General features: G+C 36.5%; 2 protein-coding genes across 2 annotated transcripts in view; both read left to right on the forward strand.

The window, feature by feature from the left end:
• Positions 1-14,781: 14,781 nt before the first annotated feature.
• On the forward strand, positions 14,782-31,034 carry LOC101824916 (vomeronasal type-2 receptor 116-like). The gene is made up of 6 exons (XM_040734007.1): positions 14,782-14,981; positions 18,913-19,192; positions 19,572-20,378; positions 21,046-21,273; positions 22,400-22,523; positions 30,115-31,034. Exons 1-6 carry the CDS (start codon positions 14,785-14,787, stop codon positions 31,032-31,034), a joined length of 2,556 nt encoding a protein of 851 aa, XP_040589941.1. The 5' UTR covers positions 14,782-14,784.
• A 21,834-nt stretch (positions 31,035-52,868) lies between these two features.
• The window catches only part of LOC101843266 (vomeronasal type-2 receptor 116-like), a 25,905-nt gene continuing 6,684 nt past the window's right edge, over positions 52,869-72,089 (forward strand). Inside the window, exon 1 of the mRNA XM_013124688.2 lies at positions 52,869-53,065. Within this exon, the coding sequence (XP_012980142.2) occupies positions 52,869-53,065 (197 nt within the window). The remainder of the gene's footprint in view (positions 53,066-72,089) is intronic.

Here is a 72,089-nt window from a genome sequence, read left to right on the forward strand (position 1 = left end):
AATCACACCATGTGAAATATAGCAAGAACACAAAAGAAACAAGCAAGTGACATTTGGGTAACAGTCCTCCTGGGGCTTTCCATATCCAGTATATACTCAAAATTTGCTTATTATCCTCTAGGATGTATTCCATAAACTCCATTGCTGACTGTACCTACTCAGACATAGCCATTGGCACAGGTATATTATTCTTGAGTTATATCCAAAGGTTGTCTTGTTCTACTACAACACTGGCTCAAATATGGCCCTCTAAAGATGTCAATGCTCAATTTCTAGGAATCAGGATATTATCTCATGTGAAACAAAATGTCAGATGGATGGAATGTATTGGACCAGAAGGGCAGAGAGGAAGTTTGAGGCCATATGTCTCAGATATTGCCATGAATCTCTAGGGTCGAGATTTATTACAGCAATGGAATATCCAAATTAACATTCTTCCTGTATCAGATATGAATCATAGACAAGCTCTTGATGGCAGAAAAAATGTTGTAAGTCATTACAGAAAACAGATGCAAACATACAGGCTGTAAAGAAACAGGAAGCTAATGCCAAAAACTACAGAGCAACCAAAGCTCTACCCTTAAAATGGCTAACAAATGAACCTGTCTGGGTAGGTCAATGGCCTATGACCTCTGAGAATTTAGAGGCTTTAGAGAAATTAGATTAGGAACATCTAGATGCTGGACATATTGAAGAATCAACTAGTGCATGTAATTCACTTGTTTTTGTTATCAAGAAGAAGTCTGGTAAGTGGAGAATGGTTACTGATCTCAGAGCCATTATCAAGTTAATTCAGCCTATGGGCTCTCTACAACATGGGATGCCACTACCTTCTCTAATACCTATGGATTGGCCAATTATAGTTACAGATTTAAAGGATTGCTTCTTCACTATACCATTACAAGAAAAAGTCCGAGAAAGATTTGCCTTCACTGTACCTACTTATAACAATTCTCAACCAGTATGGAGATTCCAGTGGAGGGTATTGCCATGAGTTATGCTAAACAGCCAATATTTTGTGCATAAAACTCTAGAAATAATTCATAAACAATTTACACATTCATTAATATATCATTATATGGATGACATTACTGTCTGATTCAAATAAGGATACTTTGGAAAATGTGTTTGAAGCAGTAAAGGAAACTTTACTTCACTGGGGATTACAAATTGCCCCAGAAAAAATACAAAGAGGAGATTCTATGAATTATTTAGGTTGTAAAATAGACTCACAAAAAATTAGACCGCAGAAAATACAGATCAGAAGAGATCGTTACCAGGCTCTTAATGATCTACAAAAACTACTAGGAGAAATGTCACAACTACAGACAATTATTGGAGTAGAAGGGCATGATTTGAAACATCTGAAAATGGCCTTAAAATGAGATAAGGACCTAAATAGTCCATGAGTACTATCAGATGAAGCTGTAAAAGAATTAGAATGGGTAGATAAAAGAGTATTAGAAGCACATGTGTACCATGTAGATCCAAAACTGGACTGTATTCTGGTTATTTTGCCATCTAGAGAATACCCTTCAGGAAGATTAATGCAGAGGGAAGACATCATACTAGATTTGGTATTTCTGCCACATAAACAGAATAAAAAATTGAAAATATATATAGAAAAGACCTCTGATTTGATATTAAAAGGTAAGTTAAGACTTCATCAACTGACAGGAAGAGACCCAGCTGAAATTATTGTACCTTTAACTAATGAGGAAATTTGCTCCTTATGGAAGTATAATGAGTATTGGCAAATGTAGGAGTGAACCCCACAAAGCTATCTGCCCATCACGGCAGGGACGAGGTAGTGATAAAAGGAAGTGAAAGGAAAAGGGGCTTCCCTTTTTTTCTCCTGGAAGCCAGCCACGCTTCTAACTCCTGGTCTGTGCGACTCTCTCTCTCTCTCTCTGGTAAATAAATATATTGTTTTCCCTATATAGCATCAAATATCGTTATATCTGGTGCAGAAGTGGTTTGGAATTACAGCCCATGCCTCAGTGGCGGGTAACTGCTTGAATCAGCATCCCGAGGTGAGTGCTAATCGCCATACCAGCCGCTGGGCTGCAGCTACATTGCACTTGCCTGCCTTGGCCGCTGCTGCTGCTGCCGCCTAACCACTAGAGAGGAGCCGGCAGAGCCTCCACCAAGAAGCTGCCCCTGAGCAGCTGCACACACACCATGACCCCTCTGCCGCCTCGCGTGCTCACCTGCAGCCGCTGCCGCTGCTGCCAAGGCTGCAAAGAGGACCGCATTCCCCGCCTCGGCACCCTGGCCATCTGCTGCTCACCACCCGCCCAATTCCCTTGCCTAGTGTCTTCCACTACCTTAGCAGCTACCAGAGCCACTGCGAGCTCCCCTGCTGTGTGGAGAATCTGGCTTCCCAAATCTGTTCCTTAAGTTTTCACAGGTTCCTTGGGGAGCACCGATTTATCGCGGAAAGGCAGTGTTTGGCAGTCCGCCTCTGCCATCTGCCTGGCAAGCACAGTAACTACAGATATTTTAATTTGAGACAATAAAGGAGGTGATTTTTTTTCAATTTAGGAATTGCCAATTAATGGTAAGAACATCTAATTATAACATGGCAGGTAATTTAACACTGCAGGACTTTAGAGATTTCGTTACCAATGTGATGGATTATGCAGTAAAAGACAATTTTGATATTTTTCATACGTATATGTGTGCCTTGCTTGTGATTAGTGTATTAATACATGTAATCACATGGAAGAAACATGAGCTTATGATTCAGAAATTAGAGTCAAAAGTTCAGGAGAAAGGTGATTTAGTTACCAAACCAGATAATTTGGAATTTGATCAGAACAATCTTAGAGGCATAGTTAATTCAATGTCTACTGCATTTATGGCTAAGAATGAGTCTAACCAGCTGGAACTTTCCAAATTAGCAGAGTCAATTCAAAAATTAGAGTAAAAAATTCAGGAACAAGTGGATTTGGTTACATTTAATTCAATGTCTACTGCATTTATGGTTAAGACTGACTCTAACCAGGTGGAACTTTCCAAATTAGCAGAGTCAATTCAAAAGTTAGAGTCAAAAATCCAGGAACAAGAGGATTTGGTTAAATTTGACCAGGACAACCTTCAAGACACATTCAATTCAAATTCCACTACATTTATGGCTAAGATGGAATCTAGCCAGGAGGAATTTTCAAAATTAGCAGGGTCAATTCAATCTATGTCTGATAATAATGGCAATGTAGCAGACAGAATGTGTTTTCTGGATGGAAAAAAAGATGCCTTTGGAGTTTTGAGGGAGAATGGCATGAGAAGCTTGGAATCACATTTAACTGAACAATCCAAAGATTTAATGCAGAAAATCCAAGAACTTAATGAACATTCCAAGGACTTGGAACAATTTTTAATGCAGGAAATCCAAGACCTAAAGGATGACATGGTTGCAAAATTTCAATCTTTAGAAGATACATCCTCTGAAATGTCAGATGTTGAGTCAACAGATGCTAGGCTACCAGGAAATAAACGAAATATGGCTACTAGACATCCTAAGGTGGCCTTTCCAGTAACTGTGGTAGAAAGGCCGGCATCACAGAGGAACCAATCTGGTTCCACTACACATAAATGGGAACCTATTCCCATGAAAGAAATGAAAGCTATAAAGCAAGTGATAACGACTTTTGGGGTCACAGCCCTTATGTAAAACAGTTACTAAATACATGGGCTACTACCAATAAGATAACTCCCTCAGATTGGAATGCTTTAATATCTGCAGTGCTGGACCAGTCTTCCCAAATACAGTGGAAAGCTTTGTGGAGACAGGAAGCCAAGGCCCTTGAACTTCAATGTTTGAAGGATGGCTTTGAAGCTATGAAAGTAAAGTTATTGGGGAGAAGCAATTTTCTGACCCGCAGGTCCAAGCTGGTTATGATGAGCATACATTTGATTTATGCAAAACAGCAGCACTAAATGCTTTGGATAAGGTTCGTGAACCAGGGGAAAGAGTTGAATCATATTCAAAAGTGATACAGGGTCCAAGAGAAAGATTCTCTGAATTCTTACAAAGATTATCCAGAGCAGTAGATTTACAAATAACTGATCCTAATATTAGGCAACTTCTTACAGAATCTTTGGCTTATGAGAATGCAAACCCACATTACAAACAGATACTGTGGCCATTAAAGGTAATATCAGCACCATTGGAGGAATGGGTCTTATATACAACTAATGTTGAGTATAACAATCCAGAGGCAGGAACCTGGATAGGAGAAGCCATTTCTAAAGGATGTAGGAGGAATCAGGATGAAATATGGCCTACCCAAGAAGACATACCAAATTGGGTTGGGGAAGCAATCTTTAGAAGTTTCAAAAGACATCGAAACTTTAGATGTTTTAATTGTGTTAGAATAGGATATCTTAGTAGGAACTGTAGACAACACATTCCTAGAAATAATCCTTTTACCAGGAATGCATCAAACAGAAGGCCTCAGCCTCCTGGTCTCTGAAGGAGGTGTGGAAAGGGCTAACATTGGACTGACAAATGCTGGTCCACAAGAGATAGACAAGGTAGATCTTTAAAGCCAGGAAACAAGGATCGGGGGCTCAAATGGGCCCCCAGAAAGAAAGATTATCTGGTCATTCCCAGTGACTGTGGAGGACAACCTCTCCCAGGACAATTAGAAGATCCACTGCCCATTGTAAATAATATGGCACTGGATAATACATTAGCTCCAGAGGATGAATCAATTATATCAGGAGGAGATACAAAATATATATTTTGGCAAACTTCTATACAATATCATAAACCCAAGTTACCAGTTAAAGTAAATAATATGGTGAGTACTGGCATTTTAGGCATAGGAAGAGACGTCACCATCAATAATCAGAAGTCCTGGCCCCCAAATTGGGCCTTAAAACAGGTTAATGTTCAATTCTTAGGGAATGGAATACTATCTGAAGTTAAACAGAGTGTTAGATGGATTGACTTTATTGGGCCAGAAGGACAGAGGGGAAGGTTAAAGCCATATGTTGCAGATATTGCTATAAACCTCTGGGGTCGTGATCTATTACTACAATGGAATACACAGATTAACATTCCTCGTGTATCAGCTAGGAATTATAGACAAGCTCTTGATGGTAGAAAGAATATAGTAAGACAGTACAGAAAATGGATGCCAAATGTACAGGCGGTACAGAAGCAGGATGCTAGTGCCAAACCTACAGAGAAACAAAAGCTCTACCCTTAAAATGGCTGACAGATGAACCTGTCTGGGTGGGTCAATGTCCTATGACATCTGAGAAATTAGAGGCTTTGGAGAAGTTAGTTCAGGAACAGCTAGATGCTGGACATATTGAGGAATCAACTAGTGCATGGAATTCACCTGTTTTTGTTGTCAAGATGAAGTCTTGTAAGTGGAGAATGGTTACTGATTTTAGAGCCAGACTACGGGGTCTCTACAACCTGGGATGCTGTTGCCTTCTGTAATTCCTAAGGATTGGCCAATCATAGTTATAGACTTAAAAGATTGCTTCTTCACCATACCGTTACAAGAAAACGACAGAGAAAAGTTCGCCTTCATGGTACCTACCTATAATAATTCCCATTCGGTACAGAGATTCCAGTGGAAGGTACTACCTCAAGGTATGTTAAACAGCCCAACTTTGTGTCAATATTTTGTGAATAAACCACTAGAAATAATTCGTAAAAAGTTTCCACATTCGTTAATATATCATTATATGGATGACATATTATTGTCTGATTCAAATAAGGATACTTTGGAAAAGATGTTTGAAGCAGTAAAGGAAACTTTGCCTTGCTGGGGATTACAAATCGCCCCAGAAAAAAATACAAAGAGGAGATTCTATTAACTATTTAGGTTATAAAATAGATGCTCAGAAAATTAGACCGCAGAAAGTACAGATCAGAAGAGATCGTTACCAGACTCTTAATGATCTTCAAAAACTATTAGGAGAAATCTCTCAATTACAGACAATTATTGGTGTAGAAGGGCATGATTTAAAACACCTAAAAATGGCTTTAAAAGGAGATAAAGACCTAAACAGCCCACGAATAGTATCTGCTGAGGCTGAAAAAGAATTAGAATGGGTAGAAAACAGAATATTAGAAGCACATGTAGACCGTGTGGATCCAAAACTGGACTGTATTCTGGTTATTTTGCCATCTAGAGAATACCCTTCAGGAAGATTAATGCCGAGGGAAGACATCATACTATAATGGGTATTTCTGCCACATAAACAGAATAAAAAATTGAAAACGTATATAGAAAAGATCTCTGATTTGATATTAAAAGGTAAGTTAAGGCTTCGTCAACTGACTGGGAAAGACCCAGCTGAAATTATTGTACCTTTAACAAATGATGAAATTTCCTCCTTATGGAAGGATAATGAGTATTGGCAAATAGCTTTCAGTGACTTTTTGGGAATTATTAGTAATAACTATCCCAAAACAGAGATAATCAAATTCATAAAGAAAACAATTTGCATTCTTCCACGTATCGTGAGACAAACACCTATTTCTGGAGTTCTTACCTTCTACACAGATGCAAACACATCAGGTAAGGCAGGGTATAAACAAGGAAATATAAGTAAAGTAGTTCAAAGCCCTTACAACTCCATACAAAAGGCAGAGTTATATGCCATTCTCATGGTACTTAAAGACTTTACAGAGACTCTCAATATAGTCACGGATTCTCAGTATGCAGAAAGAGTTGTCTTGCACATTGAGACTGCAGAATTTGTTCCTGATAGTACAGAATTAACTTCATTATTTTTTCAATTACAGGAAACCATCAGAAACAGGACTCATCCTATATATATATATATAACACACATCAGATCCCATACAGGTCTACCAGGTCCTCTGGCACAAGGCAATGATGAAATTGATAGTTTATTAGTAGGTAATGTGTTGGAAGCTTCAGAATTTCATAAGAAACACCATGTTAACAGCAAAGGCTTAAAGAAGGATTTTTCTATCACCTGGCAACAAGCCAAAGAAATAGTAAAAATTGCCCCAGTTGCTAATTCTACAATCAAACTCCATTACCAGCAGGTTGTAATCCTAAAGGTATTCACAGAAATGAACTTTTGCAAATGGATGTATTTCACTTCCCAGAATTTGGCAGTTTAAAATATGTATACCATACCATAGACATATTCTCAGGATTCCAATGGGCTATTGCCCTCAGCTCTGAAAAGGCTGAATCTGTTATTACACACCTCTTAGAGGTGATGGCTGTTATGGGTATACCTAAAACGATAAAAACTGACAATGCTCCAGCATATGTCTCCAGTAAATTGGAACAATTTTTCAAATATTATAATATAAAACATGTAACTGGTATACCTTACAATTCCACAGGACAAGCAGTGATTGAAAGATCTAACCGAACCTTAAAAGAGATGCTTCATAAACAGCCAGGGAGAACAAAGACCCCTAAACACAGGTTACATAATGCTTTACTAACATTGAATTTTCTTAATGCTGATGAAAAAGGACAAACTGCAGCAGAAAGACACTGGACTACAGAGAAGACCTCTGAACTGAACCAACCAGTGTATTTTAAGGATGTCATGACCTCAGTCTGGAAACCAGGATATGTGTTACATTTGGGAAGGGGCTATGCTTTTGTTTCCACAGGAGAAGAAAGGCTTTGGGTCCCATCTAAATTAATTAAGATTCGATCAGAACAGAAAACGTCTCAGGAGGAGGAAGGATGACGGCTCATCTACAAGGTCTGCTATGTATAAGGAGACCTCATTAAAGGAAAGGGACGTATTCTGTTTGTGTCTTTACAGGACAATTATTTCTGAACAGTGAAAAAATTCTAGGTATATGGATACCTAAAGAAGAAAGGATAGCTACTCAGAGGACCACCAAACATGCAATAATACGATGTGTTATCAATGTCTAAATCTCTCTATTTTGTTATTGTAATTTCTATTTCTTACACTTCTTAATATGCCTGAGTCCCAATTCATCTAATTAATGCTGGCTTTGGAGTTGGATTGGCTCTCCTGCTTTAAACCCAAGCATATTGTTAATATGCAATGCAGACTTTCTGTATTATATCAAAGAGCCATTGATATAAGACAGAAACAACAACAACAACAAAAGATATATATAGATATAGATATATGGGGACTGTCATCTGTGTATATTTGATTCTTTTCTAAAACTCTAATCTCCTTCATGTGCATTATCTTCCTTAGGGTCGCCTTTCCCAGTATTCATACACATAAAAGTTAAGAATTTCTGTGCTAACATTAATATTTCAGTTTTCCAGAGACAAAGGGATTTCTTGACAGCGATCTTCAACTGCTTCAGAAAGAGAATGTGGATTCACTTCCCTGACTCATCCTGATTCAACTGGATACATCTAAACTGCCCCACATCATCGACCCCACCTGACAGGCACCATCCTGAAACCAGCTTGGAAATACATCACTCGACACATCATCAGGCCAAGGAACTGATACAGTGCATCTTCTACAATCTGAATAGAGCTTCAGACAAGAGCTTCAATCAAAATCAGAAATCTAATCCGGAACTTCAGTCAAGCCTTTCCTGCAAAACAGAGACTAAGTGACCTACTTAAGACTCTTGTTACACTAACAATTTCTTCCTACAGGTCCCCATGATTGTCATTGTCCCACTTCAGCAGGAAGTAAATTTAAGAATTCCATGTCCCAACTCCCTACTATTGACATTAGAGCATAGTTTACACCTGTTAGTGTTAATTTGCAATTATTTTAGGGTTGGGATTGGAAGAAGGTGTTCAGACTTAGGCATCCCTTTCAGATAAGTTTAGACTTTAAGTGGAATGGATATGTTTAGTTTAGGATAAGTAGATTATAATTTAATTATCACCCTCTATGTATATATGTTGTACATGTTTGTATCAAATTTAAATCTTCTATTTAGACTAAAAGGGGAATTGTAGGAGTGAACCCCACAAAGCTATCCGCCCATCAGGGTGGGGACAAGGTAGAGATAAAAGGAAGTGAAAGGAAAAGGGGCTTCCCTTTTTTCTCCTGGGAGCCAGCCACGCTTGTAACTCCTGGTCTGTGCGACTCTCTCTCTCTCTCTCTCTCTGGTAAATAAATATATTGGTTTCCCTATATAGCATCGAATATCGTTATAGGCAAATAGCTTGTAGTGACTTTAGGGGAAGGATCAGTAACAATTATCCCAAAACAGAAAGAATAAAATTCATAAAGAAAACAGTTTGAATTCTCCAGCATATCATGAGACAAACACCTATTTCGGGAGTTCTTACCTTCTACACGGATGCAAACGAATCAGGTAAGGCAGGGTATAAATCAGGAAATATAAGTAAAGTACTTCAAAGCCCTTACAGCTCTGTACAAAAGGCAGAGTTGTATGCCATTCTCATGGTACTTTAAGACTTACAGAGCCTCTATATATAGTCATGGATTCTCAGTATGCAGAGAGAGTTGTCTTGCACATTGAGATAGCAGAATTTGTTCATGATGGCACTGAATTAACCTCATTGTTTTTACAGTTACAGGAAACCATTAGAAACAGAACTAATCTTATGTATATAACACACATCATATCCCATATGGGTCTGACAGGTCATTTAGCACAAGGCAATGATGAAATTGATCGTTTATTAATAGGTAATGTGATGGAAGATCCAGAATTTCATAAGAAACACCATGGTAACAGCAAAGGTTTAAAGAAGAATTTTTCTAATACTTGGCAACAAGCCAAAGAAATAGTAAGAAACTGCCCCACTTGTTCATTCTACAATCAACGTTTGTTACCATTAGGTTGTAATCCCAAAAGTATTCACTGAAGTGAACTTTGGCAAATGGATGTGGGTCACTTCCCATTATTTGGCGGTTTGAAATATGTATTCCATATCATAGACACGTTCTCAGGCTTTTAATGGGCTACTGCCCTCAGCTCTACAAAAGCTGATTCTGTTATTACACAGCTCTTAGAGGTGATGGCTGTTATGGGTATACCTGAAAAAATAAAAACTGACAATGCTCTAGCATATGTCTCCATAAAATTGGAACAGTTTTTCAAATATTATGATATAAAACATGTAACTTGAATACCTTAAAATCCTACAGGACAAGCAGTAGTTGAAAGATAACTGAACCTTGAAAGAAATGCTTCATAAACAGCCAGGGGGAAAAAGACCACCAAACACAGGTTACATAAGCTTTACTAATGATGAATTTTCTTAATGCCAATGAGAAAGAACAAATTTCAGTAGAAAGACGCTGGACTACAGAGAAGACTTCTGAGCTGAAACAACCACTGTAATTTAAAGATGTTATCACGTCAGTCTGGAAGCGAGGATATATGTTACGCTGGGGAAGAGGAGAAGAAAAACTTTGGATTCCATAAAAATTAATCAAGATTTGATCTGAACAAAAGAAACCTCAGGAGGAAGAAAGGTGACAGCTCATCTACAAGGTCATATTCTACTATGTGTAAGGAGACCTCATAAAAGGAAAGAGAAGTGTTCTATTTTTGTCTTTACAGGAAAACTCATCTCTAAACAGTGAAAAAATACTGGATGTATGGAAACCTGAAGAAGAAAGGATAGCTACCCAGAGGACCATCAAACATGCAATAATACAACGCGTGGTATCAATGTCTGAATCTCCCTATTTTGTTATTATAATTTCCATTTCTCTTTGCTTCTTAATATGCCTTAGTCCCAATTCATCTAATTAATGCTGGCTTTAGAGTTGGATTGGCTCTCCTGCTTTAAAGCCAAGCATATTGTTAAAACACAATTCAGAATTTCTGTATTATATCAAAGAGCGATTTATATAAGATAGAAGAAAACAAAATTAGGGACTATCATCTGGTATACTTGGTTCTTTTTCTAAAATTCTAATCTCCTTGATGCTTATTATCTTCCTTAGGGTTGCCTTTCCCGGTATGCATACATATAAAAGTAAAAAAAATTCTGTGCTAACATTAATGTTTGAGTTTTCCAGAGAACAAGGGATTTCCTGACAGCAATCTTCAACTGCTTCATAAAGATAATTGGGATCCACTTCCTCGACTCCACCTGCTTCAACTGGATACATCTGAACTGCCCCACGTCATAGACCCGACCTGACAAGCACCGTCCTGAAACCGGTTTAGGACTACATCACTTGACACAACTCTAGAATAAGGAACTGATACAGTGCATCTTCTACAATCTGACCAGAGCTTCAGATAAGAGATTCAATCAAAATTAAAACTCCAATAAAGAACTTTAATCAAGGATCTCCTGCCAAACAGAGACTAATTAACCTACTTAAGTCTCTTGTTACACTAACAATTTCTTCCCACAGGTACCCATGATTGTCATCGTCCCACTTCAGCAGGAAGTAATTTGAGAATTCCACGTCCCCTCTCCCTACTATTGATATTAGAGGATAGTTTACACCTATTGGTATTATTTTTCAATTATTTTAAGGTTGGGATTGGAAGAAGGTGTTCAGACTTGGGCATCCCTTTCAGATAAGTTTAGAATTTAGGTGGAATGGATATTTTTAGCTTAGGATATAAGTAGATTATAACTTACTTATCACCCTCTATGTATATATGTTGTATATGTTTGAGTTTGTATCAAATTTAAATCTTCTATTTAGACTAAAAGGGGAATTGTAGGAGTGAACCCCACAAAGCTATCAGCCCATGAAGGCAGGGACAAATAAATTAGCACAGGTAGAGATAAATTGAAGCGAAATGAAAAGGGACCTCCTCTTTTGGAAGCCAGCCACGCTTCTGATTCCCTACTTGTGTGATATTCTCTCTCAGGAAAATAAATACATTGTATTCCCTATTGCATTGACTATCATCATTAATTGTCTGACTCAAAAAACTGGCTCAAATTATGCTCTATTCATAATAGGCAAAATTAATCAAGACGTTTTTAAAGAAATCTTTGGAAAATAAAATTTGTACATTTACACAAGATACTACTAATCAGCCATTAAAATATAAACAATAAATGAGGAAATCCACAGGTAAATGGAGTAAACAAAAATATCCTATACATTAGCATACATGTAGTTATTAGTTTTGAGTCAATGATAGGCATGTTACAATCCATAGACTTAGATAGGCTGTGTATGGTATCAATGACTAGGGAGCACAGGTACATTTTCATATCAAAGGTAACTAGAATAGATAGCTAGAGATGAATGTGGATGGGGCTGAAATCTGTAGAGCAAATTGTGAGAGGAAGCGGAGAATGGGATTATATAGAGAGATTACGCTAAACATAGAGACATCTAAACTTGAAGCCATTTGAGAGATGTCAATAAAATCTAATAAAATCAGAGCTCCCTCAATTATATATGCATGAAGGTGATCTAAATGAAATCACCCAATAATGGGGTAGACAGATCCCCAACTGTACATCACTTGTTCACAAATTAAACCTTCCTGTCCCAAGATTAGGTTTCATCAAATTGAAGAGTTGATCAATGATATGCCAAAGCAACCAGGCTGCCATCAGGAGTGTAGGTTGTTTACACAGACTGATAGCAAGGCCCCATTGCTGAAGTCAACAAGTAGGCAACTCAAACCTATATGCTAGAATCTTTAGTACTGTAATGTATTCCACACACCATCAAGGCAGTAATGTAAATACCAACACAGCCCAAAACCCTTAGAGCTACACTGTTATCCTTCCTGTAATATATGATAGTTCAATTGTGTAACAAATCTTGTGAGAAAACTCACAAATGTCCTGACTGAAAGCATGCTTCCCCCATTGGAACCCATGCAAAATACTGCTGGGTGACAAGATAACCTGAGGCTCAATAAACTAGGTACCATGATAAAACCAAATACAACTGTTGAAAAACTATAGAAATAAAATGATTCCAAATGATAATATACTTTGTAAGAAATTGATACTATGATCTGCAATCATCAGCAAAACCTCCTCCTGTAGCAGATTGGAGCACATACAGAGTCTCACAGCAAGACATTATTCAGAAATGAAGAAAGCTTGGAACACGTTGTCATGAATTAGTTTTCTCTGTCAAATTTCTCCCTCCCAAGCTTAGTTAACTCTATACAAGTGGAGAACAAAAAAAGTAAAAAGCTATAGGGGATGGAGGACACTAAGAAAACAAAACCCTCCAATTCAACAGGGTTCATTCACATATGCATGATCTGATACTGAGGAAGTGTGCACTGATTTTTCAAACTGTAACAGATGCAGCTCTAGAGCTGAAAGGACATAGGAAGATGCTCACATCCCTAAGACAGAAGCAAGCTCAAATTGTTAATCAATTTAAAAGTAGTCTCACTGGCAAGGAATGTACTCTTAGCATTGCACTAATTGCTCAGTAGTAGATGGCCAACAGACAATAAACAACAAATCATCCTTGGTAGTTCCTTCTCACAGTGTCCTGTCAGGACTTTATCTTTTTTTGTGAAATTTCAAATTTTTCATTTTTTATGTCTTTTATTTTAATTATGTACTTGTTTTTCTCTGTGTTTGTCTTTTTATAAATGTTATAGATGCAATTTTAGTAGTTTTTGATGAATATGAGTGTTTGAACAAATGGATCTCTAAATCATATGCCTTTCATTGATCTCTTTTCCTTCTGTGTGTACCTTTTATCTAATTCCTATGGTCTAGCTTTATTTTAATCTAATTAATTTATATTTTATTATATTGTCACCATCAAAGCTTATTTGTTTCCTAATGAAAAACATAAACAGAACATATCAGGAGCAAGAGTAGATAGGTAGGAAATTTGAATAGTTTATGGTAGAGAACCATAATCAAGGTACATTTTGTGAGAAAGGAAGTTATATTCAATAAGAAAAAATAAATCCATCCATCAGGAGAAGAAATGAAACACAGGACTACACTATTTTAGTCAGATAGAAATTACTCAAAAATTATGGAGTCAATTATAGCACACTATTAAAACAAATAATAAATAAGATCACAACCAGTTTTGCTGACATAGAAGTGTCCAATCAGTAGTTGTCAATCAATCTGAACTGTTATAAAGATTGTGAATAGAAATTTAAAATATAGCTTAGAATCTGCTCTGCTTTTGATGTATTAATGAACATTTTTATCACAGGATGATGACTGGTTCTCTATTTAAGCAATGCAACAATGGGAGATTTTATGCTGGATGTGGCCACTCAGTGGTGGCAGTTGTCATGGTGGGGCTAGTGGTGTGTGTGTGTGTGTGTGTGTGTGTGTGTATGTATGAAAGTACACGCTGTGTGAATATCTCTAAACCAAATATGTAATGATGCATCCCAAATCATAACCATGTACATGTACAGACACAATATCTGTATGACTGTAATAAGTTCTACCTAGAATGGGTTGTGTCTAATGATTCCATATGAAACTTGGTTTGCATGGGCTGCAAATATTTCACATGTTGATCAGAAAAGCAGTGTTGTGAATTAGGTTTATTACTTAATTTCCTCAGGAATAATTTACCCTGGGGCCTTCATATACACTAGTGTGAATTTGAACCACAGGTATGTGGAAGGGAAGATGATCTTTAATCATAATTACTGTAATTTTCTTGCACCTGGTCATAAAATTCAGATGCAAAACCAAAGGACTGAAAATGCTTAGGATTTCTCCAGAGAGCAAAAAACTAAGAAGAAAAGTACTGGGAAACCTAAGTGTACTCATACATGTCTACAACCATAAAAAGAGACACACATGTATGTACAGACACATTTGAAAAGTGGTTTTGTATTTACCTTTGCTTGATACACCTTTACCAGTGTTCCCCTTTGGGTAAATTACAAAAATGTTAAATTTGACACTTTTCTTCTTGATCCTGGGACTTTCCTTCATCTTCTGCAGTTTGACTGATCCTAGGTGCTTTGTGAGAAAAAAAGACACGGAAACGTGGATTGGAGATAAAGATATTGATTGCTTTTTTTATATTTATGCAAAGCATGGTCACATGAAGAATGAAGATTTCAATAGGAATCTAGATAAGAAGTAAGTGCATTTCATTTATTTGTTTTTGACTCATTATCAATGTAAAAACTATATAGAAGTTCTATATATGTTCATGTTTTCTATCTGTTTTTCCATACTTTAATATCTAGAAAGTAACAATTTTTAGTTTTATGCTGATTATTTCTCTATTATGAGTTATTCCAATCATCATTCTGAATTCATAGTTTTCTACTTTTCTTCTAGAAGAATTTACTTAATAATGGAAATTCCCACTCCATATTGTCAAGTTCCTAAGAAATATAATACAAAAGCACTGCCATGAGTTCATTTCCTTGATGTTGAGTCAAGTTTTCTTTCTATCTGTGGTCTGCCAGTGTTTCTTCTATCATGATAAAATGTGCTAGCCCTATGAAGAGAGGTTTTTGGTATTTCTGCCGAAGTTCATAGGCACATTTCTTAATAGAATAATTAATTTTATTCAAATGTTTTTTGAGACACCATTTCATAACTGTAGTGCTGTATGACTCCTGCAGTTGAAATCAAGTATAGAACATTAAAGGCATTCACTATGGTAACTTTTCCTTTACATTAAATGTTGTTTCACTTGATCAGATGTACAAACACATTCCTTTTTATTAACAATGCAATTAGTTGTTTTATAAGCTATAAATTACTCATGTATATCAGTCATCTATATAATTACAACACACAATTTGTGTACCTGTATAAAGAGGGTATGTTATCTCAAGCAGTAACTTAATGTATTTCCCTTCCAAAGTGCTAGAACTAAAGTTGCTACATGTAGCACCTGCCACCATTTGAAAGAATGTTATTAAACTCACAAATTTGGTCACTTTTTCACCATTTATTTCATATTTTGCTTTCATGGTTCTTCACTCCAGAACTTTATACGCTGGCAATTATTTCACATTTTCTTGTCACTTCCTTTCCCTCTATTATTGAGCATATGTTTATATATTGTGCAAATATGTCCACCCCATACATGTGCTGAAATTGATCATTGGTTTGGGGAATTGTGGCAATGTCTTCTCTTTGATGCTAAGCAAATTGTCATAAATAACACTGTAATATATGGTCATAAATTCTTTGCAAAATGGGCATTTCACTACCTGTAATTAATGTTTTATCATTAGAGACTAGAGTTATATTCATTTATTAATAACATAGATTAATTCAAATCCAAAGCAGAGGATGAAGTCTTGGAACATGGAGTATATGAGAGACTTTTTCAAAAAGTTTAAGTAAATTTTTAAAACTTACAGTGAAACTGGTTTAGGTGTAGATCAGGTATAAATGACAAAGAGGAATGAAACTAGATGTTATCACATATTTGTTACACAGACAAAGCTATTTTCACAGTGAAATGAAACATGAAAGAGAAGATCCAGGGATTCAAATTATCAAAACTTAGTGTAGGTTAAATGAGAAATTTTTATCGAATCAAACAGTGATTTTTTATATACATAATTCAAAGTACTAGTGTTTTGTAAATTGGATAGAAACTTCTTAGGTTTACATGTAAAAGCATTGGCAATTCCATTTTTTGTTGGTACTTAAATATCACCAGGTTATGAGTACAGTCATTGTAGATGTGATCTCACTAAGCAATATTAGTAGAATACTTCTAAAGGTAAGAAACAGATTATGTAGTCATAAAGGCAACACAGGTAAATGGTATCAATCATTTCCTTGAGTTTTTTCCCATATGTCATTGCACATTTATTCAAAAATGGAATTTAGTATCTAATACTCTTCTAAGAATGTTTATTTTATTAAAAAATGTTTTATTCCTCACACACTTTTAATGGGAGACTTCACCAACCCACTCTCACCACTACATAGGACTACAAGACAGAAATTTAACAAAGAAGCAAAGGAACTAATGGAAGTTATGACCCAATTGGGATTAACAGACATCTATATATCATTCCATCCAAATAAAAATATGCTTTATCATAGAAGCATGCTGTAAAGCCTATTTGTTTTCTGTATATATGTTGTGCCATCACAACAAATAGTCTGATTGGAAATTTTCTTACTAACACTGATATGCTTCTGTCATTATTAACAGCATAATAGTTGACAAAAATGAAGTTGTAGAAAGCATTATTGCAAAAATGGCTACAAGAAGTTGTTTGAAGTAGAATTGAAATCTAATTTTATAGTGAATGGGATAAAATGTTCAATCCTAAAACACAGCTATTATGTATATATCTTATGGGAAATACATTGGTATTATGCCTAAATACTTTAATAATATTTAAAATTTTGGCTAGAGAACCCTATATCATACAAACTTTTATTAAAACATTTTCACCCTTCTAACTTCTAGGGCAAATAATTACCTGTTTCATGTTTTGAATGATTATGTTTATCCACAAAAAGTAATTGACTCTTGTTTTCAATAATTTGTTAATGTATAATACTGGAACATTTTAACAATGTTTTCTATGGAGAGGTAGATTTGAGTCTCATTTATATGTTTCATATATAGATAGAGGGTTTACACAGTACAGCAAATGCATGACTTTGAATAAAGTATGAGAAACCTGCAAAAATGCTGATGAGTAGAACCAAATTAAATGAAGATTATAAAATTATTAATGAGGACCAATAGAAATCCTGGAATTAATGCATTTTTCTTTGTTTTAATGAATTGCTAGAAACAAATTTTGGCCTTGAAAAAAACCAGAACCTTGAAATTTGATAATACCACATCTGCTTTGAAGCAGAAGACAATACAGTATGTTGACGAGGAAACAATCTCCAGTAAAGTCCCACTTTTCTGCATATTAAAATGAAAAGCCAGATCTCATGAGTACAGGGCCAGCAATCAGATTAGGAAATGTGAAAATATTAATGATGTTACATGAATACCACTAAATAATCAGAAATATGCTATTGATACCTTTAAATATGAAGTGAGTGAACAATAAGAGTTCAAGGAAATTGAACATTTAATTCATAAGAAGAAATATAAATTTATAAAAATTTATTTGGAAAACTAAAATGTCTGTAATTTAAGACATTAATTTTCTAGCATAGTAATACCAGTGCTTTAACAGGAAAATTAAACTTAACCTGGAGACATCATCATCATATATTAATAAAATCAATTACAGAATGGAGGGCACTCAAAAACAATGCAGGTTTCTTTAATCTGAAATCTAGGGTCAATAATAGGATGTTCAGATGAATGAACAAAAATAAATCAGATCATCAAATGATCAAAGTGACCATGTGACAAGAATAAGGCTCAGTTCTCCTAATAAATCATCACTGCTATAATGAATAGTATATCACCAAAGATTATACCTCATCAGAATGAATGGATGTAGAAAAGGGTGCATAAAGTAGAGATAAAAAGTAAGAAAAATTATGTTATCTGCATTGCTTATGAATTTAAAGGGTTCTCAGAGCTGTGGATACAGACAAATATATTTGGCTCCCCATTTCCTGTATTCATAACTGAGTCATGGAGTTGCCTATTGCTGCTTCTGTGTAAAACTGTATCACTATACAAGTAGCAGATAATATCTTCCTATTTTCAATATGTACTATATATTAGAATTCTAAAATTAAAAATGAGCAGATTCAATATCTTTTAGGACCTACTTCTCACCATTTTCTTAAAGGAATAAACTGTATGAAAAACGGAGGGAGAGGGAGCTGGAATTGACATATGAAGCAGGCTTATTTCTAATTTAAATAAAAAAAACGGTATGAAAATTCAAAATCAAAGTATCCCACATGAGTGAGCTCCACCTCAAAATACTTTAAAATACCATTACTAAATTACATCTATCTCACATTCTCAGACATCACAGTAACAGAACCTGTCTACCTTTAACAATGGGAAAAACGAACATTTCATAAAGGAATACTGTTATGATTTAATGTTATTATATTTTGAGCACCATCTCTAATGGTCTCTTTGCTCTCTTTTCAGATTGACAACCAAGAATATTCATTTGATTTTCTGTCTTTATTTTGCTCTTGAAGATATCAATAAGGATCCATATATTCTGCCCAATATTTCTCTACTAGTTAAAATCGAATGCAACCTAATGGATGATTGGAGGAATTATAGTCTATTCAAAAAAATAGGGGAATTTCTTCCTAACTACTACTGTATTAATCAGAGAAGATATTTAATTGTACTTACAGGACCAATATGGCTAGCATCTGTTATGCTTGGACCACTTCTGTACATGACCAACAGACCGGAGGTAAGATAGGGGAGATTGGTGTTTTTTTATGAAAAATATGGTTCCTTTCATTCTGATTTTTATATCAATGCAGACTTAAACAAAAAGTGGTTTAGGTTTAATGTGATACATATATTTCAAAGCATAGTCAATTTAGAGGAACACACCACGAGTTTACCACAAATAAATTTGAAGAATTGCAGAAATTTGAAGTGTTTTACTTACAGTCTTAGTTCATCTGTACCTTAATACATATTCACAATAAACTACATATGGCTTAATAATGAGATGAAAATCCACATGCCCTGACACACTTAGCTTCCAATGAGCACATTGTTTTAGATTGATCATTATGAAATATACCCTGTTCAATGTATTGATTATATTCTTTGGTATTCAGCTTTACTATGGTCCATTTCATCCTCTTCTGAGCAGTCACGAGCAGTTTCCACATCTATACCAGATGACTTCTAAGGATACATCACTGGCTTTGGCCATGGTATCTTTGGTGATCTATTTCAGCTGGAACTGGGTGGGAGTGATCATTTCAGATGATGATCTAGGACTTGAATTTCTCCTGGAATTGAGAAAAGAGATGCAAAGAATCAGTGCATGCTTAGCTTTTGTGCACATTATTGTGGATGACAAAATATTATTCCAGAAAAGTGCAAACATCTATTATAATGAGATCGCAATGTCATCAGCAAAGGTTGTTATCATTTATGGAGATAAAGATTCTCATCTTCAACTCAACCTTAGGCTTTACAGATTAGTAGGCCTTCGGAGAATCTGGGTTACTACCTCACAGTGGGATATGGTTACACATAATAAGAGATTCCTTCTTGATTCCTTTTATGGGACTTTCACATTTTTAAATCACCATTCTGAATTATCAGGTTTTAAAACATTTATCAGGACAGCAAACCCTTCCAAGTACACAAATTTCATTTCCCTTTCTACATTATCTTGGATACATTTAAATTGCTCATTGTCATCATTGAGTTGTGAGAATATGAAGAATTGTTCAATGGAAACTCGATTTCATTGGTTATTCAAACACCATTATGACTTGTCTGTGGGTGGCACAGGTTATGTCCTTTACAATACTGTGCATGCTGTGGCACATGCACTCCACGAGGTGTTGTTGCAAGAAGTAAATACATGGCCAAAGAATTCTGGGAAAAGCCTGGAATATGACTCTTGGAAGGTAATATATATTCTAGTGAAGGCAATTTATTATCATAGATATAATTTTCTTAATGGATAACATATGTATATTCTAAATAATCCACGATCATTTCTATCAAACACATCAAGTTTTGTACCCTCTTGCTGAATATCATGTGACTCCTTTTATTGATATAGACTATCTTACAGGAAATTTTAGCACATGGACATATTTTCATGATCTAATGCAATAACATTTCTCATAATGTTTCTAAGACATATGTGTCTAACTTTTAAAATATCTGAAACACAAGCTTGTGATTCTCATGAATATTCAAAATCCCTGACAGTATGTTTAAGTGACTGAAACATTGGTGAACAATTAAGTGAATAGGCACTAAGTAAAAGCAAGTAATTCTTCCAATTTTTAACATATAGAGGACCTCAGTTCCTTAGCTGATTGTCTAACAATTCTATTGGAGTACAATTAATGTGGGTTCAAGTGTAACAGAATAAACCTCAGTGAGAAGCTGATATTTCTAAAACATAAAGTTGTTTCACATATGTAGATTTTTCTGTCTAATGTAGAAGTACTTGGCATTATCTCACATTTCATAATGGGTAAATAAAAATAGAGGTAATCTATTTTTCATATAGCTTCTCTAGATGCATAGGAATAATTAAAACTAAAATTATAAATGTTTCAGATACTACATTTCCTGAAGAACTTGCAATTTATAAACCCTGTTGGAGACAAAGTAAACATGAATCAGAAAGAAAGCCAGGATGTGGAATATGACATTCACTACACTATGGAGTTTTTGCAAAATCTTGGACTCAGGGTGAAAATAGGAAAGTTTTCCAAACATTTGCCACATGGCCAACAATTGTATATGTCTGAAGAGATGCTAGAGTTGAACATAAACCTCAGGCAGGTGTGTTGGAATTACTTCTTTTTTAATTATTTATTTTTAAATTAATATTTAAATTAGAAACAAGGTTGCTTCACAAGTCAGTTCCAGGTCCCTCTCCATTTCCATCCCCTCCTCCTGTGTCCCCCTCAACCCCCCCAATATCCCCTCATTTCCCCAAGGAGGGTGAGGCTCTCCATGGGGGTGTCCATAATCTGTCATTTCATCCAGGGCAGGGCCTAGAACCTCCCCCAAAAGTTCAAGGTGAGAATGTGTCTCACATTGTTGGATGGGAGTCCAAAGTCCATTTGCATATCCAGGATAAATACTGATCTACTGCCCAAGGCTCAATAGATTACCTAGGCCTCCTCACTGATACCCACATTCAGGGGGTCTTGATCAGTCCCATACTGGATTCCCAGGCATCAGCCTAGGAGTCAATAGTTAACCCTTGTCAGGTCAGCTGTTTCTGGGGATTAAACCAGCCCAGTATTAATTCCTTTGCTCATCAGTCCTCCCTCTCTGTTACTGGCTTTCTTTAGTTCAGCTCAGTACTTACTTCTAAAACTCTACATGCACCATAAGTGCACTTGAGCATCCTTGTGGGTTAGAGTATTTTCAAATATAGTCACTAACTCACATTCTATAATCATGTGAGAATATATTTTTTCAGTAGTATAAATTTTCACATATCTATATATTTATATCTCTATCTTTAGCTGTATATTATGTGTATATTACACAACAGATGTTCTGGAATATTATTTTATTTATTTATTTATTTATTCATTTATTTTGTTTTTTTGAGACAGGGTTTCTCTGTATTGTTTGGAGGCTGTCCTAGAAGTTGCTCTGTAGACCAGGCTGGTCTCAAACTCACAGAGATCTGCCTGCCTCTGCCGCCTGAGTGCTGGGATTAAAGTCGTGTGCCACAATATAATAAAATATAATCACACATGAATGAATACAATGTTCTAACTATACAAATCAAAATACTTCATCAATATTTAATTAATAAATAAGTGGTACATATTTATTTGGTGTATATATCTATATAATGTTTTTCAGTAATGCAATATTGTAGGTCACAGTAACTATTCCCAAGTATGTAAGCATTTTTCTTTATAGTTCCTTTTATGCTTTTTCTCAGATTCCACCTTCAATATGCAATGTGCCTTGCAGTCCAGGATTCAGAAAATCCCCTCAGCCAGGGAAGGCAGTCTGCTGTTTTGATTGTACTCCTTGCCCAGAGAATGAAATTTCCAATATGACAGGTAAATGTATAGCATACTAAAAGAGTCATCAGATGAACGCATTTCTACAATTTTACATGAATCTCAATGATGTCTTATGCAAATTGATGAGATAAATTTCATCATGTTATTAAAAAATCGGTATTCTTCCCTGTAAATTACACAATAGGTATCCTGAAATATTATTTTATTACATTTAATTTTTGGTTTTTCGAGACAGGGTTTGTCTATATTTTTTGGAGGCTGTCCTGGAACTTGCTCTGTAGACCAGGCTGGACTCAAACTCACAGAGATCTGCCTGCCTCTGCCTCCCAAGTGCTGGGATTAAAGGCATGTGCCACCAACACCCAGCTTCTGAAATATTATTAAATATTTGAGTAGTTTCTTTTGTAAATTACTTTAGAGTGCTAAAATAACTGTAATATTATTTGGTTGGAATTAATTCCTATATAACACAGTTACATTTCATCTTGCCCAAGACTTGGGAAGTTGACATTCACAACTTCATTTACCCGCTGAGATTTTTGTTAAGTTGTAGATGCTCTTAGATGCTGCATCCTGCTTGAGAGGTATGTACTTTGCAGTATGTATTATGGTAGATAATTCTGTCAGTTTTCAGTTGTACTTTCATTTGCAGACTTGCCTACATGTGAGTTTGGAAGTCAGCATATAGAAGATGAAATCAAAATTTTAATATTAATATTGAATGAAAATATTAGTGAGAAATTTTCAGGGTGAATAGGTGGGGAAATCTTGTTAGTGACAAGGTTTCTATAGAACAATTGTTAGTGATGTTATGGGTAACATAATAGGCAACTGAAAGATGGAAGTGTATACTTTGCAAGTGGTGACACATACATAAATTAAAAATTGCTTCTTAATCTGCACAGCAGTTGTAAATTACTCCATAAAATTTTAACATAATAAATTTGGAGATTTATGAAGAGTTCAGAAACAAAAAATTCCTGTCAAATGTTAAACACATTTTTCATGTAACCAAATGAATAATGGGGAAAAGTTGCATGGAATACTTAGTAGAAAATAAATTGATGAAAATTATGCTTTAAATGTATTAAGTTTTTAGTATTTGAATACAAAAATAATACACCAATTATTTTAAATTCTTGGTAGATGTTTATGTATATTTTAAAATAATACTTTTTATAATGAATAATTATAAATTTATTAGAAATATTTTTAAAATATGAATAATTCTTCCTACCAGTTTAGATAGTACCACATATTAAAATCAGAGAGAACATAACTAACTGATAAGGAATGTACAGTCATGAATGTAAAGACTCACTATTAGAATAATATTATTACTTTCAAGTAAGATATGTTGTATCCATTCAGTTAAACACAGTTCAAGATGTGATGTTTTTAATTGCATAATTTGTAGAAAATAAACTCTTCCATCATTATTTTATGTGCCTCATCTATGTCTTTAAATGTAGAAATACATCACATTCATGCTGTTTCTCAATAAATATATATTGTATTAAGCAAATTGACAGTCCAGTGTTAGAGAAATTAGTAAAATTCATAGATACTGGTTTTTAATAATATTCATATATTGAAACCTAACAGTAATTATTATATTAATGATTATATTTTAATGTGGTAAAAGATGCTTGAAGCCTTTGCTTTTGCTGACACTATCCATGAAGGCTTCTAAGTAATATAGGAGTTTCATTGTATTTCAGTACACAAGATCTACAAAAGGACATTGGTATGTGATCCCTCTTTGTACTTCATAGAAAAAAACAAAATACAGATGTAAAACTGCTGCTTTTATGATCTTGTATTTCATAGAATACAGAAATACTAAGAATAAATATGGTTTTATAGTCACAAACACATTTTGTTATGGAAATATAAATATACTAGGAGAGGCTAATCAATTTTGGTAAGCAAATAAAGATGTTTTTAATATGCATAACAAATATAAACATTGGATTTACATAATTGTGTATAAAGTTGATACATTTTAAATTGCTATTTTTCCATTTTTTTTAAAATTAGAAACAAGATTGTTTTACATGTCAGTCCCAGTTCCCTTTCATTCCCCTGATACCCTGCTGCCCACTAAGTCCCTATCGCAGCTCCTTTAGGCTCATCAGGAAGGGTGAACCTTTCAAGGAGGATCTTCAAAATCTGTCATACCCTTGGAGGATGGCCAAGGCTGGGAGAGAATTCCCCAAAATGGGATGGGCTCCTAAAGCCCATTCATATGGTTGGGATAAATACTGATCTATTATCAGAAGCCCCATAGATTGCTGAGGTGTCTTCCCTGACACCCACATTCAATCTTATGCTGGAATTCCAAATATCAGTCTGGGGTCTATGAACTCCACTTTGTTCTGGTCAACTGTTTTTGTAAGTTTCAACATCCTGGTCCTGACTCATTGCTAATCACTCCTCCTTCTATGCAACTGGATTCCAGGAGTTCAGTTCAGTGTTTAACTGTGGGTGTCTGCTTCTACTTCATCAGCTACTGGATGAAGGCTCTAGGATGGCATATAAGGTAGTTATCAATCTCATTATCAGAGAAGGGCATTTAGGGTAGCATCTCCACTATTGCTAAGTTTGTTAGCTGGTGTCATACTTGTTGATCTCTGAACAATTCCCTAGTGACAGATTTATCTTTAAACCTCTAATGACTCCCTCTATTAGAGTATCTCTTATCTTGATCTCCTCTGTTCTTCCCTAACTCAATCTTCCTGATCTGCATGTCCTCTTCTCCCCTTCTCTTTTCCTATTCTCTTTCTCCTACCTCCTTCTACCATCCTCCCATGCTCCCAATTTGCCTAGGAGATCTTGTCCCTTTCCCCTTCATTGGGGGACCATGTAGGTCTCTCTTAGTATCCTCCTTGTTTCCTAGCTTCTCTGACAGTGTTGATTGCAGATAGGTATTCCTTTGCACTATGTCTGAAATACATATATGAGTGAGTACATACCATCTTTGTCTTTTGGGGAAGGGGTTATGTCACTCAGGATCTTTTTTTCTATGTCCAAACATTTGATGGTGATTTTCAAGATTCCATTGTTTTTGTTTTGTTTTTTTCCTTAGTAGTAATCCATTGTGTAAATGTACCACATTTACTCTATCCATTCATCAGTTGAGGGCACCTAGGTTGCTTCCAAGTTCTGGCTATTACAAATAATGCTGTTATGAATATAACTGAACAGATGTCCATGTTGTATGAATGTGAATCTTTTGGGTCTATGCCTAAAAGTGGAATAGGTGGATCTTTTAGTAGACTGATTCCCATTTTCCTGAGGAATCTCCATACAGATTTGTAAACTGGCTGTAGGAGTTGGCACTCACACCAGAAGTGGAGGAGTGTTACCCTTTCTCCACATCCTCTCCAGCATAACCTGTCATTGGTGTTCTGACAGGAGTAAGATGTTATCTCAGAGTTGTTTTGATTTGCATTTCCGTGATGGCTATGGATGCTGAGCACTTTCTCAAGTGTCTCTCAGCCATTTTATACTACTCGATTGAGAATTCTCTATTTAGTTCTGTGCCTCACTTTATAATCAGAACCTTTGGTGTTTTGGAGACTTGCTTCTTGAATTCTTTGTAAATTTTGGAGATCAGACCTCTGTAAGACTTGGGGTTAATGAATATCTTTTCCCAATCTGTGGATTGCCTTTTTGTCTTGCTGACTGTGTCCTTTGCCTTATAGAAGTTACTTACATTCAGGAGGTCCCATTTATTAATTGTCACTATCAGTGTCTGTGCTACTGGCATTATGTTCGGGAAGGTCTCCTGTACAAATTCATTCAAGGATACTTCCCGCTTTTTCTTCTAAGAGTTTCAGTGTGGCTGGATTTATGTTTAAGTGTTTCATCCACTTGAACTTAAGTATTGTGCATGGTGATAGACATTGATCTATCTGCAGTCTTCCACATGCCAGCATCCAGTTATTCCAGCACCATTAGTTGAAGATGCTTTCTATTTCCATTAGATAATTTTAGCTTCTTTGTCAAAATCAGGTGTTCGTGTGTGTGTGTGTGTGTGTGTGTGTGTGTGTGTGTGTGTGTGTGTGTTAATTTCAGGGATTTCAGCTAGATTCCATTGGTCTATCTGTCTATTTCTATGCCAAGACCAAGCTGTTTTCAGGACTGTATCTCTGTAATAGAGCTTGAAGTCAGGGTTGTAATGCCCCTGGAAGTTCCTTTATTTTACAGGGTTATTTTTACTCTCCTATGTCTTTTTTTTCCAAATAATGTTGATTATTGTTTTTCAAGGACTGTGAAGAATTCTACCAGTATTATGATGGGGACTGCATTGAATTTACTGATTGCCTTTAGCAAGATTGCCATTTTTACTATGTTGATCCTAAACATTCAAGAGCATTTGAGATCTTCCCATGTTCTGATATCTTCTTTAACTACTTCATTTAAAGATTCAAAGTTCTTGCTATACATGTCTTTTAATAGTTTGATTAGCATTACCCCAAGATATTTTATGTTTTTTGTGACTATTGTAAAGGGTGATGTTTCAGTGATTTTTCTGTCAGCTGTTTTATCATCTACTTACTATATTTTTATTTATTATTTAAATTAGAAACAAGCTTGTCAATTCCTGCTCCCTCTCTGTCCCCTCCTCCCCTGCACCCCATCAGGCTCCCTAAAACCCCCACCCAATCCCCACTCCAATCCCACTCAAGGATGAGTCCTTCCATGAAGGATCTCCAGAGTCTGCCATTACATCCAGGATTATCATATGTATACAGTAGGGCTACTGATTTTTTTGAGTTAATCTTGTATTCTGCCACTTTGCTAAAGGTATTTATCAGCTCTAGGCATTCCTGTGTAGATTTTTTGGGTCACATACAAACTATCATATCATCTGAAAATAGTGAAATTTTGACTACTTCCTTTCCAATTTTTAACCCCTTGATCTCCTTTTGTTGTCTTATTGCTCTCGCTAGAACTTCAAATACAATATTGAAGAGATATGGAGAGAGTGGATAGCCTTGTCTTGTTCCTGATCTTAGAGGAATCTCATTCAGTTTCTTTCCATTTAGTTTGATGCTGGCTATTGCTTTACTGTATATAGCTTTTATTAAATTCATGTATGTTCCTCTTCCTGTTATCCATGATCTCTCCAAGACCTTTATCATGAAGGGGTGTTGGATTTTTTCAAAGGGTTTTCAACAGCCAGTGTGCTGATCATGTGGTTTTTCTTTTGCAGTTTGTTTATATGGTTTATTACCTTGACAGATTTTTGTATGTTGAACCATCTCTGCATGCCTGGGGTAAAGCTGACTTGATCATGGGGCATGATTTTTCTGATGTGTTTATGGACTCAATATTCCAATATTTTATTGAGTATATTTGCATCAGTGTTCATGAGGGATATTTGTCTGTAGTTTTTCTTATTTGTGTCTCTGTGTGGCTTGGGTACTAAGGTAATTGTAACCTCCTAAAAATAGTTTGTCAATGAACCTTCTGCTTCTATTGTATGAAACACTTTAAAGAGTATTGGCATTAGCTCTTCCTTGAATTTCTAGTAGAATTCTAAACTGAAGCCATCTGACCCTGATCTTTTTCTTTGGGAGACATTTGATAACTGTTTCCATTTCTTTAGGAGATAGAGATCTGTTTATATTGCCTATATGTTCATGATTTAGTTTTGGTGAGTGATATCTATCCAGAAAATAGTCCATTTCTTTAAATTTTTGAATTTTGGGTAGTACAGGTTTTCAAAGTATGTCCTGACCATTATCTGCATTTTGTCAATGTCTGTTGTATGCCCCCCTTTTTATTTCTAATTTTGTGAATTTGCTTGTTCTCTCTCTGCCTTTTGGTTAGTTTGGATAAAGGTTTGTCTATCTTGTCTATTTGATCCAAGAACCAACTCTTAGTTACTTTGACTCTCTGTATTGTTTCATCTTTATTGATTTCAGCCCTCAGTTTGATTGTTTCCTGGTGTCTACCCCTCCCATGTGAGTTTGCTTGTATTTGTTCTAGAGCTTTCAATTATGCTGTTAATTCTCAAGTGGACTATTCTCCAGTTTCTCCATGTGGGCACTTAGGGTTATGAACTCTCCTCTTAGCACTGCTTTTAAAGTTCCCAATGAATTTGGTTGTGTTGTATCTTCATTCTCTTTGAAATCCAGGATGTTTTTAATTTCTCTTTTTATTTCTTCTTTGACCTAGGAATGGTGCAATTGCACATTGTTCAAATTCCATGATTTTTTGCAGTTTCAGCAGTTTGTGCTGTTGTTGAATTCTAATTTTAATCATGTTGGTCTGAAAAGAAACACAAAATTGTTCCATTTTTTTACCTGTTCAGTTTTGCTGTGTTGCCTTATGTGGTCTGTTTTAGAGAGGATCCCATGTGACTCTGAGAAGAAGGCATATTTTTTTGTGTGTTTGCATGGAATGATCTATAGGTGTGTGTTAAACCCAATTGGGTCATAACTTCTGTCAGTTCCTTTGTTTCTTTTTTAAGTTTCAGTCTGTTGGTCCTGCCTAGTTGTGAGACTGGGGTGTTGAAGTCTCCCACTATAAATGTGTCTTATGTGTGATTTAAGTTTTACTAATGTTACTGTCATGAATGTGGGTGCCTTTGTATTTGGTACATAGATGTTCTGAATTGAGAATTCTCCATGATGGATTTTTCCCATGATGAATATGAAATGATCTTCTCTTTTGATTGATTTTAGTTTGAAGTCTTATTTGTCAGTTACTAGGATAGCTACACCAACTTGTTTCTTGGGTCCATTTGATTGGAAAATCTTTTCCCAACTATTTGCTCTGAAGTAATATCTGTCTTTGAAGTTGAGGTGTGTTTCTTGTATCCAGCAGAAAGATGGATTCTGTCTTCATAATCTTTCTGGTAGCCTGTGTCTTTTTACAGCCAAGTTAAGACTATTAATATTGAGGAAAATTAGGGATCATTGAGTGTTAATTCTTGTCTGCTTCTGATTTGTTTGTGATACCTTTATAATGGGAGCCATTATGGAGCACTAGGGAAATGTCCAGGAATGCACAAAGATGACATCAACTAAGATTCTAAGCAATAGTGCAGAGGCTACCTTAAATGCACTTCCCCTATAATGAGATTATGACTATCTTAAATGCCATCATATTGCATTCATCCAGTAGCTGATGGAAGCAGAAGCAGACTATCACAGCCAAGCATTGACCTTAACTCCTGAAATCTAGTTGAAGAGGGGAGGAGTGATGAGAAAAGGGGACAAAATCATTCTGGAGAAGCCCACAGAAGCAGCTGACCTGAGCAAGTGGAAGTTCACATATCCCAGTCTGACAGCAGTCACTCAGTCTGGAGAATCCAAAGAGGAGGACAGGAAGGTGTTCTGGAGAAGGCCCCACACTCACCTCTCTAGGTGGTTGCAGGCAGGACTAAAACTGCAATGGCTACCGACTCTGGATGGTTTATTCTGCCTGGGCCAGACTACTGGCCCAGTCCCTGGGTCAAGAGACTCATGAAATTGCTCTTAATTCTTAAACAAACCCAAATTTAACTTTCATCTAAGGCAAATTTAACAAAGAATTTCTAATATATTAAGATAACATGTCTTTTGATTAGCCAGAAATATTAAACCTAATGATATTTTGCTTTGTGTACCAGACATGAATCACTGCATAAAATGCTCAGATGATCAGTATGCCAACCCTGGAGGAAATCACTGTCTCAAAAAAGTTGTGACATTCCTGAGCTATGAAGACCCTATGGGAATATCTCTAGCCTGCTTGGCTTTGTGCTTCTCTGTTCTCACAGCTATTGTACTTGTTGTCTTTTTGAAGCACAAGGACACTCCCACAGTCAAGGCCAATAACCGGGTTCTCAGCTATGGTCTACTCATCTCACTCATCTTATGCTTTCTCTGTTCCTTATTCTTCATTGGTCGTCCCAATAAAATCACATGCATCATGCAGCCAACCATATTTGCAGTAGTATTCACTGTGGCTACTTCTACTGTTTTGGCCAAGACAGTTACAGTAGTACTGGCCTTCAAGGTTACTACCCCAGGCAGAATGATGAGGAGGTTGTTGGTGTCAGGGGCACCTAAATTTATCATTCCAATTTGCACCATGATTCAACTGATTCTATGTGGGATCTGGCTGGGAATTTCTCCTCCATTTGTTGAGGCTGATGTGTTCGTTGAAAAAGGACACATTTTGATCATCTGTAACAAAGGATCAATTATATTCTTCTATTGTGTTTTGGGGTACTTGGGATGCATTGCCATGGGAAGTTTTACTGTAGCTTTCCTTGCCAGAAATCTACCTGACACATTCAATGAAGCAAAGTTCCTCACATTCAGCATGCTGGTGTTCTGCAGTGTTTGGATCACCTTCCTTCCTGTCTACCACAGCACCAAGGGGAAGGCAATGGTGGCTGTGGAGGTCTTCTGTATCTTGGCCTCCAGTGCAGGGCTACTTCTTTGCATTTTTGTCCCAAAGTGCTTCATTATTTTGTTAAGACCCAAAAGAAATTCCTGTCAACAGTTCAGGAATATGTATTTTAAGATGGAAAGTGCTCACTAAGTTTTATAATATGTTTCATAGGCAATGGTTTTCAAAAACAATTCACTGACACTTCTTATTACCTAATTTATGTCATAATACGTAGTTTATCTCTTGAGCAAATGTAGAATATAAACTATGTATTAGATTTATAAAATTGACCTAGATCAAATCAAGCTTTGTTATCAGACATTTCTTCATGTATAATGCTAGTTTACACCTACATTTCCTTGTTTGTAGTTTAGTAGTTTAATAACGGTGCATTAGTCTGTATTTTATTAATCAATATCTAATGTCACTTTTTCAGTATAAATTATATGTTGTAGTTGTGTTTCATAATAAACCATTACAGTGGGTGAGTACATGTTTTAATTAAAGAGGCTTTTATTTTAATATGGGATAAAGATGAAGTTACACAAATTAATTCAGTCTTTTTGGCTCCAGTAGTTTGCATTTAGAGGATATATACACACATACACATGTAAGAAGTACATTGGAAAACAAGATGCTATCAACTTGAGTATTAGATAATGACAAGAGAGAGAGTGATTCTGCAGAGAGCTAAATGTAGAGAAAATAATAAGGCAAAGTGACGTTATTATATTTCAATGAAAATAATTTTGGTTGTGGTATTTGAGGTAGGGAGTCTTTAAGTAGCACTGGCTATCCTGGGATTGATACTGTAAACCAGGATTGCTTGGAACTCAGAGATTCCAATGCCTCTCTCTCTCAAGTCCTGGGATTAAAGGCTTCAACCACCACTGCTCAACAAAAAAAATTTAAAAAACAATTCCACACACACCATTCTCTCTTACCTAGAAAATATGTTAGGTTTCAAAAGTCATTCTTCCATAGCAACTTGAGTATTAACAAATAGTCAAGTTGTTCTAGTATTCCCAGTGTTTACAAAACCAGTTCAGAAATGATGAAAAAATAAAGGCTGGTTCAATAAGTTACCATATTAATCGTATAGCTTCATGTTGAACCTTACATTAGAAAGCATAAGTTTTTTTAATGTTTCAGTATTTTTAATTTAAATTTTTATTGAATATAAATTATTTTTACATACAATACATCCTCACTATAATTTTTCCTCATTCTGTTTCTCCCTACTCACCCATACTTTCAGATACTCTCCCTTATATCTCTCAATAGAAAAGAATGGACTTCTAAGAGATTAAAAACCAAGTATTACAAAATAAAATATAATAAGGTGAGAGAAAAATTTGATATAGAATATGAACAAGGAAACCAATATGGAGCAGAGACCCATCCACTCTCAAAATAAGGAGTTCTTTAACCTACTAACTGTCCTGCCACAAAATGTACTGTGCAGTTTTGGCATAGAGTTTACGGAAATTGCAAACTAGTGTCTGACTTGGCCAAGGCCCACTCCATAAAAAGGAACCCATATCAGACACTATTGGGGAAACCAAGAAACACAGACTGTATAGACTGCCATGGTCTCCAAACTGACAACCACATTAAAGGGTCCTTGTTTAGACCTATGCTGGCTCCCCATCTGTCAGACTAGGATTCATGAGCTTCAGCTTGCTCAGGTCAGTTGTTTCTGTGGATTTCCTCAGCATGGTCTTGTCCCCTTTGCTAATCAGCACCCACTCTTTACAACTGGATTCCAGGAGTTTGGCTCATTGTCCAGCTGTGGATCTCTGCTTCTGCTTCTATCAGTTAATGTAGTAATTAATCTCATTATAGAAGAAGGTCATTTAATGTGGCATGTTCACTATTGCTTAGGTCCTTATTTGAGGACATCCTTGAGGATCTCTGGACATTTCCTCAGTGCTAGATTTTCCTTAAATGAAAACTGGATCTCTCTATTTAAGCATATCATTTCTTGCTCACTCTTTCTCTATTCTTCCATCCCTAAAATTTTCCTGTTTCCTCATGTTCTTCTCTCTGTCCACTTCCTCCTCATTTCTTTTGCCCACCCCTACCCCTACTCTAAATATGTCAGGAGACCTTGTCCCTTTCTTCTTCCCTGGGGTATTGTGTATGTCTCTCTTGGGATCCTCCTTGATTTCTGACTTCTCTGGTGTTTCAGATTGTAGGCTGGATATCCTTTGCTCTATGTCTAACAACAACTTATGAGTGAGTATATGCTATGGTGTTCTTTCTGTGTCTGATTACCACACTCAGTAGGGTTTCTTCTCCTTTCATCTACCTGCCTGTGAAATTCAAGATTTGTTTGTTTTTTTTGCACTGAGTAGTACACCATTTTATAAATGTACCACATTTTATTTATCCACTCTTCAGTTAAGGGGCATCTAGGTTGCTTCCAGGTTATGGCTATTACAAATAATGCTACTATGAACATAGCTGAACAGATGTCCTTGTGTGAATGTTCATCCTTTGGGCATATGCCTAAGAGTAGCATTCCCAGATCTTGAGGTAGACTGATTCCTATTTTCTTGCAGAACCACCATGCTGATTTCGAAAGTGACTGTTCAAGTTTGCACTCCCACCAGTAGTAGAGGAATGTCCCACTTCCTCTATATCTCCAGCAAATATGCTCTCGGTGTGTTTGATTTTAGGCATTCTGATAAGTGCAAAGTACTACTTCAAAATTGTTTTGATTTGCATTTCCCTCATGACTAAGGATGTTGAGTACTTTTTTAATTGCCTTTCAGCCACTTCAGATTCCTCTAAATTGTCTATATGGTTCAGTACCCAACTCTTTAGTTGGATCCTTTGTTGTTTTGATGACTAACCTCTGGAATTCTTTGTATATTTTGAAATCAGCCCTCTGTCAGATATGGAGTTGGTGAGGATCATTTCCCTTTCTGTTACATACTATTTTGTCTTTCTGTATTTGCCAGTATTTCATTGAGTATATTTGCACTGATATTCATAATAGAGATTGTTCTGTAGTTCTCTTTCTTAGTTGTGTCTTTATATGGTTTGGATAACGGGGTGATTGTAGCATAATAAAATTAATTTGGCAATGTCCCTTCTGGTATTGTGTGGAACAATTTGAGGAGTATTAGTGGTATTCTGCACAGACACTGAGATTGACGATTAACAAATGGGACCACCTGAAACTGAGAAGCTTTTGCAAGACAAGGGACACAATCAACAAGACAAAATGTCTGCCTAGAGAATGGTTAAAGATCTTTACCAACCCCACATCTGACAAAGGGCTGGACTCCAAAATATAGAAAAAACTAAAGAAAATACACACCAAAGTACCAAATAATCCAATTAAACACTGTGATACTGATTTAAACAGCTAATTCTCAACAGGGGAATCTCAAATGACTAGAAAGCATTTAAAGAATTGCTCATCATCATATCCATCAGTGATATTCAAATAAAAACAGCTCTCAGATACAATCTTATGCCTGTCATAATGACTCAGAAGAAAAAAACTAGTCAAAGCTTATGCTGGAGAGAATATGGATAAGGGGAAAAATCTTCCACTGCTGGTGGGATTACAAAGTATACAGACACTTTTCTAATAAGTATGGCAGTTTCATAGAAAATTGGGAATCACTCTACCTCAAGACCCACCAATACCAATCATGGATATATACCCAAAAAATGCATGCTCATATCACAGCATTACTTGTAATAAGCAGAACCTGGAAGTACCCAAAATGCTCACCAAACAAAGAAAGGAATAAAGAAAATAGAATACATATACAAGATGAAATATTACACGGTATAAAAAAACTAAACAGTGACATTTTGAAATTTGCAGACAAACGGGTGAAACTAGCAGAAGCCATTTTGAATGACGGGATCCAGAATCAGAAAGACACTTATGGTATGATCTCATGCATAGGTACATGTTCAACCAAACACAAAGGATGACCAGCCTACAGTCCACAATTCTAGAGAATCCAGTAAAGAAGAAGGACCTTAAGAGAGACACATATGCACCTCCCTGAGAAGGGAAACATTCAGGATTTCCTAATAAAATGGGAGTGTAGGGTGAGGGTGCCAGTAGAGTAGTGAGTGGAGAGAAAGAGAGGGTAGGAGAACATGAAGCATTGGGAAGGTTGAGTTGGGAGAATGACAGAGTGAGAACAAGTAAAGAGATATGTTAATAGAAGGAACCATTATGGGACTAACATGAAACTTGGCACTTAAAAAATGCCAGGTATCCACAAAGATGACCCTCAATGAAGAATCTAAACAATAGTGGAGAGGTTACTTTATTTGCCCTTCCCTATAATCAGATGGATGACTACCTTAAGTGCCACCATTGAGCCTCCATCCAGTACCTGGTGGAAGTTGATCCAATTTCCATAATTAAGTACTGAGCCTCTAGAGTTCAGTTTTAGAGAAGAAGGAGTGATTATATGAGCAATGTGGTAAAGATAATGTTTGAAAAACTCTCAGAGTTGCTGACCCCAGCAAGGGGGAGCACAGTGACTCCAGATTGGCAGCTGGGGGACCTGCATGGGCCCTAACTAGTTACCATGAATGTGGGTTACAGTAGGGGAGTTTGGGTAGTTTGTGAGACCTTGGCAGTGGGACCAAAATTATTGAAATGCACATTATGAAAAACTAATTTACAATTACATTTAAAAACAAATGACCTAAACATAAACCTAAAAAAGAAGGGAAAGGCCATGATATTGAAAACTATAATACTCTCATGAGGTTTAGTGGTTCTAATTACTATTCCCAGCACTTGGAATACGGAATGAACAGGGTAAGAATTCAAGGACAATATAAGAAAAATAGCAAGTATAACAGTAGCAAATTGAAACAAAGCTCTACAGAGAGAAATACAAGGAGACTGTAGGATATGAAATGACCTTTAGTAGAGATAAATTATCATACTCAATATTTTTAAAAATGATAGTATTACCAGTAAGCATTTACAGATATAAGGAATTTACTTTATAATTTCCAAACACAATACACAGTGGCTGATGGAAGAAGAGGCAGACTCCCATGGCTAAGCACTGAGCTGAAGTCAAGAAATCCAGTGACAGAGAGGGAGGACTGATGAGCAAAGGCATTAAGGCTGGGCTGGTTTAACCCCCAGAGACAGCTGACCTGACAAGGGTTAGCACTTGAATCCCAGACTGATGCCTGGGAATCCAGCATGGGACTGATTAAGACTCCCTGAATGTGGGTGTCAGTGAGGAGGCCTAGGTAGCCTATTGAGCCTTGGGTAGTAGATCAGTATTCAGCCCGGGTATACAAATGGATTTTGGACTCCCATCCAACAATGTGAGATGCCCTCTCACCCTGGACTCTTGGGGGAGGATTTAGGCCCTGACCTGGATGACATGACAGATTATGGACACCCCCATGGAGGGTCTCACCCTCCCTGGGGAAATGAGGAGATATTCGGGAGTTGGTGGGAGGGCACGGGGAGAGGGGAGGGAAAGGGCAAGGGACCTGGAATTGACATGTGAAGCAAACATCTTTCTAATTTAAATTTAAATTTAAAAATAAAAAATATTGAAAAAAGAAAAAAAACTAATTCTAAATCTCTAACAGAGCATAGCACACTAGGCAATGTATTATATACATACAAAAACATTTTTTCATCTTGAGGTGGTTTTAATTTGCTTAAAATTGGATCTTCAGTTCTACCCAGTATCTTACAAATTACATGATTTTATTCTTTTTTATTTATTCATTTAATTTTATTTAAATTAGAAACAGGTTTGCTTTCCATGTTAAATACAGTTTCCTCTCCTTCTCCTCCTCCCCTGTTGCCCCATTAACCCCTTTTGCCATTCTCTATATTTTCTCCAGGGAGGGTGAGGAACTCTTCCATGGTGATACTCAACTATGTCATCATTTGGAGCAGAACCTATGTTCTCACCTCTGGGTCAAGGCTGAGAAAGTATCTCTCTATATGGAATGGGCTCACAAAGTCAATTCATATGCTAGGGATGAATAGTGATCACTACCAGACTCGCCATAGATTACCCATGCCTCCTAACTGACAAGCACATTCAGGGGTTCTGGATCAGTCCTATGCTGTATTGCCAGATATCAGTCTGGAGTCCATTGTTCCAGTCAGCTGTTTCTGTGTGTTTCACCTGCCTGGTCATGACCCATTTGCTCATCCCTCCTCCCTCTCTGGAACTGGATTCCACAGTTCAGTTCAGTGTTTAGCTGTGGCTGTGTGTTTGTGCTTCCATAAACTACTGATTAAAGGCTATAGGATGGTATATAAGTTAGTCATCAATTTCATTATTGAAGAAGGATTTGTAAGGTACCCTCTCAACTACTGCTTATATTGTTAGTTGGGGTCATCCTTGTAGATCTCTGGACATTTCACAGGTGTCAGATGTGTCTTTAAACCTATAATGGCTCCCTCTATTATGATATTTATCTTCTTGCTCTTTTCTATTCTTATCCTGACTCAATTTTCATCCTCTCTCATATACTCCTCTCTGCTCTTCTTCTAACTCCCCCTTGCCTCTTCCCCCATGCTTCTAATTTGATCAGGGGATCATGTCCATTTCCCTTTACCTGGAGGATTGTGTATGTGTCTCTTAGGGTCCTCCTTGTTTCCTAGCTTCTCTGGTGGTGTTGATTGTAGGATGGTAATCCTTTTCTTCTGTGTTTAAATCTATATATGAGTGGGAACATACCATTTTTGTCGTTTTGTGACTGGGTTCCTACACTAAGGTTGATTTCTTCTTTTTCCATCAATTTGACTGCGAATTTCAAGAATTTCCTTTCTTCAGTTGAGGGACATTTAAGTTGCTTCCAGGTTCTAGCTATTACAAATAATGCTGCTATGAACATAGTTTAACAGATGTCCTTTTTGTATGAATGTGCACCATTTGGGTATTTGCCTAAGAGTGGAATTGCTGGATCTTGTGGTAGACTCATTGAAATTTCCCTGAGGAATTGCCATACTGATTTCCAAAGTGGCTGTATGAGTTTGCACTCCCACCAGCAGTGAAGGAGTGTTCCCCTTTCTCCACATCCTTTCCGGCATAAAATGTCATTTGATTCTGGCCATTCTGACAAGAGCAAGATGCTATCTCAGAGTATATTTGATGTGCATTTTCCTGATGGCTAAGGATGTTTAGCTCTTTCTTAAGTGTCTATCAGCCATTTTAGACTCCTTTATTGAGAATTCTCTACTTACATCTGTCCCCCACTTTTTAATAGGATTATTTGATGCTTTGGAGACTAGCTTCTTGAGATCTTTGTATATTTTGGAAATCAACACTCTGTCAGATGTGCGGTGGGTGAATATCTCTCCATTCTGTGGTCTGCCCTTTTGCCCTTTGTTTAGAGAAGATTCTTAGTTTCAAAAGGTCTTATTTGTTAGTTGTTGCAGTGTCTGTGCTACTGATGTTATGTTCAGAAAGCAGTCTCCTGTACCAATTTATTAAGGGTACTTCTTAATTTCTTTTCTAAGAGCTTCAGTGTGAATGGATTTATGTTGAGGACTTTGGTCCATTTGGAATTAAGTTTTGTGCATGGTGATATATATGGAACTATCTGCAATCTTCTACAAGCCAGCATCCATTTATTCTAGTATCACTTGTTGAAGATGCTTTCTTATTTACATTGCATAATTTTAGCTTCTTTGTCAAATATCAGGTGTTTGTAGGTAGGTGTGTGGATTAATATCTGGATCTTCAATTCAATTCCCTTGGTCTCCCTGTCTATTTTGATTCCAAAACCAACTTGGTTTCAGGACTATAGCTCTATAATAGAGCTTGAAGTAAGGTCTGGTGATCTTTACAGAAGCTCCTTTATTGTACAGGGTTGTTTTTGCTCTCCTGAGTCTTGATTCTCCATATAAATTTGAGTACTGTTCGGTGAAGAATGCTGTTGGTATATTGCTAGAGATAGCATTTAATCTGTTTATTGCTTTTAGCAAGATTGAGATTTTTACTACATTGATCCTACCTATCCAATAGCATGGGAGGTCTTTCCATTATCTGGTATCTTCTTTAATTGTTTTTCTTTAAATGGCAGTTTATCAAGAAAATAAGAATCAGTCTACCCCAAGATCCAGCAATTCCTCTCTTGGGAATATACCCAAAGAATGCACATTCATACAAAAAAGGACATAATGTTCAACTATGTTCATAGCAGCATTAATTGTAATGGTCAGAACCTGTAAGCATCCTAGATGCCCCAAGAATACATGGAGAAAATGTGGTACATTTACACAATTGAGTATTACTCATTGCATGAAAAAAATGAAATCTTGAAATTCACAGGCAAATTAATGGAACTGGAAGAAAACATCCTATGTGATGTAGCCCAGTCACAAAAATCCAAACATGGGTAGTACTCATTCATATAGGGATTTTAGACACATTACAAAGGATTACTACCCTAAAATTCACACTGCCAGAGAAAGTATGAAACAAGCAGGACTCCAAGTGAAAAGCACATCATCCCCCAAAGAAGGGAAAAGGGAAAAGAACCCCTAAGAAAATTGGGAGTTTGGGGGAAGAGAGGAGGGATGTAGGAAAAGAGAAAGAGAGAAGAGGAGGGGGGAGGAGAAAAACAGGGATCAGGAAGACTAAGACAGGGGAGGAATAGAGGAGAGCAAGAAAGGAGATACCTTAATAGAGGGGCCCACTATGGGTTTAGAGCAATCTCTGGCACTAGGGTCATGTTCAGGATGACCCCAATTAAAATCTAGGCAGTAGTGCAGAGGTTCCCTTTGATGCTCTTCCCCTATAATAAGACTGATGGCTAGCTTGGTTGCCATCTTAGAGCCTGCATCCAGTAGCTGATCAAATCAGAAGCAGACACCCATAACTAAAGACTGAGCCATACTCCAAGGATCCAGTTTTAGAGAGGAAAGACCATGCTTGAGAAAGACAATTAAAAAGTTGACCTTATCTAGTGAGGGCACAGATACTCTAGTGACAAAGCAGAGTGTAGGTGCCAGTTAGAAGACATGGCCTGTCTATGAGACCTCTAACAGTGCAGCCAGTGTTTATTCCTAGTGCACAAATGGACTTTGGGTGTTCACTTCCTATGAAGAGATACTATTACAGCCCAGATACACAAAAGAAGCCCTAGGCCCTCTCCCAAAGAATGTCATAGACTTTGATGATTCCAGGTGGAATGCCTAATTATCCTTTGAAAATGGGGGTGGGGAGGCTTGGGGGGGTCAGTAGTGGGCATGGAATGATAGGAGTGAGAGGGAACTAGGATTTATATGAAAAATGAGAAAAGAAAAAGATACTCAAAGATCTTGGTATACAATCTTTCACTTGTTTGGTGAGTTCTACCCCAAGGTATTTTTATGTTGTTTGTGGCAACTGTAAAGCGTGATGGTTCTCTGATTTCTTTGTCATCTATGTATTGAAGGGCTATTGATTTTTTTGTAGTTAATCTTCTATCCTGCCACTTTGCTGAAGGTGTTTATCAGCTGAAGGAGTTCCCTGATAGAATTTTTCAGGTCACTTACGCAAACTATCATATGATCTGCAAATGGTGAAAGTTTAGTTTCTTCCTTTCCTATTGTATCCCCTTTGTTTTTTTTATTGCTCTAGCTAGAACTTCAAGAACAATGTTGAACAGATATGGAGAGTGGACAGGCTAGTCTTTTACCTGATTTCAGAGGAATCAAGTTGAGTTTCTTTCCATTTAGTTTGATGTTGGCTGTTGGTTTGCTGTATATTGCTTTTATTATGTTTATGTATGTTCCTCTTATGACTGATATCTCCAATACATTTACCATGTGGGGTGTTGTATATTGTCAAAGGCTTTTTCAGTATCTAGTGAGATGATCAAGTGATTTTTCTTTCTCAGTTTGTTTATATGCTGGATTACATTGCTGGACTTTCATATGTTGAACCATCACTGCTGAAGTCTGACAGTGAATGATTTTTCTGATGTGTTTTTGCATCCAATTTGCCAGTATTTAATTGAGTATTTTTCCATCAATGTTCATGAAGGATATTTATTTGTAGTTCTGCTTCTTTGTTGTGTCTTTGTGTGGTTTGGGTACTAGGGTAATTGAAGCTTCAGATAAAGAGTTTGGCAATGACCCTTCTGCATTTATCATGAGGAGAATTAGTATTAGGTGTTCTTTGAATTTTTGGTAGAATTCTGAACTGGAACCATCTGGTCCTGGGCTTTTTTTGGTTTGGAGGCTTTCAATAACTGCTTCGTTTTCATTATGGGTTCTAAGTCTACTTAAATTGCTTATCTCTTCTTTATTTAATTTTTGTAATAGATACCCAAAAATCCATTTCCTTTAGATTTTCTAATTTTGTGTAGTACAATTTTTCTCTGAATTTTTTCACTATCTGCTGTTATATCCCCTTTTTCATTTCTGATTTTGTTATTTTTGCATGTTCTCTCTCTGCCTTTGGGTAAATTTGGATAAAGCCTTGTCTATCTTGATAATTTTCTCAAAGAACCAACTCTTTGTTTCATTGATTTTTGCAATATTTTCCTGGTTTCTAGTTTATTGATTTCAGACATCAATTTGGTTATTTCCAGGCATCTACTCCTCTGGGATGAATTTCCTTCATTTTGTTCTAGAGTCATCAGTTGTACTGTTAATTCTCTAGTGGACTGTTCTCCAGTTTCTTCATGTTGGCACTTATTGCTATGAACTCTCCTTTTAGCACTGCTTTCAAAGTGTCCTGTAAGTTTGGGTGCATGGTGCATTGTGTCTTCATTCTCATTGAATACCAGGAATTTTTAAATTTCATTTTATTATTTCTTCCTTGAAAAAGGCATGTTGCAATTGTACATTTTCCATTTCTATGAGTTCATAGCATTTCTTCACTTTGTGTTGTTTTTGAATTCTAACTTTAAAGCATGGTTGTCTGCTAAGAAATGGCATTATTCCAAATATTTTGTACCTATCAAGGTTTGCTATATTGCTGAGTATGTGGTCAATTTTGGCAAAGTTTCCATGTGGCACTGAGAAGAATAAAAACTCTTTTGTGCTTGGATGGAATGTTCTATAGATATCTGTTAAAACCATTTGGTCAAAACTCCAACTAGAGGTTTCATATGTTTATTAAGTTTCTGTCTCGGCCCTGTCTAGTGGTGAGAGTAGGAGGTTGAAGTCTCCCTGTATAAGTGTGTGAGATTTTATGTGTGACTTGAGTTTTAATAATGTTTCTTTTATGAATGTGTATGCTTTTATATTTGTGGCATAGATGTTTGAATTCATCCTGATGTATTTTTCCTGTGATGAATATGAAATGACCTCCTTCATCTCTTTTGATTGATTTTAGTTTAAAGTATAGTATGTTGGATATTAGGACAGCTACACTATCTTGATTCTTGGGCTCAATTGATTGGAAAAACTTATCCCAACCCTTTACTCTGTATAACGATAAATAAAGTAATAATAGATAAATAAATAAGCCATGTAAAGATGGAAAATACACAGAGAGTCTGGATACTGTACGCTATTGTGTTTTTCAGTTTTTTGCTTGCTCAGGAAGGAACTGCTGCTAAAGTACACTTGATTATAAATGCTGCTAAATTAATCCAACTTCTATCTTTTAAAAATGCCTTGACTTCAAAATTTAAGTGTAAGGATATGTTACTTGGAAAAGGAGTTTTTGTTTATGTTTCTACAAAAAATAAATAGCTAAGGATTCCTTCCAGGCTTTTGTGGTTTGACGAACCAAGACCCCCGGAAGCAGTGGACCAGGTGTTCCAACAATCGAAACAGCGAAGATGATACAGTCTTACAGACCCCGAAAATATGGACTTATACAGGTTTCTGAGTTTTGTCATGATCCCCATGGTATAAACAGCGCCCCCTTCCAGCAGGAAACAGTTTGGAATGAGCGACGTCCCAATTCCCATCTTGTTTATAAATCTTTGTTTTCATTTAAATGGGATTGTTTATAATTGGCTAGTGATCACAGCCAATCTTTTTTAATGGTAAAAAGGGGAATTATGGTATGGGTATTGTTTTTCATTTATTGAGACAAAATCCAGGTCAATTTTGTGATGCTTATATTTCTCCTCTTGATTAAGTATTGTGCTTATACTGATCTTTTACAATGTAATACATAATTAAATACAGACTATAGATAGTTACTTATAATAGAATTTCTAGTTACATAAGTTAGGTTTCTAGATATACAGAAATATATTTGAGATGGACAGTCTTCAAACCTCTCAAAGACCTTCAGAACATGGCATTTAAAATGGTTTAGGGTTTTTTTGACAATGAGAAATGTCTGCTCCTGGCAGCACCAATTATGTCTGAGAGGAAGATGGGCATCGAAGAAACTTGTTATGGAGTTTGCTTTCAACATGGCAAGATTAGCCATTTGGGCAAGAAACTGCTCTTGCCTGTACTGCTTGACTGTTGTTGTATCATCTGGACATGCAGGACCCACAGGAAAGTGACTACTGAACTCAGTCTTACAGGGTTCCTGCTTGATGAAGAGTCTATGAGACTTTCTGCAGGACAAAGAAAAATGACTGACAGAATGCCAACGCAGATGGACATTTTGAAATTTCCTGCTTTGCTGAGAAGTGTTCCAGACACATTGTGGCCTATGGGCTGAAGATGGATGCCCCAACGTTACAGAGGAACTTCGGGTGACTGTCCAGGCAGTAAGATGTCTCTGTCAATCCTAGTGTTTATATATTATCCTTCTGTGGTCTTTGATGGAGTTGAAGACAGATAGTTATAATTATAGTTTTCCTTAGTTATGATAAAAGATAAGCTACATATAGGACTTTGGGCTCACAAGGATGGGATGGATGATATTTTCTTTAGATCTTGCTAAAATATTGTAACTATGTTCTTATTTGATAACTGTTCTGTTATATACAATTTGACTGTGTTAAAGTTAAGACCTTTCTTTTTGTGTAAACAGAAAAGAGGAGATGTTGGGGAAGTCCTGTTATTTGCCTGTGCATTTGTCAATAAAGTACTGTCTGGCCAATAGAAAACCTAGATAGGAGGAACTAGGAGTCGAGGAGGATTCTGGGAAGGGGAAACAAGAGAGTCAACATGTAACGCCATTGGGGGTAGGAAGCCTGGAACTATTCTCCGGTAAGAGACATACTTAGATTAACAATTATGGGGTAATTACTTAAAGCAGAGCTAGCCAGTAAGAAACAAGCAAGGCCAACAGCTTCATAATGAATATAGCTTCCTGTGTGTTTATTTGGGACTGATGCGGATCTAGAACCAGGCTGGCGCGGCAGAGCCCAAAGCGGCTAGCAAAAGATAAAGCTTCCCTTAACAACTCTGAGGTAATGTCTGTCTTTGAAATTGGGCTGTATTTCTTGTATGCAGCAGAAGGATGGATGGATTCTGACTTTGCATCATTTCTGTTAGCTCGTGTCTTTTTGTAGGTGAGATAAGACCATTAATATTGAGGGATATTAATGACCAGTGATTGTTCATTCTTGTTTGTTTAGATTTGGTTGTGGTTGTGTTGCTATGTATGGATTTCCTCCCTTTGTTCTTTTGACTGTTGGTAAAGTGGGAATATTTATTGCCTATGTTTTTGTGGGTGTAGTTAAATTCTTTTGGATGGAGTTTTCATTCTAGAATTTTCTGTAGGACTGGATTAGTAGATATGTATTGTTAAATCTGATTTTGTCATGAAATATCTTGTGTTCTATGCTGATTGAATGCTTTGCAGGGTATAGAAGTCTGGGGTGGCATCCATGGACTCTTAATGTTGACAGAATACCTATTCAGGACCTTCTGGATTCAGAGTTTCCATGGAGAAGTCAGGTAGGATTTTGATAAGTTTCCTTTTACATTTTACTTTGCCCTGTTCCTTTGCTTCTCTTAATATACTTACTTTATTATGAATTTTAGGTGTTTTGATTATCACGTGTCAAGGGGAATTTTTTTGTCATCTGTTCTATTTGGTGTTCTCTAAGCTTCTTGTACTTTCATTCGTATGTCTTTCTTTTTTATTTTTATTATTTATTTTTAATTTTAAATTTAAATTAGAAGCAAGGTTGCTTCACATATCAGTTCCAGGTCCCTCTCCATTTCTCTCCCCTCCTCCCATACCCTCCCCCCAGTTCCCCTGTAATATCCACTTATTTCCCCAGGGAGTGTGAGGCCCTCCATAGGGGTTTCCATACTCTGACATTTCATCCAGGGCAAGGCCTAGAGCCTCCCCTAAGAGTTCAGGGTGAGCGTGCATCTCACATTGTTGGATGGGAGTGCAAATTCCACTGGTTTACCAGGGATAAATACAGGTCTACTGCCCAAGTCTCAATAGATTACCTAGGCCTCCTCCCGGACACGAACATTCAGGGAGTCTTAATCAGTCCCATGCTGGATTCCCAGGTATCAGCCTGAGATTCAAGAGCTAACCCTTGTCAGGTCAGCTGTTTCTGGGGGTTAAACCAGCCCAGTCTTAATCCCTTTGGTCATCAGTCCTCCTTCTGGCTTACTTGAGTTTAGGTCAGTGCTATTTTGGGTATCCTGGGTTTTTGTTTTTCCATTCAAAATTGATTATTGTTCTTTCAAGGTCTGTGAAGAATTGTGCTAGTATTTTAATGGGGATTCCATTGAATCTATAAATTGCTTTTGGCAGGATTGCCATTTTTACTACATTGATTCTGCCTATCCAAGAGCATGGGAGATCTTTCCATTTTTCAGAGAGCTTTTTGGATTGCTTTCTTTAAAGATTCAAAGTTCTTGCAATACAGGCCTTTCACTTGTTTGGCTACCATTACCCCAAGGTATTTTATGTTGTTTGTGGCAATTATAAAGGGTGATGTTTCCCTGATTTATATCTCAGCCCTTTTATCATCTGTATATAGTAGGGATACTGATTTTCTTGAGTTGATCTTTTAGCCTGCCACTTTGCTGAAGGTGTTAATCAGCTGTAAGAGTTCCCTGGTAGAGTTGTTTGGGTCATTTATGTAAACTATCATATCATCTGCAAATAGTGAAAGTTTGACCTCTTCCATCCCAATTTCTATCCCCTTGATCTCCTTTTGTTTTTGTATTGCTCTGGCTAGAACTTCAAGTACAATGTTGCAAAGATAAAAAGACGGTGGACATTCTTGTCTTGTTCCTGATTTTAGAGGAATTACATTGAGTTTCTGTCCATTTAGTTTGATGTTGTCTGTTGGTTTGCTGTACATAGCTTTTATTATGTTTAGGTATGATCCTGTTATCCCAGATATCTCCAAGATTTTTATCATGAAGGCATGTTGGATTATGTCAAAGACTTTTTCAGCATCTAGTGAGATGATCTTGTGATTTTTCTTTTTCAGCTTCTTTATATGGTGGATTACATTGATGGATTTTAGTATGTTGAACCATCCCTGCATCCCTGGGATGAAACCTACTTGATCGTGGTGAATGATTGTTTTGATGTGTTCTTGGATCCGATTTGCCAGTATTTTATTGAGTATTTTTGCATCAATATTCATGAGGGATATTCTGAAGTTCTCTTTCTTAGTTGTGTCTTTGTGTGGCTTGGGGATCAAGGTTATTGAAGCCTCATAGAAAGAATTTGGCAAAGACCCTTCTGCTTTTATTGCATGGAATACTTTGAGAAGAATTGGTATAAGATATTCTTTGAATTTCTGGTAGATTTCTGCACTGAGGTTATCTGGACCTGGGCTTTTATTTTTGGTTGTGAGACTTTTTATGACTGCTTCTATTTCCACAGGGGTTATAGGTCTATTTAAATTGCTTATGTGTACTTGATTTAATTTTGGCTATCCAGGAAGTCATCCATTTCCTTTAAAATTTAAAATTTTGTGGAGTACAGGTTTTCAAAGTATGACCTGATGATTCTCTGAATTTTCTCAGAGTCCATTGTTATGTCCCCATTTTCATTTCTGATTTTCTTAATTTGCATGTTCACGCTCTGCTGTTTGGTAAGTTTGGACAAAGGTTTGTCTATCTTGTTGATTTTCTCAAACAACCAACTCTTCATTGCATTGATTCTCTGTATTGCTTTCCTAGTTTCTACTTTATTGATTTCAGCCCTCAATATGATTATTTCCTGGCGTCTACTCCTCCTGGGGGAGTTTGCTTGTTCATGTTCTAGAGATGTCGGCTGTGCTGTTAATTCTCTAGCATAACTATTCTCATGTTTCTTCATGTGGGTACTTAGTGCTATGAACTTTCCTCTCATCACTGCTTTTAAAGTGTCCCAGAAGTTTGCATTTGTAGTTTCTTCATTCTCCTTGAATTCTAGGAAGTCTTTAATTTCTTTTGTATTTCTTCTTTGACCCAGGAAAGGTGCAGTTGTGCATTATTCAATTTCCATGAGTTTGTGTTGTTGTTTAATTTTGATTTAAAGCATGGTTGTCTGATAAGATGCATGGAGTTATTCCAATTATTTTGAAGCTGCTGAGGTTTGATATGTTGCCAAGTATGTGGTCGATTTTTGAGAAGGTTCCATTTGGTGGTGAGATGAAGGTATATCATTTTTTATGTGGATGAAATGTTCTATAGATGTCTGTTAATCACAGCTGGGTCATTACTTATATTAGACTCTTTGCTTTTTTGTTGAGTTTCTGACTGGTATTTCTGTCTAATGGTGAAAGTGGTGTGTTGAAAACTCCCACTATAAGTGTGTGGGGCTTTATATGTGATTTAAATTTTAGTAATGTTTCTTTTAAGAATGTGGATGCCTTTGATTTTGGGGCATAGATGTTCAGGATAGACACTTCATCTTGGTGGATTTCGCCTGAGATGAGTATGTAATGACCTCCTTCATCACTTTTGATTAATTTTATTTTACAGTCTAATTTGTTAGATATTAGGATTGATTTCCCTGCTTGTTTCTTGGGTCCATTGGATTGGAAATTTTTTTCCCAAACTATAACTCTCAGATAATGTCTGTCTCTGAGGATGAGGAGCATTTCTTGTATGCAGCAGAAGGAAGGGTTCTGTCTTTGAATCCATACTGCTAGCCTGTGTCTTTTTATGGGTGAGTTAAGGCCATTGATGTTGTGGGATAGTAATGACCATTGATTGCTCATTCTTCTTCGAATGGTTGTTGGTGGTGGAATTGTGTGTAAAATTTCACCCCTTTGCTCTTTTGGCTGTTGGTAGAGAGGGCTTCTCTATTGCCTATGTTTTTCTGGTTGTAGTTAACTTCCTTGTGTTGGAGTTTTCCTTCCAAAATTTTCTGTAGGGCTTGGTTAGTGGATATGTATTTCTTGAATCTAGTTTTGTTATAAAATATCTTGTTTTCTCTATCTATAGTGATTGAGAGCTTTGCCGGGTATAGTAGTCTGGGTTGGCATCCATGGTCTCTTACTGTTGGTAAAATATCTATCCAGGACATTCTGGGTTTCAGAGTTTCCATGGAGAATTCAGGTGTACTTCTGATAGGTTTGCCTTTATATGTTACTTGGCCTTTTTCCTTACTTGGTCTTAATATTCTTTCTTTATTCTGTATATTTGGGGTCTTGATTATCATGTGGCAAGGAGACTTTTTTTGTGGTCCACTCTATTTGGTGTTATGTAAGCTTCTTGTACCTTCATTGGCATGTCTTTCTTAAGGTTGGGAAAGTTTTCTTCTATGATTTTGTTGAATAGGTTTTCTGCCCCTTTGAGGTGGTTTTCTTCACCTTCTATACCTATTATTCTTAGGTTTGGACTCTACATGGTGTCCCATATTTCCTGGATGTTTTATGTTTAGCATTTGTTGGACTTAAGATTTTCTTTGGTTGATGAGTCCATTTCTCCTAGTGTATCTTCAACACCTGAGATTCTCTTTTCCATCTCTTGTATTCTGTGGGTAATGCTTGTATTGGTATTACCTGATCATTTGCCCAGCTTTTCTCTTTCCCACCTTTCTTCAGATTGTGTTTTTTATTGTCTCTATTTCAGTTTTCAACCCTTACACTGTTTGCTTTGATTCTTGCAATTTTTGGTTTATCTTTTCATCCATTTGTTGCATTTTATGAATTTTTTGGTTTGTTCTTTCTTCCATTTCTTGCATTTTGTGGTTTGCTTTTTCTTCCATTTCTTGCATTTTGTGGTTTGCTTTTTCTTCCATTTCTTGCATTTTGTGGTTTGCTTTTTCTTCCATTTCTGCATTTTTACTGTGTTTTTTTCTTCCATTTCCTGCCTTTTTTGGTTTGTTTTTTCTTCCATTTCTTTGAGGGATTTTCCTATATCCTATTTTAGGGCCTCTATCATTTTCATGAAGGTGGTTTTAAGGTCATTATCTTCTGCTTCATTTTTATTGGAATGTTGGAGTCTTGCTGGTGTGGAGTCTCTAGAATCTGGTGGTGTCAAATGTTTTTTCTGTTGCTGAGTGTGTTTTTGTATTGTCTCTTTCACATCTCTTTTTCTAGTGGGTGCAGAAAGAGCCCCTTACTGTTCTGGTGGTTAGGGCACCAAAGTTCCCTTTCAGTGGGTGCTAGAAAGTCCAATAATCTGTTAGTTCTTCTTTTCCTCATGCTTGTTCTGGTTCCATGGGTGGAGAAGAAGACCAGGAATCTATGGTGCTTGGCTCCCACTGGGATTGGAAGCTCTGTGCAATTCCCAGGCAATCCCCAGGCACTGGAAAGCAGGCCGGGATGCAGGGCCTGTTCTACCTGGTCCAGCAGGACCAGCTGTTCCCAAGGTCTTCTTGGATCTGCTGGTTTCCTTTTCTTGTTGTTGGGAGAGAAGACTTGGAATCTGGGGTGCTTGGTTTCCACCAGGATTGGAAGTTCTGTGCAGTTCCCAGGCAATCCCCATGCACTGAAATACAGGCCAGGATGCCGGGCCTGTTTTACCTGGTCCCGCCAGAACAGCTGGTCCCCTGGTCTTCTGGATCTGCGGGTTTCCTGGTCCCATATGTCTTTCTTTAAATTGGGAATATTTCCTCCTGTGATTTTGTTGAATAGGTTTTTTCACCTTTGAGGTGGGTTTCTTCACCCTCTTGTATACCTATTATTCTTAGGTTTGGCCTTTTCACAGTGTCCCACATTTTCTGGTTACTTTGTGCTAGGGATTTGTTGGACACTGTTTTCTTTCATCAGTTAATTATTTCTCCTAGTATATCTTCAATGCCTGAGTTTCTCTCTTCCATCTCTTGCATTCTGTTGGTTGTTCTTGCATCTGTAGTTCCTGATCATTTACCCACCTTTTCTATTCCCAGCATTCCCTCAGTTTTTGTTGTCTTTATATTTTCTATTTCAGTTTTCAGATCTTGAACTGTTTGAATTGTTTCATTCATTGATTTAATTGATTTTTTCTTGGCTTTCTTTAAGAGATATGTTGATTTCTTATATTTTGTGGTTTATTTTTTCTTCCATTTCTTTAAAGGTTTTTCTCATATCCTTTTAAAGGGCCTCTATCATTTTCATGAAATTGTTTTTCACTTCATTCTCTTCTTCTTATCTGTGTTGGCATGTTCAGGTCTTGCTGGTATAGAGTCCCTAAAATCTGCTGGTGTCATATTTGTTTTTCTGTTGTTGAATGTGTTTTTCTATTGTCTTCTTCTCATCCCTTCTTTCAGTGGGTGCAGGTGGAGCCTCTTCCTATCCTGGTGGATATTGGTCCAAAGTTCTCTTCTGGTAGGTGCAAGCAGGTTCAATACTGTGATGGCTCTCTTTTTCTTGTGGCTGGATGCAGGAATAGAACTGAGATGTTGACAGACCCTTGATGGACTGTTACAGTGGTACAGGTTCCCATGTGCAGGCTCTAAGCCTTAGGAGGTCCTGAACAGGGCACTGGAAGTTGGACCAGAAACAAATCCATGCTTATCTCTTCCCACGGGTGTAGCTGTCAATCTCTGAATGGGCTGGTCTGCCAATATGGGTTACCCATTGCACAGTCTCCAGGCCACAGGGGGCTCCCAGCAGGGCACCAGAAGGCAGGCTTGGAAACAGAACCATCCTTACCTCTTCCCATGGTTGGAGACTGGACTAGAATGCTGGCAGACACTGGCTGGGCTGGTTTGCTGGAATGGATTCCCTAGTATGCAGTTACCAGGCCTCAAGAGGCTTTAAGCAGGGCACACACAAGCCAGGCTCCAAATATTTTATTGGAATATTAGGTAGTAGATTCCTAGAATCTCAGTAAGAAAATATCACATTGTTGGCACAAATGATAAACAGAGACAAATGCAATATGACAGAAGAAATAGAATGATACACATGAAGCTACAAATGCCCAAATGTCAAGCATGACAGGAAAACTTAATGAAACTGTTTTTCAAAAAGTTTTCAATTAGTTACATAAACAGGACTTGAACTGAAATTTTATATTTTGTCTTCAGAGACAAAGAATATTTTCCTCCCTATAAATAACCAGTTCTTCTAACTAATATTTATGCATGTGCATCATAAGACGTTCAACATGAAATTATCACAGAAGAGGAATATTTAAGATTTTGGCATTGATTTAAATTAATATTTCCAATCAGAAGCTTAGCCAAGATTTCTGTTTGTCATTTAGAATTCTGATACACATCAACCATTAATAAAATCAACTACTTTGCCTTACTATAGATGTCATCTATCTGCAGAGACACATAACTAACAACTGGGCCGAGCTTCTAGAATCCAGTTGCAGAGAGGGAGAGTGATAATATGTGCTAAGGCATCAAGACTAGGATGGAAAACCCACAGAAACTACTGACTCCAACTAGGTAGAGGTCACTGGCTCTGGACTGACAGATGGGGAACCTGAATAGGCTGAACTAGACTCCCTGAATGCAGGTGACAGTGGGTGGTTTGGACAGTGTGTGTCAGACACTGGCAGTGGGATCAATATCTATCCCTAATGCATGAACTGGCTTTTGGGAGCCCATTTCCTATATCAAGATACTTTTCTCAAGGACACAGGTGGCAGGGATTGTCCCTGCCTCAATGTGGTGACTGACTCTCCATGCAAACCTTACCTACTCTAAGTAGAAAAAGAAGGTGGGTGAGGGGAAAGTGTGGGACATGGGGGAAAATGAGAAGGGTGAAATTGTATTAATGTGTAAAAAAAGAAATAAAAGCTTTATTACCACAAAAAAGAATTTAATCTGTTTCTTATCCATATGGAGAGCATCTACATATAAAACCATTTAGTGCAATATCCCTTTGGCAGTTCATATCCTGCATGTAACAATCACAGTTTCTTCAGTGATAAACTGGAGAAGCAGAAGTCATTATTTAATTGTGTAGGCAATACTTATGTATCACATGATTCAGTTGTAAATAATAAAAATACATAAATATATGTTGCAGACAACATAATAGCTAATCAGAAGACTGTCATGAGTGGAGAATAACTCCTAGTTGTGTTTGTAAACATTACACAGCATGTGACTTTCTGCATTGATTCTGAGATCCTAATGGATTCAGAATTACGGTTGGTTCTTTATACAGCACATAGAGATCCAAAGACTTTTGTTCAACTAGCATGTACTTGGATGTATGGGATGTTCATAGTGCATGGTCTGTCTTTTCTTCTTTCGATATCAAATATGTGAAGATGGGACTCCGAATCATCAACAACCAATGACATATAATCGAAAAGATTTTATTAAACTATGTTATGCATGAGCTGTTTCTCAATTCCACTTCAAATTTGCTTTGGAATATCTAAATTAAGCCTACTCAACCATATCAAATGGGAATTAGAGAAAAGGTTTTGGGAACAGGTTTTGTTAGCAATTTTGGCTGAAAGGAGTCATGTCTGGGCCCTTTATGTCCACTGACATAGAAAGATGTATGAGAGATATAGAGAAGAATGACCATAAACAAAATTTCACATTGCCACTGTAACACAGGAACTCAGATGCAGAGCCCCAGGCCAGAAATTGTTTAATAATCCTCCAGAGTAGAACAACATGCTGAGAAGAAAAGTGTTGGCAGTCATAAGCACACTCCTTAGAAGATGCTGCAGTAATAAAATTACAGACAAGTGGGACCACACATGTAAAACTTTCCACCTGATTCTTCCTCCTTCACGTTGCTCAGCCTCACAGCTTTGGTGACATCATAAATATGTTATCTTTGACTTTTATCTCTTTGGTCCTTAGGCTTTCCTTCCTTTTTTGCAGTCCCACTGATCCTAAGTGCTTTTTGAGAATAAAAGACAAGGAAAACCAGGATGGAGATAAGGAACTTGATTGTTTCTTTTCCATTTATGCTGTGAGTGGACACATGAAGAATGAACACTTCAGTGGAAATCTAGACAAGCAGTAAGTAATTCATATACTTCCATTTGATTAATTATCATGATAAATAATGAGTACAATATCTGCTACTACTGTGTCTTCTGTCTGTTTTTCACTCTCTCACTGCACAGAACATGAGCAAAGTCTTTGTGTCTAACAGCTAATAATTTTAATGTTTTTACTGGTATCAGCTATTTATTTGTCTATCCTTCTCACATCATATTTTGTAGAATAGTAGCTTAGATAGATGAACTTTTTACCATTTTCGTAAATGATACCCTTTGTAGTGGCATTTCCCACTTCATGTTCTGTCATGATTTTCCTTAGAAACAAGCACTAAAACACAGCATTTTATATTTTTTAGAGCTGCAGTAAAGTATTATTTCTGTGGCTTGATTTTGTTTCATTTATCATCACAGAATACCCAGTACCTGAGCAAGAGTATAATAGTACATCCAACATGACTTATGGGTACCGATCTTTGGAACATACTTTGGTTTTTGTGCAAACACTCAACATGTCATACCTGTATTATTGTTCTGTTGTGTGACAGTTGTGTAACAGTTGTGTGATGTTGAGGATGAGAATAAAATTCCTGATTTATATTGAGAACTTTGTGTTTTATTTTCCTTTCCATTGTGTTTCATATACTGAGCAATATTTTTTCTGTTTAACAATGACAGGATTCAGAGTTCTAGGTCATAAGTTCATGGATCATCTTTTTAAGGTATTCCAGTAGAGCATTTGTTCACCTTTTAGGAGATGGGATGCCATTTCAAGCAGTGACCTCCTATCTCCTCTTTCACTTGTCATAATTAATGGTGTTGACTGTGATTTCTGCTCATATGTGAGATGGGTAAGAATGTTAAAAATTTGAAATTTTTCCATTATTAAAGAACGTTTACTTATTTCAAATTTTCAAGTATTATTTTCCTCATCTAATTTTCATCTATGTTACCTATTGCAAATTTTGTTCTCTTTTAAAAACTACCCTTAGTATACAAAATGTGTATTATGAGGATATGTATACATTGCAATATGATATTTACATATGAATTTTTATTTATTAATGAGTGATCTGAAGTATCTGACATTTGCAGTTGGGAAGAAAATTGTCATTGAAATTTATGTTGTAGACATTTTCTTATGATGACTCCTGGATATAGACCATTGTTATATGTGTAGTGTAGAGTATAGTGCACCTCATAGTTTGAGACATAGCTGTGTTTGATGAATGAAATTCAAAGTAGAGTAGGATAATGCAAAATGTAGAATAATGGTGAAAATATTCTCATAAACAAAAGCAATGATTAAGTGCATAAAATTATTTGATTGCTAGTGAACTTGTCAAAAGTATCATTTTAAACACAAGAAAATGAATAATTGGTGGGAAAGGATAACATCATATTGGTTAAATTAAAAAAATATACATTGTTAAATGTTATAATGAGGAGATGATTCATAAATTCAGACATAGATTAAAATGATCTAAGGAGAAATGCACCAGACAATATATCCTTCATCAAGAATGAAGCTTGCAACTGTGATTTCACTAAAGATCACATGACAACTTGAATATTATAGATAAAAATTATCTTCCAGGAGTCAAACTGATAAAATATTTAGTCCCTGCTTTCATACATGCTGTTATCAACTGATGGACTAAAGTACTTCAGCAATGTATATCTCTTGATAAGAGCACTGTAAATTTTATTTCTGTAAAACACAAAGTTGAAATTACAGGTACTTTCTCAGTTCAGGATCACAAAATTATGAAGCACAAAATAGGAGATGTACAAAGAAACAATTTTATTTCTACTAACTAAATAGAGCTATTTCTGTCTTTGCCTTTACACAAATACATCATAGCTAGGTCAATACTAATTGCAACAAAAGTTCTAATGCTACCATAAATGTCTCAAGCTTATGGGAATTGTGCTATAGTTCTTAAGATTTTATTTTGCTTCTTAATATAAATGTGCATTCATTTAATAGAGGGCTGTTTGTTTATCTCACTATTTATATTTCATAAAATATAAACTATGTTTCTAAAGTAATGATATTTGTGTTTATACATAATTCCTACACAGAAGAGTTTACTGTTCCTCAATTTAAGACTATTTTATCAGCCATATTTTTCTGGCATGATCATGAACATGTTAACATAGTTAATAAGGAAAATGAGTTTGTGAAGTAAAATCTCAGGATGTAAATCAATTTATATGGTGTTTTCTTTAATAGAATATAAATGGAAATATATGGTAAAGAAGGAATTTTTTACTTTCTAGAGGATAGCTATAATTAAATAAAATAAAGACATACTAATTGTAGCAAATAAAAGTATTTTGTGGAATAAATCATACTATGTACACATATACCTCCTCATGAGTTGCTTGTGACATATTTAATGATGTTTTATAGCTGTGCTGTAGAAACCTACTTGCTTTACATTAAAATTTTCTTCATTTGCTGTACATAAGCAAACTGTAAAATTTTGTGTTCAAAAGTTACTATATCTTGTTTGGAATGACAGTCATGATCCATCTTATTTTACAGTAAGACTGTCCATTAATGTCCCTTTAAGGGACCATCCACTTTACAGTTTTTACAATGTGACACAATATTTTAAAACGTTTAGGGTTATTTGGTTCTCTAGGGCTGAAAAGGTATTCATGTGATTCCTGTTTATCTAAAAAATTCTTGACTTTAAAAATTTCAGGACAGAAGGTCATGAATTTCAATGGAGAATAAAATGCCATCATAGTTCATCATATTCAACTATCAAGCATCATATGATTTTAGTGCTCATGGATAAGTAGACATATCCCAGGTCTAGTCCTTGCTTTGCTGTAAGCTATGCATGACCTCTGAAATGTATTCAGTGAGAAATTATAGTCTTAAAATAAACTTGTTCTCCATGCATTTGCTTCTATCTTTAACTGTATAATAAAGTATCATTAGATGCCTTTTGTCAGAAATATTAAGTGTTTTCCCAATTTTTCAACATGTAACTATGCTTCTGAATTTAGGGATTATTTCTTGGTATCTGATTTAACAAACTAGATTTTATATAGCAAAATCTTCTGATGCCCTCCTTCAAATAAATTATGCTTGGTGAAAATAACCAGGTTGTGAGAAGGCTTGCATTAAAACATACAAGGTACAGCAAGGATGGAAGTGTTTTAAATTCAGAAAAACTACAGAAGCAAACTGTAATATTGGTAGCATAAGAGCAAAAACTTCAGATTAACTTATAAGGCCCTGCATAATTGTAGGTATGATAGATCTAAACTAAGCATGAGGTGTGATGTAACCTGTGAAAACCTGAAAATAAACAAGAATGCTATTTTCATCTACTGGTAGGTACTGTCCTTTAGAAAAATTGAGACTCATCTCCATCTTATAAGCACCTTATAAATAGACTGAGACAAATATGCTTTCATTTTGTATTTAAGCCTTTGACACTACTTAATCATAATTTATTTAGCTAAGCAAAGGAATCATTTTTGTGGCTTTAGTTGTATGTTTAAATATAAAATTTTATTGGTGGAAGAAAGTCCACATTATGTATATTACCTTTGGATTTCCATTATTGCTATAATTTTGATATGAGATCTGCTCAAATGCTCACACACTTACCGGGAATTCAAGTTGGCACAGTCTGTGTGTGCTACACTTACAAAGAGTTTGCAATTATTGACAATGTGTACCTTGTATGGAAACTTTCCTATACCAATTTCACAGTACTTTTTCTTCTGATTATCATAGACAGGATACAAATGATTTTCTGCAATTCCTCCCTTTCATGTGGATACATAGCATAAGAAAATGTATGAACAGAATCAATAAAACTCTTTTATAATGAATAAAATTTCAGAATTTTTGAGAATAACTCTACCCATTATGTACTGAAGCTATTGCCTGGGTTGAATTTTTGTTACTACTTTAAGAAGCTGTCACAACAGGTTTTGTACATATTAACTACCTCCACCAACTTTTCCTAAATACATTTCCTCATTCATAACTAACCAACCATATGTCTCTTTCAAGAAAAAATTTCTGCTTTCCAGATATTCTTGCTTGTGTCATCTTCCAATAGAAAATGGTCAAGTTACCTTGGGCTGTACTCTTAAATAAAACACTATAAGTGCCTCTTCATAACACCCATGTATTGATCAAATGAATGAATTTTGTGTTCAACTTCCTTCTTTATGCAGGCATATAGTCTGCCTCATACTTCCATAGATTTTTAAGCAAGTTGTCAATGCCAGCATAAATTCATATGTGCATCTTCACTGCAGTGGCCAGAAATAATGTTTTCTTATTCTTATCTATCTCATTGGATGCTGAAACGAATTCTGCATTCTCGGTTCCAGTAATCACTGATATTGGAGGTTGGGTGTTGCATATATATTTACTGCCTTAACTATTAAGCTTTCTATCGTCCTCTAGTTTCTCTGTTTTAAGAAAATCTCTTGCAAATTGTCATTTTCCAGATGAGGGAGAAAAGATGTATTGATATATAGGTATAATGATAAGTTATATGGAGTTAGTTGAATCTGTTGTCCAGCAGATTCCTACTTGATAGAAACATTCCATCCCCTTTAGAAGCCCCTTAAGAAACAAGTTAAACAATTCAAACTATATCAAGGAAGTCCACAAAACTGACAGCATTCATGAAGCCTCCCTCTCCACAAAAGAATACTAAGACAAGCACAGCTGAATGAAAGTAGGACCGACCATCCAATTAGACAAGAAAGATGCAGAAACCACCTTAACTCCCAACAGGAAATTCAAAACATTTGAGCCACCTGGAAAGGTGATTTTTCAACCTGAAGATTGTTCAGCGTGCTCCAGGTTGACAATGTTGGTGAGTGATCACACATGATGTGCTGGATTTAAGTGTTACAACTGAATCTCAGTCATTTTTTATCCCATTAGTAAACCCTTACCCATATTCTTATAGAAAACCACAATGAAACTCTTTTATTCACAAGTTAAACCTTGGAGATATTCATGCTCAATCTTTTGTCGATTTCTTATATGGGGTATGTGGATATGTGCTGTTTATTTCCAGGAAAATTTCATTACTTAACATAATTGACTCCAGATCAGGGATCCCATAAAAACAAAAGAGTGACATGAGAAAATGGGTGCATGATTCTTTCTATGGAAGCAATGTATGCAACCTAGGTTCATCAGGCTTATAGAGGAGCATCCAGGATAGAAATTCTGATAACATTGCCCTTAACTATACAGGGTATGTTAATATGACTTGACAGTATGGCAGTCATTACATGGTTCTTGCTATCTTATTGAGCAAAGAAACTAAGGCTTCTTCATCAGGATTAGTAGAGTCTTTGGAGAAATCCCTGGATGGTAGTCTTCATCTACATTGTTTGAGGTAGCATTCCTGGTTGATGAGTTGGGTACACTTCATAATGCAGACATGTCCTGTAAACAGTTAAAAGTTCAGAGGATTTGAGATTAGTGTACAAGTTTCAAGACTGGAGCCCAGCAGAAGTTGCAGCTTCCCTGGTCCCGGTTGTGTGTAGTTATAAGACTTTGTAGAGTCAATGGCAGTGAAGCAGGAAATTGCTTATGTAAAGAAGGAATAGCAGTAAAAGAGATATGGCTAGCATCCTTCAGTTTAACCTCTTATCTGGCAAATAAACTAAATTAGAGAATCAGAGAGTGGTGGTAAATGACATAAAAGATAGTACTAATGTCTTAACTTTAGTATACAAAAAAAAAACAAACGAAAAACATATGACCCAACATTCAGGTGAGACTATTAAAATAAATAAGGGAAATCAGGAAATATATAGAGATTTCACTGTTTAAATTAGACATGCCTTTTTAAAACAGCAATTGCACAGCATATCACAAAATGGTTAGTGAGTTTGAGGGACTTAGGTGTGTAAAAGATAAGTCTGATTGCAGTGAAGGAATAAATATTGAGAACCAAAAGCATGAGCCAGGACAAATCTCTTTTTCTTCCTGCCTCCAAATTTCAGTTAAGATGTAAACACCCCCAGCTACTGCTTGAAGATCATTCCCATCTGCTTTTGCAATGTTTCACACCATGATGCTCAAAAATTAACAATGGATCTGTAAGAAATGCCTCAATTAAAAGTTTCATTTTGTGATTTGCCTTTGTTTCTCCACAGCAATAAAAAAGAAGCTAAGACAAAGTATATATTTGTCTCCAGAAAAATGCTTTTCAAGAAGTAGAGATACTTTGGCCAGTCAGGATCTCCCCCAAGAGCCAGATATGGTAATGAAAAAGTAAACAACTACTGCTACCCAGGGTGTCTTTAAAGAACAGTGGCAACAGGTACAATAGGGCTATATTCTCCCTTTTTATGGGCATGAGTGATCAATTTAAATCAACTTCACTGAGTTTACAAAAGGTACAGAAATATCAGAAAGCACCATGGAAAATTCCAGGATATGGAATTATAACAGCTGAGAGAGAATGACTGAAGGTTACAGAAAATTAAATCCCTTCCATTCAAGCTTTTTTAACCCAACCTTGATCTGAGAGAAGAGTAATTGGTATAAATCAAAGAATTATTTCCATGATGTTTTAGATGTACTCCTAGTGATATCAATTGAAATTGAAATAGTAAGATGCAATGATTCTAGACATATACCCTTATATCAAAGCTGCCCAAAGCAACCCAGTAGAAGGAAACAGGACAAATGAGCAGACAAATAGACACATACACCTCCACTCCCATTGTTAGGAGTCCAATAAAAATACTCAAGCTTAAAAAACAACATAGTATGTATGAAGAGCATGCTACAGACCCATGCATCCTCTGTAGTCGCTGCTTCAGTCTCTGATAGCACCTATGGGCTCTGTTGATGGGTTGTATTCTCCTGGTGTACTTGACCCCTAGGGATCCTATAATCCTTCCTCCCCATCTTCTATAGAACTCCCTGAATTCTACCTAATGTTTGATTGTGGTCTCTGTACCTGCTCCCATCAGTTGCCGGAGAAACCTTCTCTCTAATGACTATTGGGCTAGGCACCAATCCCATGAGTATAGTAGAATACTATTTGGAATGATTTCATGGAAATTTTTTGTCAGTCATGTTGATTCTAGTATAGATTTCGGAGGCATCCAGTTTCAAGACCCTGTCTAGGTGTCAGCAGTTATGGGTTTCCTCTCCTAATGCAGGTCATGGGTTAGCTCAGTCACTGCTTAATCAATCCCAAAAGCTCTTAGCCACCATTTCCCCATCATGCATTTCAGACCGAGCAAGTTGCAAATCATGGATTTAGTCACTGGATTGATGTCCCAGTCCCACCACTGGGATCATAGCCTAGTTACTGAAGATGAATGGTTCAAGACCCATCTACTAAATTACTAGGAGTCCTTTCTAGGATAAACCTCATAGGCTCCTGGAAGTTTCCACGGAGCTTGATTTCCATATTATGCCCTAAATGTTCACATGTTTTAACAGTCTCTCTCTGTATTCTCTCCTATCCCTCTCTCCCTAAATTGATACTTTCTTTTCCCATCCATACCTATTCCAAGTACACACTCATATACACACACAAACACACATACACATAATCTATTTTATTTCCCTATCAGAGGGGAAATTGATAGCCCTCTTTTTTATTTAGGTTTTTAGACTGAGATTTGTAATTATGGTTTCTCTGTCCTTCTCCAATCTACAGCCATTTTTAAATAATCATTCAGATCTTTAATATTAATTAAAAAAAGGTTGGCTGAATAACTCAGGGTTATTACTAGGTAGCTCTTACTTTTAAATTAGCCCATTTCTTTTAATCTGTTTATTGCCAGGTTGCCATGTCTTTAGCATTCTGCTAATATCTTATTTCTTGGGCAGCCAGCTCACATCTTTCTTGACCCCACTCTTCTTTCTCCCTGTATTCAGTTTGACTTTCCTGCCAAGCTGTTTTCTGCTTTACACAGGCCAAAACAGCTTTTATTCTTACCCAAAGACAGCAAACTATGTGCACAGTGTACAGAAGGGTTATTCCACAACAGAGGGTTGTAACATGGTAATCATTTACCTAATACTAATTTTTAATGAGTATTTATGTCTGAGTTTTTTCTCACTGGGTCTGGGTTGCCTCAATCAGGATGATTTTCTGTAGTTCCATCTATTTTCTTGAAGATTTCAAGTTGTCATTTTTCTTACAGCTAAGTAATACTCCATTTTTATAGGTTGAATGTAATTGTCTCCTGTAAGCTCATAAGGAGTGGCCCTATTAACAGGCATGGCTATGTTGGAGTAGGTATGACATATTTGGAGGAAGTGTGTAACTACAGGAGCAGACTTTGATTTCCTATATTCAAGATACTTACTGGTGTATCATTATACTTCCTGTTTCATTTTTATCAAGATGTAGCTAGCACCATGCCTGCCTGCATGCTCCCATGTTCACTATCATGATGACAATGGACTAAACCTCTGAAACTGTAAACTGCCACCTCAATTAAATGCTTTCTTTGGTAAGAGTTGCTGTGTCTCTTCACATCAATAGAAACCCTAAGACAGAATTTGGTACCAGGGACTGAGGCAATGCTGTTATTGGCCAGACCATGTTTTTTATACAGAAGCATGGACTTTGAGAGATTGGAATAAGAACATAGTGAATTATTTAAGCACTTCGTAATTGGCCATATTAGTAGGAGCATGGAAGACAGTCATGCAAAGAGCTTTCTGAACTGTGTGGTGCTGGCTCACTCGCTTTACCAAGGAGAGGAATATCAATACAAATACGTGGTCTGGAGATCAGTCTTGTGATATTTTGGTGAAGAATGGGGCTTCTCTTTGCCTTTTTCTCAGGAGTCTGCCTGAGACTAATGTAAAGACTTTTGGATTTATTTCTCTGGGAGGAAATCTTAAAAGAGCCTAGTATAGAATTTGTCGTGTGCTTATTAGTGTTATTTCTGATAAAAACTTTTAACAAAAAAAGAGCAAGCAGAGAAAATAAAAATACAAAATGTACATATTAAGAAAAGAGACACCAGGAAGAGGAATAAAGCTAAATTTTGTGTTCAAAGAGATAAAATAATTAATAGACAAAATAAAGGAAGTAGTGACCTAGGGCTAAATTTCCAACTTGTTAAAAGAGTACAGGTGTGGTGATACATGCTTTTCATTCCAGCACTTGGAAACAAAAGGCTATAAGATCTCTCTGTTTGAGGTCAGCCTTGTCTACTAAGCAAGTTTCAGGAGAGGCAGCCCAGGCAGTGAAACACAGAACACATTTGGAGATGCAATTGAATGAGAGGGTCATCCATGTTCCAGACCCAGCAAGCAATAGAACTTGTCCATGTGGTTCTGTAGTTAAGGATAAAAGAAAGAGCCTATGGAATTTGCTCCCTGATTAAGGATAGCTGCTGAGCCAGGCATGTGTCCCTATGTTTCTGAATGTAGGCCTAGGAAATGCACTGCATTAACATTGAATGAAGCTGTGAGTTTGAAACCTGGATTGCCTTGGAGTTCCCAAGATATTAGAGACACTACAATTGTGTGGTACCTGATTAGAAAGCTGGTAATAGTGAAGGGAACCAGCCCAAAAGAAAGAAGTATGTTGCAATAAACAGAAAAGAAAGGAGTTGGAGATATAAACAGAGTTTTGACATTATTCAGGGTTTGCATTTTTCCCAGTGGGTTTTGGTCTTGCCTTGGACCAGTATTTCCTTGATATTATCCCTCTCTAACATTTTGGAATGATAGTGTATATCCTGTGCTGTTATAAAATGGAAGTATATGAATTATTTTTTATTTGGATTTTTAGGTGATTTCAGTTAAGAAAAAGCATGAATCTCAGAAGATAATTTACACTTTAGAGTTTTAAATGCATTTGGGCTTCTTCTTGAATATGGGGACATTTGAAATTGAGCTGAATGCATTTTTGCATTACAATATGACTATAAGACATTGAGGCCAAGGGGTGGAATGTGGTTGGTTGAAAGAAAATGGACACCAAAGCAAGTGTCATTATTAGGAGATGTCACTTGTTGAAGTAGATATATAGCCTTGATAAAGAAAGTGTGTCATTATGGAGGTGGTTTTTAAAGATGCACATCTCCCACCAAGATGATATTGGATTGAATTCTGAATCATTATTGAGCCACTCCAATTAAATGTTTTTCCTTATTAGAGTTTCCATGCTCATGGCATCTCTTCAAAGTAATTGAAACCATAATTTAGATATTCTATTATCTAATCTTCAGTTGAAAGACATTTAGGTCATTTCCAGTTTCTGGATATTGTAAACAAAGCCACTATGAACATCATTTGAGCATGTCTTTGAGCATGTCTTTGGGGTAGCATTGTGTGTACTTTGGGTACATGCCCAAATGTGTTATTGCATTATTTCCAAGTATCTGAGGAACAACCATATTGCTTTTCACAGTGGCTGTATAATTTTGCATTACTACCAGCAACAGAGGAGTGCTCATTTTGCTGTTTATCTTCTCCAGCATGAGCTGTCATTTGTTTTTATTTGTTTGTTTCTTTTTTATGAATGTTTTATTTTTAAATTTAAATTAGAAACAAGGTTGCTTCCCATGTCAATCTGAGGTCCCTCACCCCCTCTCTCTCCTCCTTCTATGCCCTCCCACCAACTCCACTTCTTTCCCCAGGGAGAGTGAGACCCTCCATGGGGGGTATCTATAGTCTATCATTTCATCCAGGTCAGGGCCTACATCCTCCCCCAAGAGGTTGACAGAGAATCTCTCATTGTGTGATGAGCAGCCAAAGTCCATTAGTATGCCAGGGATAAATATTGATCTGCTACCCAGGAACACCTAAATTGCCTAGGCCTCCTCGCTGACACCCATATTCAGGGGGCTTGGATAAGTCCCATGCTGGATTTCCAGCCATCAGTCTGGGATTTAAGAGCTCCCCCTTGTTCAGGTCAGCTGTTTCTGTGGGTTAAGCAAGCATAGTCATGATCCCTATGATCATTAGTCCTCCCTATCTGTCACTGGGTTCCATAAGTTAAGCTTAGTGTTTAGCCGTGGGTGTCTGCCTCTGTTTCCATCAGGCATTGGTTGAATGTTCTGATTTCTAGACTCTCTGGCAGTAGGATTGTAGGCTGGCACTCCCTGGTCCATGTCTAAAATTCATATATGAGTGAGAACATACCATGAATGTCTTTTTATGGGTTATCTCATTCAGGATGGTTTCTTCTAGTGCCATCCATTTGCCTGCAAATTTCAAGATTCCATTGTATTTTTCCACTAAATACTATTCCATTGTGTAAATATAGCACATTTTCTCTATTCACCCTTCAGTTGAGTGGCATCTAGGTTTCTTCCAGGTTCTGGCTATTACAAATAATGCTGCTATGAGCATAGTGGAATATATGTCCTTGTATAAATGTGCATCATTGGATATATGCCTAAGAATGGAATTGCTGGGTCTTGTAGTAGGCTGATTCCCACTTTCCTGAGGAAACTCCATACTGATTTCCAAAGTGGTTGTATGAGATGGCACTCCACTAACAGTGGAGGAGTGTTCCCCTTTCTCTACATCCCCTCCAGCATAACCTGTCCTTGGTGTTTTTGATTTTAGCCATTCTGACAGGAGTAAGATGGTATCTCAGAGTTGTTTTGATTTGCATATCCCCCAATGGCTAAGGATGTTGAGCACTTTCTTAACTGTCTCTGAGCTATTTTAGACTCCTCTACTGAGAATTCTTTATTTAGTTCTGTAGCCCCTTTTCAATTGGCTCCTTTGATGTTTTGGAGACTTGCTTCTTCAGATCTTTGTAAATTTTGGAAATCAACCCTCTGTCAGATGTGGGGTTAGTGAATATCTTTTCCCAATTATTGGGCTGCGTTTTTGTGTTGTTGACTGTGTCCTTTTCCTTACATAAGCTTCTCAGTTTCAGGAGGACCCGTGAATCATTTGTTGACCTCAGTGCCTGTGCTACTGGTTCAGCAAGAGGTCTCCTGTACCAATTTGTTCTAGGGTACCTCCAACTTTCTCTTCTAAGAGGTTCAGTGTAGCTGGATTTATGTTGAGGTCTTTGATCCATTTGGACTTAAGTTTTGTGCATGGCAAAAGCCATGGATCTATCGGCATACTTCTCCATGCCAGCATCCAGTTATGCCAGCACTATTTGTTGAAGATGATTTCTTTCTCTATAATAGTGCTTTAAAATAGGGATGGTGATGTCTCCAGACTCTGATTTGTTGAATAGGGTTGTTTTGGCTATCTTGGGTCTTTTGTTTCTCCACATACAGTTGATTATTATTCTTTCAAGGTCTGTGAAGAATTGTGCTGGGATTTTAATGGGGATTGCATTGAATCTATAGATTGCTTTTGGCAAGATTGCCATTTTTACTACATTGATCCTACCTACCCAAGAGCATGGGAGATATTTCCAATTTCTCGTGTCTTCTTTAATTTCTTTCCTTAAAGACTCAAAGTTCTTGAGATACAGGTCTTTCACTTGTTTGGTTAGCATTACCCCAAGGTGTTTTATTTTGTTTGGGGTAATGTTAAAGAGTGAGGTTTCTGATTTCCTTCTCAGCAATTTTATAATCTGAATATATAGGCTACTGACCTTCTTGATCGTGTACCCTGCCGTTTTGCTGAAAGTACATATCAGCTGTATGAGTTCCCTGGTAGAGTTTTTTGCTCCCTCACGCAAACTATCATATCATATGCAAATAGTTAAAGTTTGTCCTTTTACTTTCCAAATTGTGTCCCCTTGATCTCTTTTTGTTGTCATATTGCTCTAGCTAGACCTTCAAGTAAAATATGGAAGACATAGGGAGAGAGTGGACACCCTTGTCTTCTTCCTGATTTTAGAGGAATGAGGTCGAGTTTCTGTCTATTTAGTTTGATGTTGGCTGTTGGTTTGCTGTATATAGCATTTATTATGTTTAGGTATGTTCCTGTTATTCCAGATCTCTCCAAGACCTTTATCATGAAGGGGTGTAGGATTTTGTCAAAGGCTTTTTCAACATCTAGTGAATTGATCATATAATTTTTGTTTCTCAGCTTATTTATATGGTGGATTACATTGATGGATTTTTTTCTTTTTTTTTAATCATTTTTTCTTTTAATTTTAAATAGCTTGTTTTACATGTCAATCCCAGTTCCCTCTCCCTCCCCTCTTCCCGCACTCCCTTTCCCCCCCACCCTCCCACCCTATTGCCAAATCCTTCCACATAGGGGATATCTAGAGTCTGTCATTTCACTCTGGGTAGGGTCCAGGCACTACCCTAAGAGTCCAGGCTGAGAGAGCATCCCTCTTTGTGCTATAGGCACACGATGACTGTTTGTATTCTAGGGATAGACACTGATCCATAGCTCAGGGCCCCATAGGTTGCCCAGGCCTTCATTGATTGATTTTCATATGTTTAACCATCCCTGTATCCCTGGAATGAAACCTACTATCATGGTGAATGATTATTTTGCTGTGATCTTGAATCCGATTTGCCAGTATTTTATTGTGTATTATTGCGTCAATGTTCATGAGGGATATTGTTTTGAAGTTTTCTTTCCTAGATACATCTTTTTGTAGCGTGTGGATCAAGGTGTTTGAAGCCTTGTAAAAAGAGTTTGGAAACACCCTTCTACTTGTATTGCATGGGATACTTTGAGAAGAATTGGTATAAGCTCTTCTTTGAATTTCTGGTAGAATTCTGCACTGAGCCCATTTGGACTTGGGCTTTTTTTGGTGGGGAGACTTTTAATGACTGTTTATAGTTCCATAGGGGATACAGGTCCATTTAAATTGCTTCTCTGTTCTTGATTTAATTTTGGCAATTTCTTTTAGATTTTCAAATTTTGTGGATTACAGGTTTTCAAAATATTACCTGGTGATTCTCTGGGTTTCCTCATTGTCCATTGTTATGTCCCCCTTTTCATTTCTGATTTTGTTAATTTGCATGTTCACACTCTGCCATTTCATAAGTTTGGATAATGGTTTGTCTATCTTGTTGATTTTCTCAAAGAACCGACTGTTTGTAACATTGATGTTTTTGTATTGTTTCCCTAGTTTCTATTTATTGATTTCAGGCCTCATTTTGATTATTTCCTGGCATCTACTCCACCTGAGTGAGTTTGTTTCTAGAGTTTTGAGCTGTGCTGTTAATTCTCTATTGTAACTTTTCTCAAGTTTCTTCATGTGGGCACTTAGTGCTTTGAACTTCCCTCATAGAACTTCTTTCAAAGTGTTCCATAAGTTGGATATGTTGTGTCTTCTTTCTCATTGAAATCCAGTAAGTCTTTAATTTATTGTTATTGTTTCTTCTTTGTTACAGGAATGGTGCAATTGTGCATTATTCAATTTCCATGAGTTTGGAGGGTTTCTTCAAATTGTGTTGTTGTTGAATTCTATCACATGGTGGTGTGATCAAATGCATGGAGTTATTGCTGTCTTATTCCTCTGGTTAGAACTTCATGTACAATATTGAAGAGATATGGAGAGAGTGGACAGCCTTGTCTTGTTCTTGATTTTAGAGGAATTGCATTGAATTCTCTGTCAAAGTCTACTGAGTTAGCGGTAGCTGGGTAAAGTCTCACTGAAATCAGGACACAGGGGATGCAGATTAGAAACAACTCCATGTCAATAGTGGTCTGATAGGTTATTTTGTACCTGTTGAGGTTTGATACGTTGCCAAGTATGTGGTCGATTTTTGAGAAGGTTCCATGTGGCGTTGAGAAGAAGGTATATTATTTTTTATTTGGATGGAATGTTCTATAGATGTCTCTTAATCCCAATTGGGTCATAACTTCTATTTGTCTCTTTGCTTCTTTGTTAAGTTTCTGTCTGGTAGTTTGGTCTAGTGGTGACAGTGGGCTGTTGAAGTCTCCCACTATAAATGTGTGGGGCTTTATATGTGATTTGAGTTTTAGTAAAGTTTCTTTTACAAATGTGGATGCCTTTGTATTTATGGCTTATATTTTCAGAATTGAAACTTCATCTTGGTGGATTTCTCCTATGATTAGAAAGAAATGACCTCCTTAATCTCTTTTGATTAATTTTAGTTTAAAGTCTAAATTGTTGGATATTAGGATTGCCATGCCTGCTTATTTCTTGTGTCCATTTGATTGGAAAATGTTTTCCCAACCATTAACTCTGTGGTAATATCTGTCTTTGAAGCTGAGGTGTGTTTCTTGTATGTAGGAGAAGGATGGGTTTTGTCTTCGAATCTATTCTGTTAGCCTGTGTCTTTTTTGGGGTGAGTTAAGTCCATTGGTATTAAGCGATATCAATGACCACTGTTGTTCATTCTTGTTTGTTTTGGAATGGCTGTTGGTGGTCGAATTATATGTGGATTTCTACCCCTTTTTTCTTTTGGCTGTTGGTAAGGTAGAATTATCTGCTGCTTGATTTATTCTGGTTGTAGGTAACTTCGTTGGCTTAGAGTTTTCCTTTCAAAATTTTCTGTAAGGCTGGGTTAGTGAGTATATATTTTTGAATCTGGTTTTGTCATAGAATATATTGTTTTCACCATCTATAGTTATTGAAAGCTTTGTGGGGTATAGTAGTCTGGGTTGGTATCTGTGGTCTCTTAGTGTTGGTAGAAAATCTATCCAGGATCTTTGGCTTCCGAGTTTCCATGGAGAAGTCAGGTTTAATTCTGATAGGTTTTCCTTTATATGTTACTTGACCTTTTTTCTTTACTGCTCTTAAAATTTTTTTCTTTATTCTGTATATTTGGGGCCTTTTTATGTGTCGTGGCGACTTTTTTGGGTTCTGTAAGCTTCTTGTACCTTCATTGGCATGTCTTTCTTAAGGTTGGGAAAGTTTTCTTCTATGATTTTGATGAGCATATTTTCTGCCCCATTGAGGTGGTTGTCTTCAACTTCCTTTATACCTATTATTCTTAAATTTGGTCTTTTCATGGTGTCCCATATTTTGGGGATATTTTGTGTTAGGGATTTGTTGAATTTAAGATTTTCTTTGGTTGATGAATCTATTTCTCCTAGTGTATCTTCAACACCTGAGATTCTCTCTTCCATCTCTTGTATTCTGTTTGTTATGCTTGTTATGCTTGCATCTTTAGTACCTGACTGTTTGCCCAGCTTTTCTATTTCCAGCCATCCTTCAGAATGTGTTTTTTTAGTGTCTCCATTTCAGCTTTCAATACTTCCACTGTTTGAATTATTTCTTTCAATTTTTGATGTGTCTTTTCCTCCATGTGTTGCATTCTTTTGGATTTTTTGGTTTATTTTTTCTTCCATTTCTTTAAGCGATATTTCCATATCCTCTTTGAGGGCCTCTAACATTTTCATGAAGTTGTTTTTAAGGTCTTTCCATTCTGCCTCATTTGCATTAGAATATTAGAGTCTTGCTGGTGTGGAGTCTCTGGAATCTGGTGGTGTCATATTCGTTTTTATGTTGCTGAGTTTGTTTTTGTATTGTCTTCTTCCCATCCCTTCTTCTAGGGGGTGCAGACAGAGCCTCTTCCTGGCCTGTTGGTTATGGGACCAAAGAACCCTTTTGGTGGCTGTAAACAAGTTCAATACTCTGGTACTTCTTCTCTTCCTGGTCCTAGTTCTGGTCCCTTTGGCAGAGAATAAGATCAGGAATCTGGGGTGCATAGGCTCCTGCCAGGAGGGGAGGCTCAATGGTGTTCCCCAGGTACTGGAAAGCAGGACCCCATATAGGGCCAGGTTTAACTGGTCCTATAGGTGGAGGAGAAGATGAAGAAACTGGGGTTTGTAGGTTCCCACCTATAGAGAAGGCTCATTGGTGGTCCCCAGGCAGTTCACAAGTGCTGGAAGTTTTTGTTTCTTTTGGGGGTTAAAGAGAATGCCATAAGTAAACAGCTAGATGAGCTATCATTTGTGTTTTTGATCGTAGATATTCTGGTAAGTGTAATACGGAATCTTAAAATAGTTTTGATCTGTGTTTCCTTGAGGACAAAGGGTGTTGACATTTCTGTGTTTTCTATTCATTTCATATTCCATTAATGAGTTCTCTGTTTACCTCTGTACCTCATTTTTTAAAACATTGGATGGTTTGCTTTGTTCATGCCTCCCTTCCTGTGTTCTTTATATATTTGTTTATTAGCCCTTTATCAGAAAAGAAACCTTATAGAAGATTAAATCACTAATTGAACCTCACACATTAATAGTGGGAGACATCAATTTCCCACTCTCTCAAACTGATGGTTTATTCATATAAAATTACACAGAGAAATCAACTTGACAAACATTGTAGCTAACAAACTTTATAAACAAAATGGACCTAACAGAGATCTAGAGAACAATTTACTCAAACAAAAATAATATAACTTCTTAGTACCTCACATATCTTTCTCCAAAATTGATGATATACTAAGTCACAGTGTCTCTAATGGATAAAGGAAAATAATAAGACATCGTGCATCCTATAAGACCACCACAAAATAAGGCTGGACTTCTACAACAGAAACAAAAGAAAGCCTACAAATTCATGGAACCTGAAAATCTCTGTATGATTTGATTATACTCAGAAGTTTCTAAAAAACAGTCTCTCCTAGAATAGTCCACATAAGAAAGTAGAGAACAGCATCAGTATTGACAGACATGTTTGCATATAAGTTGCAATGTTTATGGTGTCCCATTACCATATCAAGAACTATAGGCACATAATGACAACTTGGAGAAGGAAATTTATTTTTTTCCAGAAATAAGCATCTGTTTTTAATCTAATGCAACATGGTATGTTTGGGAAGCATAAACACATGAAAATAAAACAAGCTCAGCACAACAGAATAACAAAAACACCCAAAATAATGAAAAATTCCATATATCTATAAATATGTGTTTACAGCAAGTACAATAAAATATAAAGGCTGTCAACTTGTAGGTGGATGGACATAGAGTGGTAAAAGAGACTAAATGTGAGAGACCTAGATAAAGGAAAAAGATAGAAAAAGTGATATAATTTTATTTCAATTAAAATTATCAAGAAATTAGTGAAATATATAAACCTTAAGAATGTAATGAAGAACAAGTATTCACAGAAAATGAAGATACATTTAGAAAAATGAAAACTAACACCAATTTCAAAGAATCCTTTGAATCAATGCTACACAAGTTTGAAGTACTCACAATCACAGAATTGCAAGGAACTAGAAAACACAAGATATTTATGTATTTTTGAATGAATCAGAAAATTGTTAGAAATGAAGGAATACCAAAATTCAGCAGCACATGAGACTTGTGAAATTATAGAGCACAGAATTAATTCATTTAATGTAATACCAGCTACACATCCTCAAGCTGTGTCTAGTTACTTGGATAAGGTGTGTAATGATAAAGCAATACAAAACTGCAAGAGTGGTGAACAAACAATGCACTGTACTCAAAATTGACTGAAATGATAAAAAATCTTTTAAAACAAGATTATCAATATCTTCTGTTACACAAACATTTGTATCCCCTTAAATGTTTAAATAAAAAAGAAATTAAAAGACAAGACATTTCACAAGGAATAAAGGTTGATTATTCACAAGTCACCAACATAAACCGGGGCCAAACGCTTTGAGATCTAGTTAAGTGAATAGGATTCAACACATCAATAGTGATCCACATTGCTATAGTCTGTCCCATATCATATAAAATACTATGGTCTCAAGTGCATAAAATGAAGGAGAAAGGTGCCTGGAGTGAAATAAGAGGAATAATAATTGTATTTGTAACATCTAAGAATCCATAAGCATTCTAGCAGCTGCTTAAAAAATAACTCTGACTTCTGATTCCTCATGCTCATAACAATTTCATGATATTATACAGTTTTGTTTCTGATGAAAACAGGACCATGAATTCATCAGAAAACAAAATTTCCTCATTTTTCACATGCATTTTGCACAAGAATTCCAAGACTATGTTAGGAGCAGATTTTTTTTTAAACAGAACCTTTATGTTCTGCAACCTACTCAGCATATTCACAGACAACGAAAGGTAACTCTAGGAAAACTCCAGATGACAAAATTCCATTTGAGAACGGTATAGTCAAAGCCATTATAAAAATCCACATGTTTTCAGTTGTGTCTTTTTGTGTGGCTTGGGTACCAAGGTAATTGTAGCCTCATAA

Source organism: Mesocricetus auratus, unplaced genomic scaffold, assembly GCF_017639785.1.
Source record: "Mesocricetus auratus isolate SY011 unplaced genomic scaffold, BCM_Maur_2.0 Super-Scaffold_4256, whole genome shotgun sequence".
NCBI lineage: Eukaryota > Metazoa > Chordata > Mammalia > Rodentia > Cricetidae > Mesocricetus > Mesocricetus auratus.

Coding starts and splice junctions, on each gene's coding strand:
- LOC101824916 (XM_040734007.1), top strand. CDS start 14,785: ATGTTAAATTTGACACTTTTCTTCTTGATCCTGGGACTTTCCTTCATC. Junction 21,274..22,399: donor TGAACATAAACCTCAGGCAG/GTGTGTTGGAAT, acceptor GCTTTTTCTCAG/ATTCCACCTTCAATATGCAA. Junction 22,524..30,114: donor TGAAATTTCCAATATGACAG/GTAAATGTATAG, acceptor TTTGTGTACCAG/ACATGAATCACTGCATAAAA.